The sequence below is a fragment of the Terrapene carolina genome, unplaced genomic scaffold, assembly GCF_002925995.2.
Source record: "Terrapene carolina triunguis isolate 2854851 unplaced genomic scaffold, T_m_triunguis-2.0 Scaffold227, whole genome shotgun sequence".
Classification (NCBI taxonomy): domain Eukaryota; kingdom Metazoa; phylum Chordata; order Testudines; family Emydidae; genus Terrapene; species Terrapene triunguis.
The window spans coordinates 1,097,083-1,167,171 of record NW_020664578.1 but is presented as its reverse complement, the minus strand read 5'-3'; the positions used below and the strand labels follow the sequence as shown (position 1 = coordinate 1,167,171).

Genomic DNA, 70,089 nt, shown 5'->3' with positions numbered 1-70,089 from the left:
GCCGGTCTCTGGCTATATGTATGTACAGCCCCTAGCAAACTGGGGGACCCTAGGCGCTACCGTAAGAGACACCATAGTCGTACCTACATCCTAAACCTCCTGCAGTCTTGTACTCCGTGCTACTGCCTCTCAGCTGCGAAGGCTTACACCCCGGGTAGTAAATCCATCCTGGCTGGTCTAATCACCCACAGCGAAGTGTCAAGGTGCAATGGATGAAGTGTCTGAAAGCCGGGGGGCGGGAGAGAAGGTTTAGTTAGTGTGCAAGAGAAGGCAAGGAAAGAGAAAATGACTTCATGCTATTAATTCTGGAGTGGATTAAGAGGAGTGTCATATGTAAGATCCGGGCGGTAATTGTCCGGCTCTGCTGGAAAACTCTGGCCAGTTCTGGGCACCAAGAAAGATGTGAGCAAACTGGAGAGTCCAGAGGAGAGCGACAACCACGAGTGGTTTAGAAAGCCTGACCTGGGAGGCTGGGTTGAAAGGTCTGGTCGTGTTTCTAGAGCAGGGAAGGCTGCGGCGAAGGACAGGAGAAGTCTTCACATGGGTGAAAGGTTGTTATGGAGGAGGGTGATCCATTGTTCTCCACCGAGCGTGGTACGGCCCTGCACCGGCCCTCAGGAGACCCGGGTTCTGTCACCCCTTCTGCCACTGCCGCGCTGTGTGATCTGGGGCTCTCCCCGGAAAAGCGTCACACCTTGGTCCAATTCCTGTCGCTGCTGGGGAAGCTTGGGCAAGTCATGTCCCAGCCCTGTGCCTCAGTTTCCCCATCTGTAAAACGGGGCTAAAGGAGCTAGGTAGGATTATTATTCAGTTTTTCCTAAAGGGAAGAACCCCACTGCTTGGGGTATTTAAAACCAGCTGGCAGAGAACAGTACAATCACAGGGCATAGCCCTGCCTGGGATGGGAGTTGGGGCCTCATTTCTAGTTCTGGGTCAGATGAGGCTCTGAAATTACATTCAGGTCCAGCAGGGAGCTAGTACATTGCACCATCTCCTCCATCTTTATCATGAGCGTGGCTGTAACCAGAGCTTCGATTCTCCTCTGTGATGGCCAGACCCAGCGGGCCGGGCGCATGGAGCCAAGGGATATGAAAACGTGGCAGGATTCCTTCCGCCCGGGTAGAATCCAGCTCCTCTCCCAGTTGTATTGACTCTTGCCTGGTCCAAAACTGTTGATAGAGGAGACACCATCACAGGACTGGCTGCGCCTCTGGTCTCTCTCAGGCATCAGCCGTGCTTACGGGGCAGGTCCCAGCGGGTTCTGCTCTCCGCAAGTCGGGGACAGCAGTGAATGGACTGAACAAACAGCCGGCTTGAACCAAAGTGTCGTTTCAGCTTCACCGGAGGAGCAAAGCCGCAGAGGGAAAGGATTTTAAAGCCACGAACAGTCCAGCTGACCTATAAGCTTCCCCGCCCCTCTGATGCTGACCCCGGTAAACTCACCTAACTCCTTCAGCCCCCTAACAACGGGGCATGGGTCAGTCACCGCTCCCCAGAAATGGCCGCCTACCTTAGAGAGGGCGTCCCACTTTTTACCCAGCCCCAGTTCTTTGTTCTCTCAGTTCGCAGACCAGGGCCCTGTGACTCAAAACCCCAGTTCAGGGAGCTCAACAGGTGGTCAAGCCGCTTCCCCCGACCCCTCCACAGTCGCCCATTGTCCTGTAGCAACCCTCCGGGGTTTGCTGTAGCGTGTCTTGTCTACAGCCCCTGTGTCCCCTTCCTCTTTGGTGCCCAACAGCCTTGTTGATTGAACCCCGTCGAGTCACCCAATTAAACTGTATGTCGAGCCATCACAGAGCAGCCCCACAGCTGTCACAATAGGGTTTTCTTCTTCATCGGCATCTTCATTAATTGCAGCTAATTAAATGATGCGGCACGCCCACCTCCCTGCTGGGGATGGCAGAGAGCTGGAGGAATATGAGTCAGTCATGTCTACACCCCCCTTGGAAATGAGTCAGCGGCATTTGCCTCGTTTCACAGATGGGGAAACTGAGGCACACCACTCGCCCTAAGGCCGCCCAGTAAATCAGTGGCAGAGGCAGGCATGGAACCCAGGAGTCCTGATTCCCAGGCCCCCGGTCTTACCATTAGTCACATTCCGTCCATACAGAAAAGCTGCAACAGCTACAGATCAATCAAAAGCCGCCTATGGGTGCATGGATTTCGCCACTGCTTGTTGGGTGCTGTACCTTGCAGCAGCCGTGCTTGCCAGCCACAGCCACCAGAGGGCAGCATTACCTCAGCAATGGGGGATTGAGGGGGTTTAGCAGGGAGCTGGGGTCACTGACTACCCTGGAGGCGGGGGGGAGGGGTATCCTGAAAGTCTTTCATGCAGCATCATGCTGCACCCACTCATTCTTTGGGGGGGGGGGGGGCATGGGCATGCATGCACCCCAAGAGTGGCCTCTGCAGGGTGGCGTTTTGCAGCCATGCACCCGCTAAGCCCCTGTGCGGAGAACAACGTGTGGCACGCCTGCATTGGGATTAAAAACAACGAGGCGCCCGGTGGCACCGTAACGCCGAACAGATTTATTTAGGGCGAAGCGTGCATGGGTAAAAAAAAAACCCCACTTCTTCAGAGGCCGGCGTTGGGATAATGCCCCCGTGTGGCGGGTGTTTTTGCCGGCTGATAGTCCCCGAGGCGGGGTGATGCTTGGTAAACCCAAACCAGCCCGGACCCTGGCAGGGGTTTGCCCAAACTGGTCTTTAAAAAAATAAATAAATAAACTCTCAGTGCCGGGCAGGCCATACCTGCGCTTGGCCGCCGAGTCCGGCGCATACTGACCCTTAGGGTGAGCGAGAGTTTCTTAACGCGCCTGTGCTGTGGCTTGCCCCCATTCCTCCCTGGCCCGTCCCCATTTTGCCCCTACATTCAGATCTGGCCTAGTCAACAAGGGGGGGGGGGGGGGGGGGCAGGAGGTTGCTGGCTGGCGTTGGCCAGAGGGCCAGCGCTCTCTAGTTAGCAACGCCCCGCATGCCCACTGACGGGCACACACGCCTGCCGGGCCTTTAGCTAGCGAGGTGAAGCGGAGATGCGAGCCGGGCCCACAAAGGGAACTGGACTCATTTGCCAGCCCGTTCCCTACCTGCAGAACCACTCAGCACCAGGAGTTCGTTCATTTGCCTCGCTACGCCCCCCCCCCCGGGGAATTCTGCTTGGCTTTCCATGCAGGCCGAGCACCCCTGGGGCATGTGTGTGTGAAGGGGGTTATAAATAACAGGGGCTGCCCCCCACGGCCGCATACCAGGCCTGGAATAGAAGGTCACACAGCAACTCGCCCGCCGACCCCGCCCAGCGGGTGCTGACAGCCCCGGCGCTGACTGATGGCCGGGCGCGCAGGGGCTGGCTGAGCGCCGTGCTATATATACTGCCCCGGGGCCTGCGGCTGCAGCGGCAGCTGGGGTGTGGGGCAGGGGCAGCGCTGTGGGGAGTGGGAGGCGAGGACTGGCGTAGCAGAGGAGGGGGCCGCAGGGTCAGGATTGAGGGGCAGCGGAAGAGACAGGCCAGGGCCGAGGGTGCTATGGGGTGAGGTTAAAGGGCATTGGGGGAGGCGACGCGGGTGCAGGGAGGCCAGGCCTGGAATAGCTGGGGGCTGAGGATCAGCATTGAGGGGCATTGGCAGAGCTGGGGGGGTGAGCCCAAGGCTGGAATAGCGGGGGGCAGCTGTAGATTGGGTTTAGGGGCAGTGGGGGGGGGCCGGGGGGGCCAGGCCTGGAATAGCAGGGCTGGAATTGAAGGGGGGGGGGGGGGGGGGGCGGGGGCGAGGGGAAGAAGACGGATGGAGGCCAAGTTGTGAGAGCTGGGCATGGAACCCGGGAGTCCTGACTCCCAGCCCCCTTCCCCCTCTAATCCATGAGACACCCCCCCGCGCCCCGCCCCGCCCCTCCCACGACCCGTCCAGAGTCAGGAATGGAACCCAGGAGTCCTGGCTCCCAGCCCACCCCCCATTCACGAGCCCCACCCAGAGCTGAGAATGGAACCCAGGAGTCCTGGCTCCCTGGCCACCTCTGCTCTAAGCACTGAACGGTGCTGTCCCGCTTTGGCCCAGCAGACGCTGCGAGCCCGGAGCTGGGGCCGGGCGCCCGCCCCTCCCGCTGCCGCTGCGCCCCGGGGACCCCGGTTCGCTTTCTCCCAGCAAGTGGGCTCAGACCCCGGGCGACCCCCAGGCGCACCCTTCCTCGCCGGCTCAGCCCCCTGCGCGCTGGGACTGATCAAGCCACTGGCCAAGCACCGCACAGCATAGGCGGGGGAGAAGGGGAGTCGCGGGTGGGGGGAGGCTACCTCTGCCCATCATGTCTCTTTGGGGGTGGGGGCAACTTCTCTTGCAAGACATAAGGGGTTATGAGCCAAGTGATCATGAGAAGAGGGGCTGGAGTCAGGGTGGCCTTTCCCCCCTTGGGGGCTGCTACAGCCGGGAATGGCACAGGTGTAGCAAATCTCGAATTCTCACCTAGGGTGGGGAAACCCAGCTGGCTCCAGCAGGCTGGGAAGGGGCGATGCAGGCGTGTAACGAGTCTGTCGTTCTCAGCTGGCGGGGCGGGGGGATTGGAGCTGGTCCCAGGATCAACGTTGTTCTCAGAGGTGGCTCTGAGATCAGAAACGAATGAGGGTTCAGAGCCTAAACCCCAATACGGGTCCCACCCCCCCGAGCTGGGCACTCCTGGGATTCGGCTGAGGTCACAATCTAGGAATTTGGGGAAGGGAAGGGAGACCAGGATCCGGGTTCTGTCCAGATCCTAGCAGACACCAGGCCAGAAACCAGTAGAGGTGTGGATACTTACTAAGCTCCATGGTGAGGGGGCAGCTTGCGTAGGACGTGGCTACACAGAGATGTCACCTGTCCTGTGCCTTCTTTTAATTCACCCCAGCCCCAGATGCTCAGAAACACCCCCCCGTCCCCCGTCCCGTAAAACACACATGACCAGCTCATTAAAAACTAAGCACACACACATACACACACACACACAGGCCCCAGACGTGTCAGGGGCGTGTCGACGCTGGATGTGATGGGGTCACTGGTCGCTGGCATGCTGCAAGAGGGGGGAGTTTGGATCTTGGCCAGCAGGAAGCAGGGGTGCAGCTGGCACTGGGGAAATTTGTGGTGGCGTGAGTGAAATTCTGGTGAGTGAATCGCCAGCGTGGATCAGACCGGCGGTCCATCTAATCCGGTATCCTGTCTCCAGGCGGCCAGCGCCCGTGGAAGGTGTGAGAACCCCACAGTTTCAATCTCCCCCCCACCCCCTCCCGTCTCATTCTGATCTCTAATAGAGCTCAGTTTAAGCCCTGACACAAGAAATTCCATATCCCTTCTACAACTGCGTCATCATGAATTATAAATCTGGCTAGCCTTGCTCGCCATGTAAATGCCCGGTTCCTTTTTAAAATCTGGTTACGTTCTTTGCCTCAACGCCATCCAGTGGCAGTGCGTTCCCCAGGCCCCACCGGGTGAAGAGGTCGTTCCTTTGCCACCTTTTCCTTCCAGGGATTGACACCAGTCATTTGGTTGATGGGTTTCCCTGGCCAGTCTCCGGGTTGCTTATTAGAGTGATTCTCTCTGCCTTTGATCCCGATCCAGGCTGCGGGGGGGAGCGGCTGCGTTTGGATTCTCCGGCTGCCTGGGAAAAAGAACCGTGGGCCTTTCGGCGGGGTCGTGAGCCGCTCGCAGCCCCTTCCAGGAATGCCGGCCCCATTCCTGGGCAGGCAGCGTGACTGGCAGGACAAAGGGAGAGGGGCCGAGAGAGGGAGACATCAGAGAGAGGCCCCCGCTAATGGGAACGCGGCCGCGCTGAACTCCTGGGTTCTGTTCACGCATTCTCCAGCTGAACTATTGACCTGCCTGGCCCATCCTCAGCCGTGCCAGGCTGCAGGCTCCTCAGGGCAGGGGCTTTGTCATCGGCAAGCTCTCTCCAGAACGCCCTTTGTCAGGGCGGCACCTTGAGTCACGCCGGCCCGGCCCGGCCCCGGGGCTGAGATTACGAGGTGTCACAACAGCGTGGCTTGGGACGCCGCCTGCACGCCTCCCCCGCCGCCACCCCGAGCCTCTCGCCACACCCGGCCCGGCTAAGCGGCGTGCAGGGAGGAGGTCCAGAATCCCCTTGGGGTAGCTGTGCCACCGCCTTGAGATCACGGGGAAGGGAGGAGCCGAAGGGGAGCCAGCAGGCTCCCCCACCGGAGCCAAGTGCAACCTGGCCGCCATAGGGCCAGCCCCAGATTTACAGGGCCGGCTAGCAGAAGGGCCTGCTGGGAAAGGCCTACCCAAGCTGCGTGTCTCAGGCGACAGCGACTCGGGGCGCAAAGGCCTGTGGTCTGTGCAGACGCCACCCTGCATTTGGAGCCTTCCCCTGGAGACCAAGGCTGGGCATTTTTGCCTAAGGGAGTGAGGCACCCAGTTCCCATTGACTTGGGCGCCCCACTCCCCTAGGCCCAGACCTAAGCCCTCCCCCCAGCTGACACAGCAGAGCCTTCAGGGGGGGTCAGCCTGGCAGCCATGGGGATGGGGGTGAGAGTCCCCCAAAGAAAGAAGCCCTCAGCCCAACCAGTGATCCCTCCCCAGTTGTCTGGTTCTGAGATGCCAGGGAACAAGCCCCCCCCCCACCATGCTGCGGACCCGCTGACACCTCCTACACCTCCTGTCGAGTCCCCCTCCAGGCTTGTCAGCCAACCCCTATAATTAGGCAGAGGGGAGGGACTGAAAGCTGACTGTGCAATTTGGCAGCTGTCCCGGCTCTCGGGGGCGCCATTCTCCTGGGGGCTTCCAAGGCCTCTCCCAAGAATCTTGGCCTGGAATCAGAGCCGCCCCAACGCTCGGCAGCGACAGGTCACCAAGGAGGCAGGGCTGGAGCTGGGGCAAGCTTTGGCAGAGCCAGCCTGGGGCTTGGAGCCCACAAGGGAGTGGCAAGGCTGGTCTTGGGGTCAAAGCCCTGAGCTGGGCAACAGGAGACCTGGGTGAATGTCCCAGCCCCGCTCCTGACTCCATTTGTGCCCTTGGGTGTGTGATTTCCCCTTTCCACAGCCCCAGCCGTGAAGCGGGGCTGATGATACTACCCCGACTTCTGGTTCAGATTCCAGTCTCTAGGGGCCCAGGTCCTAAACAATATTTAGGCACTTAACTCCCGTTGAAATCTATAGGAGTTATGCACCTAAATATCTTTGAGGACCTGAACCCATAACTCCGAAGCTAACCCGCCCCCAAACTCGGGGCAATTCAGACCGTAGACAGACAGACCCATTTCTACGGTTCACAGACGGGGAGCTAGATACCCACTGGTACAGTTGGCTGGAGTGGTAGCGTTTTGCAACCTGTGGGAAGCTCTAGCCAAATGCATCCAAAGTTTTGACCCCAAAAGGGAGAAAGGACAGAAGTCCACTAGGTTCAGGACTTCGCTATTGCCATTCATTTGACATGGAAGATGTTGAGATGCTACAGTAGTGGATGATTGTGTAAAACCATCCTAGCTAGACAGAGAGATGCCCCCACAGGCTGGGCGGCTGGCTAGATTACCATAGATTAAAGGGATGGGGAGCAGAGCAGAGCTTGGTAACGTTTTTTTGTTCCCACAGCAAAGATTTAATTTCCATCAAGTATCAGAGGGGTAGCCGTGTTAGTCTGGATCTGTAAAAAGCGACAAAGAGTCCTGTGGCACCTTAGAGACTAACAGACGTATTGGAGCATGAGCTTTTGTGGGTGAATACCCACTTCGTCAGACCCACGAAAGCTTATACTCCAATACATCTGTTAATTTCCATTAAAAACGTTCTTCCAACGTTTCCAGATTTCTGGTGCGAAACCAAAGCTCCAGACATTGTTGGGTTTCGGCGCATGGGAAATGAAAGGTGTCTTCCAAAACCAGAACATTTTCAGGTTGGGGCAGCAATTTGTCTGGTCTCGGTATTCTTGGCCGGAATCAAAACAAGACATTTTTCCGATCTCCCCAAAAACCCAAGAACTTTGGCCGAAAAGGAACATGTCCCCACAAATGTCCATGCTGATGAAAAACCATTTTTCATTGAAAAAGTGTTTTGAACGAAAAATTTCTCCGGAGGGGGAGAGAGATGAGACTGTGGGTGGATAGGAGAGAGAGAAAGACACAATTCACACCAACCTAGCCCTCCTACCACACTCCTAGGAAGCCTTGGCTAGAATTTTCGGTTTGCCATCTCTCTCTCTCTCGTGCCGTTTAGCAACACGGGCTGGTGTCTCTGGAAGGGGAAAGCTGGGTTGTGGGGAAATGTCTCCTTCTCTAAATGGAGCGAATGTCACAAATGCCTCTCTCCACAGCCTGTCAGGTCACAAGCCATGAGACACTTTCCCCATTTAACTGCCCAGCGAGCCGGCCCGAGCGGATGCTATCAGACAGGCAGCTCCCTGGGGCTGTGTGTGTGTGTGTGTGTGTGTGTGTGTGTGTGTGTGTGTGTGGGGAACAGCTGGCATGCAGAGGATGGGGACGAGGGCTCTCCACACAGAGAGGCAGCTCCCGGGTTCAGGGTGTGTGTGTGTGTGTGTACACACACAGGCTCTGCAGAGCAGCTGGCATGCAGAGGACGGGGTCGAGGGCTCTCCACACAGATAGGCCCTCTTTATCCCACAGAAGCAACGGGAACGTCCTGTACCAGCATGGCCCGGGCTTGACTTGACACCCTGATCTGCCGAGGGGCTGGGCTCCTTGCCGAGACCCTTGTCCTTGAAAGGCCGGGAGGAGGTGGGAGTGGGTGTCAGAGCCTTTCCCTGGGTTCAAATCCAGCTCAGCCCCTGTGTGACCAGAACACGGCATGGTCTTGGGTGACCGAAATGAAATGAGTGCAGCGGGTCTCAGCCCAGCTCCCACTGCAACAGGAGCCCCACAACAACCAGTGGGTGCCAACCAGCCGCCTCGCTGGCATTGCTAAAGGACTGGACTTGTTTTTTCACGATCCTGTTTCACAACACCAAGCCCGATGCTTCCTGGATCTAGCATTGCACCACACATTCCCGGCACCCCTTTCCCTGCCACTCCTAGCTGGCGTTACCTGCTCTTGGTTGCTCCACTCGAGGTCAAGGCACAAGTAGGCAAACGAGTCCAGCAGCAACCAGCTAATGAGTGAACGTGGGTAGAAGGCACGGTGGCATGAAGGTGCTAGGAACCCTGATCCCTTCTGTTCCTCGCGCCGGTCTGCCCAGCTACAGAACCTTGAGCCATTCGCCTTCCGTTGTGCCAGCTGGGGGGATGGCTAGAGACGGGCTAACAGCTCCTGGGGATAAAATACACATTCCCGTCTCGGCAGGGAAATCCCAGCCAGGCTCACACTACACGGGGGTAGAGGGGAATGGAACAGCCACCATGAGCCCAGCTAAAGCGGCGCGAAGGGCCATGCTCACATTTGACGGTGTCCTGAGCGTCGATCACAACGGCCCTTTGCAGAGCAAATCTGGGCAGAGCTGCTCGGAGGGAGAAACAAGCTAGTCTGGACCCAAGGAGAGAAGATCTCACACATACTGAGGGGAGAGCCTGGACCCACGTCGTGTCACCCTGCCCCTCATGCTGTCCCCTACCCCAGTGCAAAGGAACCCCAACCTGGTGGGGTTTTCCACGCGCCGTGCACCGGGACCAAGGACTGCACGAGAACCAGATCCAAACCTGAATTCTGGTCCTGAGGCGGGTGGGTTTGGGCTTCCCTGTCAAACAGATAGGGACATTGGGTCAGGTCCTTCGGGGGGTGTATATAGCGACAGGGCTCTACCAACTTCAGTGGAGCAACCCCTGCTGGGGATCGGGTCAATGGAGTGACATAGATTGACACCGGTTGCGGATCTGGCTCTGAGCTAGGTGGATTCACACCAGCTGGGAATCTGGCCCATGCCGTCTCCTCACAGATCTCCCACCCCCCACCTCACGTACTCTCACGACTGGCCGTGGGCGCTGGGAGCCGCCACAGACCCTTGGCTGACCTGACTGACTGCCAGTCTGTTTTTCCTGCAGCCAGCACCACCGCCCAGCAACGCACGGGAATGGGGCCTTGACTCTGATCTCAGTCACCCGGAGGTCAAGAGGGAACGGGTCCATTGGAGGCAATGGAGCCAGACCAGGGCAAAAGGCCGGGTGAGTGGGAGCAGAATCAGGCCCGGTGGCGTCTAGGATGGTGCCTGCGTGCGCATGTTTCCTTGTTATTTGCTGCGCGGGTGGGTGTCACAGCTGCAGGAGGGACGGATTGCCCACGTGGAGGGCTTGTGTCTGGTGCATAGTTATTTGGGTGGGTGTTTTGTACCCGGGTGTATGTTGGGATGTGTGTGGCTGCACGGTGTAACCCCCCTTGTGCATTCGACTGTGTGTGCGGCTTTCATCGGGGGAATGTTGGAAGGGGACGGGACAGCATGAATGTGTGTGTGAGACGTGCTGTGTATTTCGTTGCATGAGTCTGGGTGTGCATGTTGTGGCTGTGTATATATATATATATATATATATACACACACGTGTGTGTCTTTATTTTTGTGCGGTGGGTCTGTCCAGCCTTATTGTCTACATGTGTGATTGCGTCTCTCTCGCTGGGTGGTGTGTACGGTGCCTGGGTGCAGCGTGTGTGTTGCACACATTCTGTGTATTGTGCCCCGTGTCAGGCTGGGGACCGATGCATCCGCAGTTTTTTGCAACCCTGGGCTTGCTCTGGCTACAGCTCGCCCACCCCTGTCACCAGCCCGGCTCATCCCCCGCTCACAGGTTGGAAATTCCCCGGGTCCTGCCATGCGTGAACATTCCCAGAGCGAGCGCACGAGCCACAAGACCGGAGGGCCCTTTGCAGATCAAATTCCCCAGCAACCCTCTCGGAGGCTGCCTGACGAGGCCCCCTTCTTCCCTGTCCACCCACCACCCGGCTACGTTAGCCTGTCATTAACCCACCTCGGCGTGCCGACCTGAGGGCGTGAGTGACTTGCGCCCAAGTTCCGCGCCCAGGTGTTTTGCCACGTTGCCGAACTGGGGCAAAGCCCAGCTTCGCAATGGACACATACTGGGGGCATTAGTCTCCCCCTTTTCACAGGCCCAAAGACAGCAAGGGAGAGCACAGCCAGGGAAGGATTCCACAGCGAACCCAGGCATCCAGGTCACAGGTGCTAGCCCATAGCCCTGTGACCGTAGTGATCTGGTTCTTACAAAGGCAGGTTTGGGGGCATGTCGTTAACGTCGCAATGCAGAGTTGGAGAAGGGACCCAGGCGTCCTGCACCCTAAACACAGGCTCTCAGTGATTCGCCGGGGCTCCGTTCCAGCAAGCACCTCGACAGAGGCGTTCTCGGAGTGACATTTTCATCGTGACATGGCGCAGAGCTGGGAAGGGAACCCAGGAGTCCTGATTTCTAGCGCTGCGTCTGACTCACAAACCCTTCCTCAGCCTTCAAAGCATTTAGGTTCAGATCCAACAAACTCCGCACACGCTGGGTGCCCCCCGTAGCATCAAATCCCTCTAGCGATTGGCAGACTCGGGCCAGGCATCCACAACGCCAGGGCCTTCTCCTCTGAAAGCGAAGGGGAGACATTTCACGAGTTAACCATTCATGCTCCTGATAACTCAGAAATAGTTCGGGGTGAGTTTGATTGGAGGGTCCGGGGGAGGGAGGGTGGAATTCTTATTTCATCCCAACTGGTTTGCCCGGCCTTAACTTTGACCCCATCAGATAGCTGGGGCTAGTGGTTAGAACAGCGGTCAGCCAGTCAGGACACCTGGGTTCCAATCTCAAGTTCGGGAAGAAATGTTTAGAGCAAGGGGCTGGGAGTCAGGACTCCTGTGGTCTATTCCTGGCTCGGCCTTGCTGGGTGCCCATGGGCGCAAATTGTAGCGTCGCTCTGTGCCTCAGTTTCCCCCCCTCTGTAAAATTAGGATAGTCCCCAGCAATACCATGCGGGGAGGGGGGTGACTGCAGGGCTACATTAGTTAACTCCTTGCTAAGTGGTGCAGCTAGTTTGCTTTCCCGGGAGCAAACAGAGGTGTAAGCCATTTTTCCAGCCATTGCTCAGCTTAGATACCAAGGGTTTAGTTCTTAGGCCAACTTTACTGGCCAGACAGCACCCACCAGGGACTCCATCTCTTTAAGCCGGCCCTGCTAATAGGTGAACAGCTCACGAAGGAGGAGCGGGTTGCGATTTGGGGATGGATGTTTACAGGGCCATTCCCCCGGCCCTTGCAAGCGCCATTCCAGACGGGGCTTATTTAAAGCCGATTTGCGCTTCCGGCAGGAGGGCAGCGCTGTCCCCAGGTTAATGAGGAGAGAGGAGACAGGGGAGAGATTCACAGCCCTGGGATGTTAGCTAGTTCCTGAGCAGGCGAGGAGCTGGGCTGAGAGAGACGCTCTGGACTGGATCACTTCCAGCAGGGACTGGGACGGGGACCCACAGACTATGTGTGTTGAAAGCGGAGCCATGTGGGTCCAAAACGACTGGGCCCCCCTTTAAATGGTGTCCATCCCTCCCCATGCCTCAGGCGAGGGAGAGCCTACAGGAAGATGGGGAAGGCGCTAGGGGGTAAGAGAGAGAGGAGTTGCATCCAGCAACTTCCCGCAGAGAATATACAGGCGGGAGAACTGCCTGATGGTGGATCCACATTACAGCCTCCCTCCTGCCACATGGGACACAGCAATCAATCCATTTCAGAGCGAAAGTTAATTAAAACGGCGTCACACAAAGCCATGATGGACCAGGTCGGGGGCAAAAGGGGGCAGGTCCTCTGACACAGGCGCCTGGGAGAAAGGGGGCTGCTGAAAACCATTCCCATCAAGGCGGGAGAGAACGCGGCCCGGCTTTGTCTGGGAGGGATGCAAGGGGGCGTGGAGGGGCCCCGTTGCCCCTTTCTCCCTCCCTCTCTTAGGGCCGGGAGAGCAGGACTCTGTCTCCCCAGGCTGCTGCGGCTCTAAGGTCACCGGAGAGAGATTAGATTCAGATTCACCGAAAGGCCCAGTTCACCCCATGTGAAAAACCCTTTGTCGCCATAAAGGGAGGTGCTGCCCCACCCATAGGGACTAGAGGCCCGGGCCGGGAGGGGGCATGGGAAGCTGGAAGCTCCGTTACTCTTAGGAGGCAGCTCTGTTGCTTAGAATCACGGAAATGGAGGCAGGGCCAAGTAAACTGGGGGGAGGGATAGCTCAGTGGTTTGAGCATTGGCCTGCTAAACCCAGGGTTGTGAGTTCAATCCTTGAGGGGGCCACTTAGGGATCTGGGGCAAAAATCAGTACTTGGTCCTGCTAGTGAAGGCAGGGGGCTGGACTCGATGACCTTTCAAGGTCCCTTCCAGTTCTAGGAGATAGGATATCTCCATTAATTCTAATTCTAAACCGAGGGGCGTTTGTCCAACTCTGTTCTTAAAAACCTCCACTGAGTGGGATTCCACACACCTCCCTGGATGCCTCTTCCAGAGCTACAGTTAGAAAGTTTTTCCTATAACAACTAACTGAAATCGCCCCTGCTGCAGATGAAGACCATTGCTTCTTGTTCTACCTTTAGTGGGCATGGAGAACTGATCACGGTCTTCTTTATAACAGCCCCTTATTTGAAGGTAGATCTCCATGCCTTAACCACAACAAGACCATCTCTTCTATCTGCTTTCGATACCCTTTGTCTTGAGTCTATTCCCAACGGCCCCAACCGGCGCGACAAAGACAGACGGGCTTGCAAAAAGTTTCTGATCCGGGCAGGCGCGTGCGTCACAGGCTGTCCCCGCGCTGTGTGTTAGAGAAATGCATTCTGACAACCTTCCCTTCCCAAGGAGTCTTGCAAATGGTTCAACGCCCAGCCGGTATTTACACAATTAATGACCCAGGAGGAGGAATTCTCTTTTGTGTACCAGACTGCAGTGATCTCAGTGCCAAGGCTGACGGCAAAATTACAGCGCGCGGTGCAGCGACGCACCCGCGTTAGCAGAGAAACTCGACTTGGGCAGGGGTTGGCGGTGCTTTTCTGCATTGCATGGGCCCTGCAAACATATGCGTCAGAGGTCTGGCCATCCCTCAGAGATGCATATGGCCGCTAATTTACGCCCCGTGCACATGCACTGTGGGCCTGATTTTCCCCAGGCTGCAGGAGACACAACAGGAGTCGCTCCATCAGCTTCAGTGGGTTTTGGATCAGGCCCTGCGTCCCCAGAGTAAAATCCTTGAGCCACTGGAGTCACCGGTGAAGCACCTGATTAACACCCGTGTAAATCAGAGTCAAACCAGGCCCTGTGGTTTGGGATTAACTCTACCCCCAGAGAAGAAACAAAACATCCTCTCGGTCAGCTCCTCCCCGGGGCTCAGTGGCCCACGGCAGCACAGACACATTTTAAAGATGGTCCTTGCAACAGAAACCCACCTGCTCCTGCCCAGACCCAGTGCCACATTGTCTGTTACTCATAAGCCTTTGGGGCCCCTGCTCAGTGCATTCTCCGTTACCCAGAAGCACCAGCGCCGGAACCAGGGGGCGATGCCCCCCTCCCCTATTTAACAAAAGAAACATAAGCGCAGAATTCATGTCCCCAGAGATTTTTGTTCCCCCACAGAATAATAGATTCTGTCGGGGAGGCGTTGCAATTACACCTTCCGCCCGCCAGGGGCTGGTGTGGTGCCAGAAGAGAGGGCAGCTGTCTCATCGTCAGAGCAGCCAACTGAGGAGAGGGAGAAGATGCTTTGGCCTTGGCCCCCCCCCACTTCTACAAAGGTTCCAGCACCCTTGCCCAGAAGCCCCCAGAAGAAACAGGAGGGGAGTCTTGTTTGCTTCCAGCTGTCCAGCCTTCAAATGGAAATAGTACCTACTCGCCAACCAGTAGACCATACTCCCCTTCCAGACCTGGGAATAGACCACGTCCATCCTCCTGATTCCTCAACCTGCCCGGTCTAACAAATATTTAGATCATGCTCCTGACCCAGATCTGGTGGGGGGGGGGGGGCGGGAACAAAACAAAAACCAGATATCCTGACTCCCAGTCCCCACTGCTCTAACTACTAGACAACTCTACCCTCCCAGACCTGGGGAAAGAACCCAGGTGTTCTGGCTCACAGTCCTTGCACCTATTCCCTCGTCATGTCAGGACAATGGCAGTCAGGAAGTCATCTGTAGGCTTTATTTTCAGGGAAAGTGCATCTGGCACACACCCTGGGAGCCGGGAGAACCTCCCTGATGTAATCTTTAAAGGGCTGGTTCTTTGTTCTCATCCAGTTTCTCCGGCATAATCTGGCTTTGATCTAACTAAACATGCCTCTGTGCAAAGACAACATGAAGACTGATGCAATTATGCATGGCCATTCCCGCCCTGCTCTGAGCTAAGGACATTTTATTAAGGCAGAATCACCAAGCCACAGAACACACAGAGCCCTTGCCTTCCCATATCCCCCAACATACACCTACAAAGCCTTTACTTGAAATGGGCCTGAAATCGCAATATTTCTATCAAGAAAGCTTCCGCAGCATGTGGAGGAAGAGGGTGACTGGAGCCACCATTTTGGTTCTATTAGCCCTGGAGACAGAGAACCCCCAGGGCAGAGCTGTGATAAGTATTTGTTATGGGGGGGGTCACCAGATGGCGCTGTTTCACGTAGTCTTATAAGTTCATTTTCTTGGCAGGTGTGCGAGCAAGTTTTTAGTCTTGGAAGAAACGCTGCATTGGGGTGAATTCTGTGATGCTGTTTCTTCTAGGGGCAGTTCTTCCACGTAGCAAGGGAGTTTGCGCTCTGCCTTAATCGCTCTAATTAGAGTCAGTTTTGGGGTGCAGAGTTGCTCCCTGGGGTGAGGTTTCTCAAAGAAGGGATTGCCCGAGTGCCGTTTGCAACCACCTCTCTTCCAGGGCTAGGCTATAAAGTCTGAACAAGCAAGTTTCACTAAGCAGATCCCCAGATTCTGCCTCATTAACTTCTCCAACAAGAAACGAAGATGCAAGGCCGCCCGCCCCATAGACCGGCTGCTGCTTGGCAGAGGGGACGACAGTACAACAGGAATTCTTGAGCAGGCCGGCCGCTCATGCGGTTGCGAGCCTGTTTTTCTATGGTTCGGCCCGTGTCCAGCATCATGCCTGGAGGGTGCCATTTTGAAGAGCGTGCTGCTCCGTCCCCACCGGCAACACGACTTGGCCTCGCACGATGCGTGCCCGGTTGCTGGAGGGGGGTGAGGCGCTCTTCAAAATGGCGTCCTCCTTGCGGCATGACCTCGCACGCACCGGGCTTGATCTCCTGTGTCTGGCAGAGACCTCTGCTTCCCCGCTCGGCTCTGCAGATGTTATTCAGAGTCAGCCCTCCAGAGCTTGGACTCTGCAACCTTTCAGTGCCTCAGTGTGCCGGGAATTCAATCTCCTCCCCACCCCCCTCCCCCAGCAAGGAAAAGTGGAATGCAATCCCCTACGGCACTGGGGTAACGAAAGCCCACACCGGAGGTGCAGCGACCCTGGCAGGGTGGGTGGAGGTGGGGAGGAGGCACAGGCAGGCAACCGGCCTTTCAAAAAGGAAAGCGATTCCCACCGTGACAAATGGTTTAATTATTTCAGGGGCCGCTCCCGAATGGGAGAGCGTAAATGTGGAACAGGCCCCTGCGAGAGCAAAGGGCAACCCCCTGACAAAGCCGTCGCGGGAGAGAGACTGGAGGGTCAGGAAGATGATGCCTTGGGAGTTTTGAAGGGGGGGTACGCCCCCCCACACACACTCCCCACGCTGATCTGGAGAGAGGAGGTCGCGTTATTGTTTCATCTGATTGGGCCTGAAACCCATAAGCCTGAAGACCTGGAAGGCCTCGGGGAAGAAGGGAGGGAGGGAGTTGCCAAGTTTGGTTGGAGGTATTCCTGGAGGTTTCATCACATGACATCATCTTTCATTAAAGATTAATCTTTAATTCTTGGAGCCTCCTGGGCAATCCTGGAGGGTTGGCAACCGCAGCAGGGCATCGGCGCTTTGGAATCCAAACCCAGACCCAGCTGTGGCCGCTACAGCTGGCCTCTGAACAGGACAAAGCGAAAGCCCAGCGCTGAGCACCCCAGCAGCACTGGGGAGAGGACAGGAGAATCCTGCCCCAGTCCCTACGCTGATGGCCCCATTTGGAGGCGCTCAGGTTTCCAAGAAGTCTCAGCTCCTGTTTGACATGGGCTTGGAAAAATCCCCCTTAAACTCAAACCGCTGCTCAGGGCAGCTCTGGGGGCTGTCCCCAAATTCTCCGCACCCAGCTGATTCACTAAGATACGCCTGGCACTCTAGACACATGGCACAAACTTTACAGAATTCACAGCCAGACAGAGGATCTCTGTCCAAAAAGCAGAGAGTACCCCCAAATTTAGAATCCCCCTCCCCTCCCCAATCCATAGGATTTGCCATCACTTAGCTCTTTGGCTCAAGATACTGAGGCTTGTGGGGCAACTTTGAAGGACCTGGTTCAATATCCAAGATACGGGCGTTACATTCCCCTTCATCACAGGCACCACCAGAGTGAGCGCGAGGCCTCAGTGCTCTGTTTTATACCCCTGCAGGGGCTCCCATCATGCCCTGCTCTTAAAGGCGTACTCACACCTGCCAAATTCTGCCTTCAGAGTACACTGATCCAACATGCAGAAGGGCAGAAGAAAGGCCTGGATTCTCCCCGGGTGTAAATCGGCCTTGCTCCATCCATGTCAATACCGATTTACAGCAGCTGAGGATCTGGCCCACTGCCAGCGAATGGGGCAAAGAAAGACCGGCAGCATTCCAGGGAGCCCGATCTGCTTGGGGGTCAGGGCTGGCGCCGCAGCCTCCTTCGGACGCGGACCGTGGCGGGGTGAGGCGATTCTCCAGCCGGATGCCGTAGTCTGATTCGAGAGGCCAAGCTGAGTCCAGCAAGCTAATAAAAGAAGACGAACAACCAGGGAGGATCGAATCAGATCCTCCTCGGACGCGCAGCTTGGCTGGGAAGTGAGCAGGAATCTAGTTGGTCTCGGGCTAACAATGCAGCATTTGTGTCTTTTTCCTGGGGGGGGTTGGCAGGGCTGGTATTAGCTGGGGCTTTTTGGCACCCTCTGGGCCCCTGCGTGGTCTTTGATTGTTGTTACACTTTGCGCCGGCCGGGCTGGAAGAGCTCATGTTGTAATTAGAATCAAAGGAAGCGATTTTACAGCCAGGGGTCCTGGCCGTGCCCGTTCCAGGAATCGGGGAGTAAATGGGGCAGGGGGAAGGGGAAAGAAAGAGATTGAACGAGCCTCCTACCCCACCGCCCCCTCAGGACATTTCAAATCAGGCTGGGGAATGGCTCTAGAACAGGGCACTGGGCAAAGGGATTGTTATTACTGGGGTTCCACCAGTGCCCCTCCTGAGAGCAGGACCCCGGTGTGCTAGGGGCTGTACAAAGTCCAGTCCCCAAATAGCTCATAGGCTCCAGCAGGAAAACCACAAAGAAAGGATTATATTATCCCCATCTCTCAGATGCGGAACTGATTAAGTGACTCACATGGGCAGCGCGTAGCCCTGGGTCACAAGGCCCCCCTTCCTCTCAGAAGAGGATGGCAAATGGAGATGGGGGGGGGAAAAGAGGACCCTCCCCCCACATTGCTTGTCCCACACAACTGAGCACAGGACTGCCCGCTGCAACATGTTCGCAGGTGCATCGTCCCATCTAGATCTAAAGTGCCCAAGCTTTCGGTGCTGTCATTGCGTCTTGCTCTCCTCCGCCTCCTCCAGCCCACGCTTTCCCTTCCTTTAATGCCACCCCATTACTTCGAGCAGGAGCCGCTGCGCTGGGCCAAACTTCAATCTGGCCCTGCAGTAGCATTAAACTCTGCATCATCACAGGAGCAACCATTCCAGTTCACACCTGAGTTGGGCCTGAATCCGGAGCAGGGTGATCCAAACTCGCTCAGGCTTCAGAACCTCTGAGCCCTTGGGAGTAGCCAGCCCATCCTGACCTATCTACTTCCACAAGACTCCAGGCTTTGTTCAGCTTAATATATGGAGATATACCCATCTCAGAGAACTGGAAGGGACCCTGAAAGGTCATTGAGTCCAGCCCCCTGCCTTCACTAGCAGGACCAAGTACTGATTTTTGCCCCAGATCCCTAAATGACCCCCTCAAGGATTGAACTCACAACCTTAGGTTTAGCAGGCCAATGCTCAAACCACTGAGCTATTCCTCCCCCCCTTCGCACCTTTTACCCCACCCCACTAGCAGCAACTTATCCCCATACGTGATGCTGCCAGGACTGTGTAAAGAGGAATCAAGGCTCTCACGGAGCTGGTGATTTTCACCCCCGGCGATTTCCAGGAACGACCAGGACAAGGCATACGTTCATCAACCGTTTATTAGAGAGAGTTGGGTCGGAAGGACATTGTGTTCCAGGCAAGCTCCAATGCTGCGCAGACCCGCAGGAGACGGGCTTGTTCACGGTTTCCTTTTTAATAAAATATTAACAAATAAATACTCAGAAAAAGTTGCAACTACTGAGAGAGGAGAGAGAAAGCACAGGGCCCTACACGGGAAGAGGAATGCAGCTCAACTAGGTTACAGCTTCTTCCTACGGGAATATGAAAAAATATTCTGTATAAAATAAAAATGCCAGGTTGTTTGTTTTTTTTAAAAAGCACTTCCCACTTTTCACCTTGAAACTCTTGTTGTCCAGAGGGATGCGATGGGGGAGGGGGAAGGTGTCTAGGAGGGGGGGTGAATTACCCCTGTGCGCAAGCCTATGCAGTAAGTCACATGCAAGGTGGCATAATGTTGACTTTACGAAGCCCAGCCCTCCAAGGGACCAGTTATATGAACCAAGTCAATGAAGAACAAGTCCCTTCCCATTCCGATACCTTCAATGCACCGGGAATCACTTTGCAGTTGGTCTGCAGGACAAGAAGAAAGCAACGGCGGCGCTTGAAGCGGAGGGGGTCGCCAGGGGGCGTAAACCCGGCCCAAAATCTTTTTGTAATGGAGCTGGGTCACGGAAGGAGTGCACTTTAAGCACTGTCTTACCAAAGCTGCTGCTCTCAGGTTGTGATAGACCCCCCCCGGCCCACATACACTTTTTTCAGGCCTCCTTAAGCTCCTGGGGCATTGCACCATCCTGTAATTTACACGTTGTACATACAGTACTGTCATTTGGAGAGGCTCGATTTTATGAACTTTTCAATGTTATGGACTCCTCTGTCTCAAATTAGTTCATCAGTTAGGGATTCCACTGTAACACGGGGGGGGGGGAATTTAAATGAACGATTTTTCACTCAAATTGCCCATGAAAAAAGGCCATTTCTTGACCACAACCAAAAAAAAAAAAACCCAACCCTTCTTGTGCCCAAAGCAGAGGCCAAGCTAAAATCACTGCCCCCCGGTGTAATGTACCTCTGAAGACAAGGCCGGCTCAAAGGCAATGCACCAATTCACTCCCTGACGCTCCGTTTTGAATGGTGTTTTGGTGATGCATATAAACCACAAGAGATCCCTGAAATGTGCCCATCGGGCCATTCCCCATCCGCCGTGGGTAAGGGCTTTTCAACGCAATGGAAATGTTGGTGAAAAAAAATTGTTCAAACATTTGAGGTTTTATTGAAAAAATGATTATTTTTTTTAATGAAAACCTGAAATGTTGTGTTTGTTGATGTTTTTCACATGGAAAAAAAAAACCCCATCCCATGCAACTCCTGGTATTGATCACCCTAAATTGGTCACGTGTGGGAACTGAACCCAGGACTGGGATACCTGAGCCTTTGGGGTGGGCTTTTCCTATTACGGGAGGACAAAGCATTGTGCGGCATCAGGGTGGTTACACATAGGCTTTGCGCACAGGGGTAAATTCCATCCAGAGAGAGGGCAAATAAAGGGGTGGGGATGAGAATCAGTGCTCCATTTGCCCACAGTTCAAGAACAACCCAGGTGCCTTTGGGTTCTGCCTCATAAGTAGCTTCAGCCCCACTCTAGAAGGGAATCTGATCTCCTCAGTGCACTGCTGCTAAGCTGTTTGTCCCACGGGAACGAAGATCTTGTCTACGCGGGAAAGTTGCACCAGTTGAACTGAAATCGGTTTTAAAACCAGTTCACTTTAACCAGGGCACTTTAATCCCTGCGTGTGGATGCTCTTATTCCGGTTTAAAAGCATGCACTAATGGGTTTAAATTCACGCCTCTAGTTAAACCAGTACAACTGTCAGTGGGCCTCCCTAGCCGGTGTGGAGCTGGGGTAAGGGCTCTCCACCAGCCCTGCTCCCAGAAAAGAGGAAATTGGGGGCGTTGCCAGCGTGCAGTGCACTACAGGTACTCCCTACATTCGGGAGGCCATGGGGGCAGAGGACAATGAAGAGCAGCCCTGAGGCTGCTCTAACTTACACTGTGGGCTGGGTACAGCACCAGAATACGCGGAGGGCAAAGCCACCTTAACCCATTCCCCCACATCCTGGCTCCACGTGCAGGAATGGAATAACCCAGAATCAGGCCTTGGGGATACAGCACCTGGAAATGCAGATGTGTCTCAGAACTGCCAAGCATTTCGGCAGCTGGTGGCTAAATCAGTGCGGAGTGGCCCTCATTGTCTTAACCCGGCTCATACTCCAGGGGCACAAAAATCGGCCGGAAGTGGCCAAGCAGAACCCTCAGCCCATTAAGTCCTGGGCTGCTAATTCACATCCCGATTCCCGCGACTTCAAGGCACAGCCAGGTTTGCTCAGGACATGGGCCTGATCCAAAGCCCACCGAAGCTGATGGAAAGCGGGCTTTGGCTCAGGGTCATCTCCAAGGTGAGCATTCTCCAGGGCCCACCGTGAACTGGCTGAGAAAAGGCCCCTTCCCCATCCTGGCGCAAATCAGGCAACCCCCCTGTGGCTGGGAGTGACAGCTTCGTTAGCGTCACCTCTAGCCGAGGTGTGGGTGGATACATGGTGACCCTCTGTGTCACCCACTTGGACGAGGGGCTGGGAGGAGTTCACATTGCTCTGTGGGCTGCATGGGCAAAGAGAGGCTGTGGGAGGAGCGGGCGGAGAGGGGAGGAGACCGGCTGATAGTGGAATATGAAGTGGAGCGGTGCCGCTGGCCTGCATCATGTAAACGGGATACTCTGGAGTCCGGCGGAGTGGTTACTGAAGGTCGGCGGAGAGGCTGCAATTGGCAAGCGGGAAGGGGGCGGTGCCAGGAGTGCCCTCCGCTGCCCAGCGGGGCGTATCACTCCCTGACGTAGATCCGCGTGCAGACCACGTCGTCGGCTGTCATGGTCTGGAACAGCAAGAGGGGAAATGAACAAAGGGAGCAGACCCCAGAGACGACTGCTCAGGGCTCGGTCACTGAGGGTACGTCTACACTGCAACGTAAGCCCCCTTCCCCCAGCACACACACCCTGCACCCCAGTGCCGGCTGGGGGCTGCGGGTGTAAACCACTGCACAAGGAGTCAGGCCCTGCCCCTCTTCCAAAGTCCTGTCCCAGCATGCACTGGGCTCAACGTGACCCCCTGGGATGGAATCTCTGGGCAGGGAGTTGTTGGAAAGCCCAGGCCAGTTCAACACACTGGTTGTTTGCAGTGTAGGCATGATCCTCTCCCAGTACAATGGGCCTCCTTCTTCCCAGAATGCATTGCTTCAGGCCATGCAGGTGCCCCGGGCACGCTCTCCTGAGGCACTATGGGAGCGCTGCCCAGGCTGTCCCAGAATGCACCAGTCAGGCCGCCGACCCACAAACACAGGTGACCCAGATGGCCACCGCTCAGAGGAGAGCGTCACAAGCTGCATTCGCAGCCGGCGCTTAACCACCCTGTGCCAGAAAGCAAAGGGGGTTCACAGCAACGGGTGGGGGGCGCGTTTAACCCTTTGCGTGCAGAGGCCAGCCTACCAGAATGAGTTCTCCATCGTTGGTCATTTCCCGGGACCAGCCGGTCTTGGGCCCTTCCCCCTTCAGCAACCTTTGTTCGCAGACCATTTTGTTCTCACTTTCCCATTTGGCCAGGCTCTGGAAGGAAGAAAGAAAGGAGAAGATCAATGCAACCGCATTTTAAATCACAAAGCCCCCGCCATGCCCCTACTAGCCCAGCGGCAGACCAGGCTCATCCATCATGCACTAGGCAGGCCCAGCCCTCGACAAGAGAGGAGCTGGCAATTTGTTCCACACTCTAGTGCAGCCTGACAGTTGCGTGGGCTCATCCGTCACCCAGAGGGGCGCTGGGGGGCGGGATGGGATGGCGAGGAAGAAAGGAGCCCTCACCCCTTCAGGGGGAGGGAACGGGCTGCTAGCTGCAGAGGCAGGAGTGCGTGTGTGTGTCACAGCGAGCGACTGCAATCCAGTGTGTGTGTGTCACACCTAGTGAGTCGGAGTCCAGATGTGTGTGTCTGTCTGTCTGTGTGATGCTTAGTCCGTGTGTGTGTGGGGGGGGGGGTCACACCAAGTGACTGCAATCCAGACTGTGTCTATGTGTGTGTGTCACATATTGTGAGTCAGAGTCCAGATATGGGTGTATGTGTCGGACCCTTGTTGTGTTTGTGTGTGTGTGTCGCACCGAGTTGGAGACCGGGACCCGAGGGGTGTCACACAGCATGAGTTGGAGTTCAGGGTTGTGTATGTGTCACACTGAGTAAGCTGCCCCTTTAAGACACTTTGATCAGGGGCATACACCAAGAGCAGGTAGAGCTCCCCCACGACTGCGTGGGGGGTTATCTGACGAAAACCTGCCTGGACCGCCCAGCCAGAGACGGGGCAGCCACCCGGCAAGGCTCAGACTCCCCGAGAAAGAAGCCAAGCTGGGACACAATGGGGAAACCCCTGTCGTATTTGTCCTGGCAGGGAGCGCACCGAAGGATCTTTGCGTACGACAAGCGGGAGGAGGTGAATATCAACAGGAATCGGCCAGGCTCAGAAGGGTCTCCCCCATATTGATTAAGGAGGGAAGTTTGCTCAGATATTTCTCAGCGGCTCCGCCGCCTGGAGACAGAAGCCAGGAGGATCACGGGACGTGGCACGAGGAGGCCTCTGCCATCCTTACGCTGGGGCTTCTACAGCGCCAGCTCGTGACCCATCACGCTCCCGGGCGGCGCTTTTATCCTCCGCCGGGACACCATCTTGTGACGTGTCACTCCTAACCCTACGCCACGGCTCTCCGAGGGACTATTTTACCCCTCCTCGTTAGCAGAGGCGAAGGCTGAGCGGTTGTAGAGGACATGGCCCTTATGGGTTGTAGAGGACATGGCCCTTATCCCCTCCCCATTAGCAGGAGCAAAGCAGTGGCCAGTTGGGCGCCCTCCTGCCACCACTGGACTCATGGGGGTCTTGCCAGGGACTTCCATGGGGGTAGGATCAGCCCCTCAGCCAAGGCCTGAGCTGTCCAGGGGTCTCTCTGCTTTCTCCCACCCACCCACCCCCAGATAAAATAAAGGGGACCTAGCTCCAAAAAGCAGGGGCCATGCAGCCCCTGCTGCCCGGAGCAGCTCCCCCTACCTTGCAGGGGCGCCCGTCCACGGTCTGCTCCTCGAACTCTTCCCCGATCTTGAAGTTGATCTCGGTGGTGCGCACCGTGGTGGAGGTCTTGATATAGAAGGTCTCGCCATCTTGCTTGATCTCCACGGCCGGCTTGGAAGCCGCGGCCACCGCGATCTTCCTCAGCATCACGTTGACGCCTGCAAACAAGACGGCGTGAGGCCACCTAGTGCAGGGCCTCAGCAGGAGAGGGACAGGCCCGCCCACCAAAGGGGGGCTCCCAGCTTCACATCTTTCAGGCTGCCAGGCATAGCAGAGATAAGTTGGGCTAGGGGGGTCAAAGCACTGGACTGGGACTCAGGACATGAGTGTTCAGTTCCCACTGCTGCCACCAACTAACGCTGAGCAACTTGCTCCCTGCCTCAGTTTCCCCCATCTGTAAAAATAAGGCTCATAATTCTTCCTTGTCTGTTAAGACTGAACTCCTTGGGGCAGGAGCCGTCTTTGTCTGTGCAGCCCCTGGCATGATGGTCTCACTTGGGGCTTCTAGGAGCAACTGTAATACAAAGAGCAAGTGGGGACAGAACTCAAATGCTCCTGAGCCACCTGCACTCAAGGAGAATCCCCAGTAGCAGTAGAGGGTTTATGAGACAATGTTGATCAGTCCCAGTTCTCTCCAATAGGGGGCAATGGCAACATACACAACAGCAGTTGTGTGACAGTAGAAATCTGAGGAAAGGTGGCATGGGGGGAATGTGGTGGGAGACAGAATTCTTGCCGCTACGTTACTTAATCTGCACAAGAGCCGGAGAGGGGGAAACGTGAGAAGACTCCCGGTCTGACAAAGACAACAAGGGGGATCTAGTCCTAGACAGAGAGATGTCACCTTCCTCTGGGGACACCCTGCACCGTGGGAGAATGAGGGCTTTGTTAGCCCGTCGGGCAGAGCTGGCGGTGGGAACCCAGGCAGCTCCTCCCTGCAGCTTGCAGGACGCCGGGGAACGTGTGCGGTAGCCCGGGACTGTGCTGCAGATCGAGGGGTTAGTAACAGATCGGCGCTGGGGTTCTCTTTATTTGCCTAACAATCCACTAGCCCGTGATTCAAACTTCTATTAGCCATTCCTAAAACAGAAGCTAAGGCAGAGGTGGGCCACATCTGGCCCGCGGGACCGTCCTGCCCGGCCCTTGAGCTCCTGGCCGGGGAGACTAGCCCCCGGCCCCTCCCCTGCTGTCCCCGCTCCCCTGCAGCCACACACCGTGCGGGCAGCGCGGCTGGCTCCGGCCGGGCGGTGGGGCTGTGAGCTCCTGCTGCTCTGAGCTGCATGGTAAGGGGGCGGGGGGTGGGGAGCAGGGGGGTTGGATAAGGGACAGGGGATCCCGGGGAGGCAGTCAAGGGACAGGGAGCAGGGGGCGGTTGGATAGATGTGGGAGTCCCGGGTGGCCTGTCAGGGGGCAGGGGTGTGGATAGGGGTTGGGGCAGTCAGGGGATGGGGAACAGGGGGAGTTGGATAGGTGTGGGGTCCCGGGGGGCCTGTCAGGGGGTGGGGGTGTGGATAGAGGTCAGGGCAGTCGGGACAGGGAGCAGGAGGGTTGGATAGGGGGTGGGGTCCTGGGGGGGCCGGTTTAGGGATGGGGTCCCAGGAGGGGGCAGTAAGGGGACAAGGATCGGGGGGGTTGGATGGGTCGGTGGTTCTGAGGGGGGCAGTCAGGGGTTGGGGGCCAGGCTGTTTGGGGAGGCACAGCCTTCCCTACCCGGCCCTCCATACAGTTTCGCACCCCGATGTGGCCCTCGGGCCAAAAAGTTTGCCCACCCCTGACCTAAGGCCATGCCTACACTTCATCCATGTAAACACCATCCACGTCAATGGAGTCACTGCTAATTCACACAGGCGATGCAGCATGGCCTAGTGGGTAGCGCACTGCCCTGAGAAACAGCAGACCTGGGCTCTGTTCCTGGCTCCGTCACTGAGTGCGTCCCTGCTCCGCTCCATGCCTCAGTTTCCCCAGGTATAAAAGGGGGATAATGAAACTGACCTCCTTTGTGAAATGCTTTGAATCTACTGGATGATAAGAGCTAGGGCGTGTGGCTGTTACATGTGGGTCAAGCCAAGCCATCTGACCCTAAAACCTCCCAACCCTTCTAACAGCTGGGATTCTACATCGGCGTGAACCCAGCCCAGAGAGGTTAAGTGACTCTCAGAAGGGAAGTAATGATCTCTCCCTCTGGGAATGTTTTATTGTTTCTGAAAAGGCTCTTTTGAAACCTGAAGTTGTTCCAAGTTCTAGAGGCTGCCAATTTTTACTTTATTTTATTTTGGGGCTCATTGATTACTTGATGCAAACAGAGATTGCTGTGATTTCATTAAGGGCGTGGTAAGGTTACGCTTCTTGTAAAAATTGCTTCATGATGTTAGGTCATAAAAATAACAATTCTGGCATGTAACAGTTCATCTTTTATCCTGCATGATCTCAGGGTAATGGATATACTTGGATTGCTTCACTCGCCAGTGCGCTGGGGCCATGTCTGGGGTGGAACAGGGCAGCTATTTAACAGCATGCAGCAATGCTGCAAAGGGCTCACTCAACCCGCACGGAAATGCAGCCACTTCTGGGGTGGGCCATGTCAACACTTTGGCAGCTCACAGCAACGCTATGCTTCACAGCAATTCAGTGGAAGTGAAGGAAAATATTCCACCTCAACAAAACTCCAGGGGGAATTTTAGGGAAGCCGGTACAGCCACCATGACTGGAATTTGACAACAGGGCTTGTGAAAAGGGCTATTGGATACTGAGTAGCCAGAAGCAGTAAGGGTCTTGTTTTACATCTCATCTGCACCATAGAACCTGTAGTAGCACAGCGCCCCCTAGCATCAATCGGGGAGTTGGGGTCAGCACTGAGACATAGGGAAGAGTGCCCCCTATTGAGTCACCCACCCGCTCCCTGCTGCACAGCGCCCCCTAGCGCCTCTGTGCTCATGTACAATGAAGCCACGCCCAAGAACTAAGACTAACGTCCAGGACAAAAACCCGAGCACTTTTCCATCTTCAAAGCACTTTCCAGACATGATTACATTCACCCTTTAAGCCCTGCGAGGTAGGGAAATAGCACCATCCCCATTTTACAGATGGGGAAAACTGAGGCAGAGAGCGGTTAAGGCCCAGCTTTTCAGAAACATCCTCTTACATTGAGTGCTGAGCCCGAGACACCCAGGGCCTGATTTTGTGATGTACATCGAGCTGCGGGTGCTCAGCACCTTGGATAAAACAGGTCTCTAACCCTGGGCACCCTACAAAAATAAGGGCCTGATTCTTGGTTACACCAAGGCCTCTTAAACCAGCTAAATGGGCCTTAAAATGGGTATGAGTGAAGTCGACAGAGTACAGCAAAGGGGCCTCTAGTGCCTCCTCGTTCCCAGTCAGAATAATCCCCCCCCAACCAACATCCATCATGAGACCCCCCCCCTCCCCCCCCCGGCAAGCAGGGAGTGAGGCGGAAGCTTTGATGTCCCAGGAACCAAAGGGCCAGTTTGTCTTCTCGGAAAGCTCTGTGACATCCCTGCTCCATGCACTCCCCTCCTTTGTCCTCTGCTCCAGTCCCAGGGGCCCCTCTGTCCTCCACACCACATTGCTGTGCCATTCCCCTGGGCTCCTTCCCCAACGTAACAGCCTCTTTGCATGTCCAGGACTTGTCTGCACAGGGAAATGGACCGGAATAGACCTCCTAGTCCAGAATAAATGTGATTTTAGTCCAGGATAATTCTGCGCTTTGGAAGTGAATTAAACTAACCCAAATTAAGGCTGCTTTTATTCTGAATGAGAGTGTCTACAGCGGGGCTTAATCTGGTTTAAATGTACACCGTTGGTTAATCCACTTGAATTCCCCCCAGCAGACAGGGCTCTGGGGCAGGCACTGGCTGAGATTCTGTGACCTGTGTTATGGCATTGCCAAGTCTCCGGATAGTTGTAGCTCTTCTTAAATCCCCAGCCCCTGGAGTCCTGTGATAACATGAGACTCAGGCCTGATCTACACTCAAAACTTAGGTCGACCTACGTAACCCCTAGTGTAGACACAGCAAGGTCAATAGAAGAATGCTTCTGTCAACCTAGCTACCATCGCTCGGGGAGGCAGGAAAACCCCTTCCATCACCGTAGTCTGCATCTACGTGTCCCTCCATTGTGACTCTCAACCCTCACCCTGCTCTTCCAGTCTTGGGCTCCCCCCCTACAACTCTGCCGATGCCCCTCAATTCTGGCCCGCATCCCTCCCTGCTCTTCCAGCCCTGGGGCCTCTCCTGAGCATAGAAACCATGCCAAAGGCTGAGAACTAGCCCCTGAACCAACGGGGCTGCAAAGATACCGCCCCCCAGCTCCGGATGTGACTCAAAACAGCCTCAGACCGTCTGACGTCGAGACGCTGAGCAGAGCCACGCGCGGACTCTGAGACACCCTCCAGAGCAGACTGCCCGCGCCAGCTCTGAATAGTTCCCATACGCGCCCCGGCGTTCTGCTTAGCAGTGCTATTCTGCGCTCAGCGACCCCGGTGCCGGGCCGAGCGCTCTGGGAGCAGTGGTTGCAGAGGTTGGTTTAGCCTCAGTTGGTGCAAAGCGTGAGCTGGCGGGGGGGAGGGGGAGAGCTGGATGGCTCAGGGGACGTTGGGCTCCCGGTTCCTAGCTACGCCGTCCCTGCACTTGGGGCAAGCTCTGCCTCAGAGCTGCTCCAACGCCAGGGAGCGAAGCAGAGCCACAGTGCCGCAGCGCTGATCTGCCTCCTGTGCCAGGCGCTGGGTGCAGGGCCTTTGCACAAGCGCCACACAAGCGGGGCAGACCCCCAGTGCAGAGGGGAGTCTCAAGGCGTCACCTGCTTTGCAGCCCCCGTACGCCGCCAGAGGGGTGTGATTCTGATTGAGAACCAGGCTCGCTGCGTCTGGAGATCTAGGAGACAGACACTGTTGTAATCTCTGGGGAACAGCCCCCTCTAGCCTGACCAGGACTTCGGATCACCAGGACAGAGGCTGTCCCCTGGAGAATCGGTCCCGGATCTTGCCCTGAGCCCAGTGCATGCTGGGGCAGGGCATTGGGCCGCACCGTGGGGATGCCCATGCAGCGCAGACGGGATCAGAGACGCTCAGGTTCGCGTCTCGGTGCTAGGAGTTAAGGCGCTCCCTAGAACATCACGGGCGTCCTCTCACCTCCTGCCTCCGGGGGCTGCATGAAGCAAGTTCGCTGGGTCTCAGCCCTGTGGGCCATGTGACATGAATGTGTGGGATTGCAGCCTGGGTCAGGGGATCTCAGCCCCTGGGGGGCAGAACACATGGTGTCAGGGGGTCACAACCCGCCTGCTCTTCCCCCATGGCTAAGGAGAAGGGGGATGCCAGCTAGATGGGGCGGGGGGGTAGGTACAGAAGAGATGGAGAACTAGTGACCTACATGAAGCAAGTTTGCTGGGTCTCAGCTCAGTTCCTCAAGTGTCCCTGGGCCTGCTAAGAATGGAACCAGCCCCTTGTTAGCTGCCTCGGCAGATGGATGGGGGCTTCGCAGAGCTGGGACCCAAGAGCTGGGGAAAAGCCATGCAGTTTCTGCCTTTGCCCCCCTTATTACAGTGAGTAACCGAGGACTCCAGAGCTGCCAACATGGGGGCTCCCACCAGCACAAAACCCACTTAACAGATGCACCAAAGAGGACCTCAGCTAGGTCCCTAGACTTCCCCCCGGTCCCCTGGACTCCTGACCCCAGATGGAGAATGGGATGGGGGCGGACGGGCTTTAGAATGTAGAATCTCCCCCTGTACACACACAGCCTGCAGCCGATGACAGGACTAGATCCAGCTTCTCCGAGCGCAAAATGCGCACCGCCCACACCAGCGCCCCTGCTCCGGGAGCTGGCCCCACTCCAGACGCCTCCGAGAGGCTGCGTTTCTCTTCGGGCTGGGGCAACCCGCTGGAGAATGCAGCACCAGCCTCGGGATACATTGCCCCTTGCCCCTGGCTGGCTGGCAGCTGGTCCTTTGTCACCAGGCGTGGGGGGAGAGAGAGTCTGATCCGACAGTCTGCTCCGGATGCTGAGTCACGAATAGTTTGGGGGAGGGAGGGGGGAGCATGAGACACAGGAACCATGTGACACTGCTGGAGAAGACAGATGATGCTGATGCTTGAGGGATTAAAGAGGGCGATTGTCCCTCCCCCTGCTTCTTGGGCCAGGGGTGAGCGCGGGCAAGATAGAGCCAGATCCCCAGCCGGTGTAAATCAGAACAGCGCCACCGACCTCCGGGCTGCGGTAGACGGAAGGTCTTGTGAGCAGCCTAGAATATCCTCTGTGTTACTTTGACCCCTGCATTGCTAGCTGTGGCTAAGGGGGTGTGGGGAGCAGGGAACAGTTGGCGTCAAATGAGGAGCGAAACCATCAGCTGGGGCCAGAGTTCTGCGTGCTAATCCCATCTCTGTCGCTGACTCATTGCATGGCCTTGGGCCAGTCACTTTTCCCTCTCCGTGCCTCGATTTCCCCTCTGCCAGCTGTATAGCAGCAGTAACGATGCTAGGACACCTAGCCAGGCAGCTGGGAAGTTTAATGCTAGGAAAACGCTGCGAGATCCATGGATAAAAGCTTGCTATGGATGGAAAGAGAATTTCTCTTGGGTGACGAAGACATTAGACAGGCAAAGGAGGGTGTTGGATCATCTCCAGAACAGTCAGATCCACAGGAAAATTGGTAGGTCGGAACAGAACCCACTCTCCACCCTGCCTCTCAGAAAGGTTACGCTAAATCTATGTACTTAGTTCCCCTCTCTGCACAATGAGGCTACTCCCGTACACCCATCGCTGCAATGCCCAAGTCGGGGGTAGACACGCCCCGGGAAGGAAGGAATGAGCATTAGCGGATGCCGTGTGCCGTATAAGACCGCTGGGCACACACGGCAGCGACAGGCTGCTGCCAATCTGCTCATTATTCCTCGGTTGTGAGGCGTCTTAGGGCAGGATCGGAGCCCTGACTTTCCATGACGGAGCCTCGTGCTGCGGAGACAGAATAACCCCAGCTGCAAAGCAGCACCGGCGGTTTAAATTCCTCCCCATTATTTGCTCTCAGGGCTTGGCTGTTCAAGGGATACATTTGCTGAATAAGGGAAAATAAGGGAGGGTGCGTCCCGGAGACACGGATCCCAGCAATCCAGCCAGCAAGATGCTCCATGCTAGGGATGGGTAAACTCTTTATTACTGCTAGTACAGTCGTGCCTAAGAGGCCTCGGTCAAGTCCGAGCCCCGTGGTGCCAGGCGCTGCACAGACACACTGCAAGAGACAGCCCCTGCACCAAAGACAAAATAACAACACGCACAACTCCCCCTAGCTCGTCGATAAAGCTTTCCATCCATAGATCTCAAAGCGCTTGACAAGGGAAGTCAGTGTCATTAGCTCCATTTTACAGCTGGGGAAACTGAGGCCCACAGGGCCAAAGTGGCCCGCCCAGTGTCATCCAGCAGGCCGGTCACAGAGAAGGGAACAGAATCCCACTCTCCTGAGCCCCAGCCCTCTCCACTACACCACGCCGCTCTGAAGAGAAACCAGAGTAAGAGAAGGCTTATTCTCATTTTACAGATGAGGGAAACTGAGGCACATCAGAATACAGTGACTTGATGAGCATTGCACAGGGAATCTACGGCAGAGCTGAGAACAGAACCCAGGTCTCCTGAGCCCCAGGCCAGGGCCTTCCACCACAAGACCAGCCTTTATCAGTGCAAAGACGTGAGCTGCTATATATTGACCGGTTAGCCTGAGCTGCCTCCTGACCATCCCCGAGAGATGGACCTAATGTCCCTCTAATCTTGCAGGGGAAGAGCCAGTCAGTGATACGGGAAGCAGAGGGGGAGAATCATAGAATATCAGGGTTGGAAGAGACCTCAGGAGGTCATCTAGTCGCACCCCTGCTCAAAGCAGGACCAAAGCAGGGAGGTGATGGGTTTATCGTGGTGACATATCTGCCTGTAACCAGGGCTCCATTATGCCCTGGTTATGCACCATTATGCACTTCCTTCTTTCCATTATGCACCAACAGAGCAAGAGCCGATCCCTGCCCCAGAGAGCTCATCCGCTGACAAGACAGCCCCGGGCGGGGGGGAGGTTGATTAGCTGCATGTTACAGCTGGGGGGAAGTGAGGAATTCAGTGGCTTTCCCCCAGGCACCCAGCTGGTCAGCTCCAGCCTGCGTGAGATTCTGTGGCCCAGAGACATCGGGGGACTCCCCATGTAAAATCTTGCCCGTGGAGCGTGGGTCATTCTTGCAAACGGAGGCTGCTGGAGGGTGGAGTGGGCAGCTTTGCCCCCAGCTGACCGATGCGCCGCCTGCTTGAGTCACGACGCAGAGGCAACAGCGCAGCTCCTAAAAATCTGCCCCCCGCCATTTTCTCGTTGGCGCTCACTTGCCGCGGGACGTCATTCTCCCTGCTGCTGCCGGACTCCATCCACCCCGAGTGGTTTTTGCTCCGTCTGCACTCAGCTACAGACCGAGCCAACGGCTTCGCAGCGCCTCGCTGAGCCGCCCGGGACGCAACGGAGCTGCAAATCCCAGCCCCGCTGCTGGCCCCGTTATTGTCTGGTTTACTCCAACCGGCAACAACACGGTCACGCTACCGCTGCCCGGAATCCCGCTCGGGGGCCTGCAAAGATCCGGGTTGCACGGAACAGGAGGCCTGGCTCACGGGAACAGCTGCATTGTTCCCCGGCTAGTCAGAGAGCGCTCGGCGCAGAAGCAGGGCTGACCTTTGGGTGCACAAGGCCACAGTTCAAATTCTTGGATGTTTCTTCTCCTAGTCTGACGCCCCAGGAGTCAAGGCGTGAGCGCTGCCGGCAGAATAGACCCCCCCCATTTTTCGGCATTCCCATCGCCTCACAATACGGGCCTGTCTCTGAGCAATGCAATGCCCTGGAAGCTGCCCAAACCTCGTGCATAGGTCATTGTTCCCATTGCATTCCACTATTGTGCTGGGGCACCGGGTTAGGGGCTCGGGTTAAGGGTGCCAGCCTCTCTCCCTGGAGCAAGGAAATTCAGGGCTGGCTTCTGAGCTGAAGCTCCCGAGATGTTTGGTTTGTGTCCGCGCCCCCACCATTTCCAGGGGGCAGAAACCAGACAATTCTTGTGCATCTCGGCAATGCCACATGACCCACGCTCGTGCCTGTGGAACTCATTGCCACAACGTACTGCCGAGGCCAATGGCTGAGCAGTATTCAGAAGAGGACTGGGCGCGTATATGGATAATGACAACATCCAGCGTTATAATGGGAAGGATTTAAAAGAGGAAGCTTTGGATATACATCCTCCGGCATCAGGGAGGGAAGTTTCTCTGTGGGTAGGTTATCCCAAGAATGTCCAGCAGAGTTTTCTTTGCAGCTGCCGGTGCTGGCCACTGTAGGCAGGATACTGGGCTAGATGGATGCACTGGTTTGGCCCAATCTGGTCATTCCTATGTGCCTCTCTGAGACCGTTCAGCTCAGCCAGAGACTGGTCTCACTCAATAATTAGAGGTTTTCTATTCTGCTCTGCAGCTGGATGGAACAAGTTACAAGTTGGTGGGGGTGAGCTGCCTACACTTCTGGGTGAATTCAAACCCAGATGTGAGATCCCAGTGAAATGATTTGCGGAAAGAACTGCTCACGCTGCATGGGTGGGGGTGGGGGAGGGAGATCAGGTCTCTTCAGCAGCGTGACCAACCCTTGTGGTTTTTATCATGAGCAGCACAACCATAGGTGTTCTGCTTAAATCCTCAGCTCCTGGAGTCATGGGAAGACCTCAGCTTTCATTTTTTAAAAAGGTTCTCGCCCTCATGCATGCAGAAAGAAGCTTGAAAAAGGAAAGTGAACATTACCCTAAAAGCTCAGACACCAGAAAGCAAAGAGTATGGGTTTTAAAAATCTCATGAATGTTTCTGGCAATCTCACTAGTTTTGGAGTCCTGATTTTCAAACTCTCGGGGTTGGCCCGGGTGCTTTAGCGCCCCTCTTCCCCCCCAACTGGGCACCGAGATCGAACAAACAAACAAACGAGCAATTGTGACTTTTCAAAATCTTGACCTCCTGTATTACAAGTAATGATCCTAATAAATCCCAGAGTTAGCTACATTTACACATTCCCCCCGGCTGCCTCAGAGACCCTCACACAACAGTGTTTTACTACTTTAGGAAGCGAAAGCGACTAGAAACAAAGGAAAGAGGAAACCAACTAACCAAGTTCAACTACCTAAACTTAGCCAAATGCAAAAGGTAAAACAGCATGAGCCTGGGGAAGCAAGTCCGATCTTTAAATTTCATGGCTCATTATCTTGAGTGTCCCTTCCCCTTTATAGCCGGCCAGTCCCCCCCACAAAACAGTAGGGGCCAGGAGAGATCAACTTCGCTTTATGCTGCTAAGATGCCAGTGAAATCCCATGCCTGATAAAAGTCGGGACCCCTGTTGCTTTTGTGGGAAAGCCCAAGATTTACTCCATCAGCTGGCAGATTTATATTTCTGCTAAGGTTTCTCCAGCGCCTGTGAGTTCCAGCGTCGCTGATTCGGAGACAGGGAAGGGGGGTTGGGGGGGGGAGAAAACCAAGTGAAACATAAGTAAGTGATAATTATACTGAAGTATTTGTTACATATCCTCTAACCTGGAAAATATTCTGCTCCACTCGCTTCTCGTTTCACTCAGAAAGGGTCAAGCGGAGGGGAGAGCAAGCGAGCGCTGGCAAATGGGGGGTGTTTCGCCCCACTGCCTGGTGAGGGTTTGGGAGGAATCTAGCCGGGCTGGTCACTGACTTCCCAGAACCCAGCAGCTCCCATTGTTCTCAATAGTGAGGGGGGAGGGCATTTTCCTTTGTCCTCGGTGTGGGGAGGGGGTCTCTCCATTGTTCTCCAGTAGTGGAGGGAGAGAGGAGGAGGGGATTTTTTCCTTGTTCTCCAATGCGGGAAGGGGAGTATTCTCCATTGTTCCCCAGTAGAAGCTCCTGAACGCTTAGCGCTGGGAAATCTGACCCAAAGGCATTTTCTTACACCCCGGGGCCATTTCACCTTCGAGGGGCCTGATCCCGGTGGAAGGCGCTTGAGACCTCACTGGCCCTGGAGCAAGGGGTTTCCCCAACTTTAAATTCCCAGGTGACACCAGGAGCCCAGATGCCCCTGCCCTACAACATCCCCCCCACATCCCAGGCTTTCCTCACTAATTGTTTCCTTCTGGAAGGACCCCCAAGCTGGGCTGGCTTCACGCACAGCTTGGCATCTCCTGCCCGATTGCAGCAGCCTGGATCACAGCCACTCCCAGCACAGATTTTTTTGGAGGGAGGGGGGCCTGTCTCTTTAAGAATCCTCTTCCTGCCCCCCACCTACTCCCACCCCATACACACACTCCTTGCACAAGCCACAAGCTTGCACGTGCCCCCCACAGGGTTCTGAGCCAGCTGCCCCTCCTTCAGTGCAGCTCTTGAGGAGGGGACCGAGTCAGCTGACTCCGAGCTCACGGGGCTCGGGCTGTGGGGCTCAAAACTGCAGTGTAGACGCTCGGTTTCCCCTCCCAGGGTTTCAGAGCCCAGGCTCCTGCCAGACCCCGAATGTCTACGCTGCGGTATTATAGCCCTCAGCCCAAGCGCCATGAGCCCACATCAGCTGACCCAGGTGAGCCACAGCCTTTGAGTGCAGTGGAGACAGACGTACCCGTCAGTACCCGGGGTGGGATGCGTTGTATCACCCATGCTAACGTGCCGTGCTCCTCGGTCACCAGTGGCTGGATCACCTGGACAGGTTTATTCCTCGCGCGCTGATGCAGGCTTTCAGCTAACAGACGTGTAGTGCCACCAGTAGAATCTTACACCTTTTAGTTCCAGAACTCCTGGGTCCAACAACCACAGCCGACCCCACCAGCAGCAGCAGCACCTTTAGCGTGGCCGACAAAGCGAAGACACCAGGGCCCCCTCTCACGTGACCAGCAGTTGCCTCGTAGAAGGGGCTTTTCAAAGAGCAAAGATATACTGGGAACCTGTTAGCACAGCCACTTAAGAACGCCTCACCACCCACTCGCACATTTCAGCCACAGCTCACCAACCACTTTGCAAAGGAGATAAGCATCATTAGCCCCATTTTATAGAGGGGGAAACTGAGGCACGGAGAGGAGACATGATTTGCCCGAGGTCACCCACCAGGCCACTTACGGAGGCATGACTAGAAATCAGGTCTCCTAAACACCAGCCTAGTGCGCTATCCTCTAGGCCAATCGGCTTAGACCAGGGGTGGGCAAACTACGGCCCGGGGGCCACATCCGGCCCTTCAGACATTTTAATCCGGCCCTCGAGCATCTGCCGGGGAGCGGGGTCCAGGGCTTGCCCCGCTCCGGCACTCCAGTCGGGGAGCAGGGTCCGGGGCTTGCCCAGCTCCATGCGTACCGTGACTCCGCGCAGCTCCTGGAAGCAGTGGCATGTCCCCCCTCTGGCTCCTACACGTAGGGGCAGCCAAGGGGCTCTGCACGCTGCCCCCCCCGAGTGCCGTGCCCAGAGCTCCCATTGGCCGAGAACCACAGCCAATGAGATCTGCAGGGGCGGTGCCTGCGGACAGGGCAGCATGCAGAGTTGCCTGGCCATGCCTCCGTGTAGGAGCTGGAAAGGGAACATGCCGCTGCTTCTGCACCACCCGGAGCCTGCACCCCAACCCCCTGCCCCAGCCCTGATCCCCCTCCTGCCCTCCGAACCCCTTGGTCCCAGCCCAGAGCACCCTCCTGCAGCCCAACCCCTCATCCCCAGAGCCCGCCCCCCCAGCCGGAGCCCTCACCGTTCCCCCGCAACCCAACCCCCAATTTTGTGAGCATTCATGGCCCGCCATACAATTTCCATACCCAGATGTGGCCCTCGGCCCAAAACGTTTGCCCACCCCTGGCCTAGACCCTTCACTGCCAAGCAAACAGAGGGTCTGTCTACACAGCAACGAGACACCCGCGGCTGGCCCGTGCCAGCTGACTCGGGCTGTGGGGCTGTTTCACATCTGGGCTGGGGTTGGTGCGCGGGGCCCAAGACCCTGCGAGCTGGGAGGGTCCAAGAACTCAAGCTCCAGCGTGAGCCCTGCAAAGCGGAGTCGGTTTGCTCGGGCCAGCCACAGGTTGTTCTTCTCTGTGTAGACGTACCCAAAGGGACCGCCCCCAGCAGCCACCCCGGAGCTCTCCGCACAGCTCATGGGGAGCTAACAAGGCGTCCCCACCGGGGCCCTTCCACGAAGACCCGGCCAGCCCTGTTGTGGTTTCCATGTCATTTGCAAGAAAAAGCCGGGAAGGAGGAGGACGAGCCCAAAGCCCTCTCTGTGCAGCGCCAGCGCCTCGGCCGGGGCAGGCGAGATCGCCACGGGGGAGGCTCGTGCTGGTTGTGAAAGGTTAGTCATAACACAATCCACAGCAACTCTGCTGGGACACATGCGGGTTCCCAAACTGCATCCAACAACGAAGGCCCGAGCCGGTGCCAAGAGCTACAGCCCGTATCTCAACACACCCCAGCGAGCAGCCTGGGCCGCCCGAACATTGCACAGGTTTGGTGGTCAGAGAAAGACCAGAGCTTTCTGCAATCGACAGGGGGTGACCGTCACCAGCCGCCCCAGAGCTAAAGAGCACACAGGGGCTTTGGGGAAAGGTCAGAGGTGCAGGGCAGGGCTTAATTTGTAATAGAAGGGGGGCCGGGGTGCAAGGAATTTTTTTACATTCATAACTGATGCAACAAGCCCAGAGGTGCCGGGCTCTGAACTGCCAGGGCTGTGAACTGCCAGGCCCAGTGGTGCCGGGGCTCTGAACGGCCAGGCCCAGAGGTGCCAGGGCTCAGCCCTGGCACAAATTAAGCATGGATGGAGGGATAATAGCATGGAGCAGCAGTTCAAACAAGGGTCTGGGTGTCAGGCCTCCTAGGTTCTGCTCCTGGCTCTGTGAGGAAAGCATGGTGCAGTGAGCGGACGGCAGGAGGGCTGTGTTTTCTTCCCAACTTGGCTGCTGATGAGCTGTGTGACTCTTAGGCAAGCCCCCCATCCGTGCCTCAGTTTCCCCCATCTGTAAAATGGGGATGGCCATACTAAGGTGCCTTTGTAAAGCCCGGGGAGATCTGTGATTAGAAGGGCTGAGCCTTGTTAGCAATTTAGCCTGGTCTGACCACGTCTCTAATTTATCAGGAACCCTTTTTCAGCATGGGGGGCGGATTATAGATTATCGTTATCTAAAGGGGTTTTCACATTGGCTCTTGCTTGTTTGTTACAGGTGCTCTCCCTACCTGTCTCCCACGGCAGGGGGTCCCCGATCACACACACAGTCCCTACAATCCCCCTGTTACAGGAGAGGATGGGCGAGGGTCTGTGGCCTGTGATGGGCAGGAGGTCAGACTAGATGATCATGATGGTCCCTTCTGACCTTAAAGTCTCTGAGTCTATAACAACCAACAAGCAGGCAGGGTATTGTCTATGGTGGCAGGGGGCATGCGATGGGAGCAGCCCCCTCCCCCCCCGCCATCCCCTTGGAGCCCCTAAACTTTAGAGGGGAGGAGCAGTTGCGACCCCAGCTGAAACTTCACAGATATAACAAGGGGGCTAATGAGCCGTGCCAGGACCCCAGATCCCAGCACCCCCCTGAACGCTGGATCCAGACCAGGCCACCCAGTCACCCCCTCCCTGCAGCATCCCAAGTTTTTTTTTTTTACCACACCCCTTTCTGCAGAATTGAAGCACCAATTCGTTTTGCCTCACAACCCCCTCTAGGGAGCAGTGTCGTTAGATGGGGAAACTGAGGCACAGAGCCAAACGCTCCCGAAGTCACAGGCTGAGTCTGTCACGAGCCCATCCGAGAGTACGTCACTCCCTCGCAGGCTCAGCGTTTACTCACTTCCTCTGCAGATATGTGGGGCTGGCTGGAAAGTCCCATCTTCCTCCCCCCCCCCACCCCAGCGCTGGCGGGGTGCACAGGGGAGGGGGAGCCGGCTGGGGATCAGAGCTGAGGCTGGACAGACCCTCCCCGGGCGCTGGGCAGAGCACCCTGCACCCATGCGTGGCAGCAAACGGCCAGAAGGTATCACTGGGCTCTACCTCCCATGGGGGAGAATTGCGGTTTGAGTCCCAGCTGCTTCAGCTGGCATCCCAACGGGATGATCTGCAACAGGGCCAGTCCTAACCTGACTGTCTCCTGCTGCTCCCTAGTAGATCAGACAGGAGAGGGGGCTTGGTGTGAGAAGGGCACTGGCAAGGGAGGCTAAAGAACAGAACCAGGAAAAAGGAGGGGAAGAGAAGGAAAAAAACTCCCTGCCCCCATCAGACAGTTTAGTCCCCGCTACATTAGCCACCGGGGCCAATTCTCCACTCACTCCCCAGTGGTTTTTCAAGGGCTACTCCTGACTTACACCAGTTTGCCAGGAGAATCAGGCCCATTGCAGCTCCCAGTCACCCCTGAGGTTCGGTCTAATCCAGCGCCAGGCTCCCTTCGCTTCCACCGTGATCCTGATCTCCGTTTCGCCCGTGTAAATCCAGAGCCGATGTACTCAGCGGAGTTACTCCGCTATCTCTGGTGTAACTCCAGAGCAACACCGTGACTCCTGGTGTCAACCCAGAGCAATTCCGTCCAGGAGATTTACCCCCGGTCTCGGGTACACCCAGAGCAGCTCCACTGAGGCCAACCGAAGCAGCCGGGAGCGGAGTGACTCCGGATTTAGGCACGCGCGAGTGAGATCAGAAGGCGGCCCCGGAGGGTCACTTTCCTGCACCCCTCCGAGAGCCCGGGGATGGATGCTCTCCAAGGAGCCAGCGCTCCCTGCCCCACGGGGTGATGCCGGGTTCATGTCGAGCAGCTGCCTCGTCTCACCCTGAGTCATCTGCTATTCCTCCCCCCCCGGCCCGGGCTGGCCTCAGTGCTCAGGGATCCCGGGGGGAGAGGGGGGGGGCAGAGCTCCCACGGACTCACCCAAAGCTTTCAGCAGCTCCTCGAAGTTCTCCGAGTGCTTCATCTTCCAGTTCCCGGAGAAATTGGGCATCTCGAAGCGGGAGGGGGCAAAGCCGCCGGGTGGGGAAGAGAGAAATGCACCGAGCAACTCCTCGCTGGAGGTGGGGGGGGGATGATGGGAGGGGGCTGGTCACCTACTAACCTACTGGCCCCCCTGGTCTCCCCTAGCCTTAGAAAGGAGCTCGCGCCCCTTCCCCCCACCCCTGGCTGATTGATCCCCCCCCCTTCTTTCTCTGTCTCCTAATGAGGCTTCCCACACGCCTGGGCTCCGCTGCCTGCTCCCCTGCCCCACACAGGAGTCTCCTTTCTCCCTCTGCTCTCCAGCGCTTTCTCCCCCATCCCTTTATGTGTCATGTTACTGCTCAGCCTCCCTGTCTAGTCCCTCCCCCCCCGGCCTCTGGGAGGAGAGAAACATGTCTCCAGGCTCACCTGTCTGGGGGGGAGCTACTGATCCCCCCCCACACACACACACACACACCCCTTGCAAAAGGAAAATCAGGGTGGGTGTCGCTTTAAACCTTATTGGCAGAGCTCCCTGCCTGCCCAGTTAGGAAGCAATCCAGACTCACTCTGTCTACTCCATTTTCACAGCCCCACACTAATAATAAAGCCTGACTCTGGCCTGGGCCATGCGCCCCGTCCCACCCAGCCTGGGTCATCTCATCTCCTCTGGGCCCGCCGCTCCTTTCAGTAGTACGAGGCCATTTCCACCTAGATTCGGATCGTCTCCGCGGCACACGCCGCTGAGGGGGAAAGTCTGGATTGAAATCCGTGGAAAGATGGGGGCGACGCCGGCCCGGTGACTGGGCGCTCCTCTGGCAACGGTGGGATGGGAATGCATTTGCGTTCTCGCTGGTGTAAATCCGCAGTAACTCCACTGTCGTCGAGAGCTAGTCCAGATTTACACCGCTCTAATTGACAGCAGAATCTGGCCCTTAGGGAGCATACCGATTAGGACAGACCAGGGGGGCAGGATTAGATGCGTTAATGCCAATACCTAGCTCTTATCTAGCACTTCTCATCCATAGAGCTCAAAAGAATCATTTTATCAATAAGGAAACTGAGGCACAGGGAGGGGACTGGGAAGTGACATGCCCAAGGTCACCCAGCAGATCAGTGGCAGAGCTGGGACTAGACCGCAGGGGTCGTGACTCCCAGCAACACACGTTTCCTTCTTAACTCTCTGACTGCTCAGCTATTGAATTGGATCAAATCCTCGCCTGATCTTAGCGAGGATCTGAACCCAGAGAGGTTGTGACCAAGCCACATCGCAGCCCCCCCTCCCGAAGAACTGGGGGAGTGTTTGGACCCAAACCAAATCTCCTCCCCACCCACGCAAAAATCAGTATGGAAGCTGGACTCCAGTCGCAACGTCCAGCTCCAGGTTCCAAAACTCCCCAGCATCCCAGGGGGGTTGTGTCCCAGGAGTTTGGGCTCTGACAATTACAAAGATACAGGCTTGGATTCCAAATGCCATGACATGAGGATCTGGGGTTTGGTTCAGGCCCGTCACAACCAATACCCGAGTTCTAGCCCGGTCTAGCTGATACATACTGGCAGCTCTGGGGCAAAGCCATCTCTCCCCAGTGAAACCACTGGATGGCTTTAATGAAACCAGCATTCAGCTTCCTCTGGCAGAGGGGGAGGGCGGCTTTGTGGGCAGGCCCTTACCTGGCACTCAGCAGACTAGGGGTTCAATTCTCTGCTACTTGGGTGACCTTGGAGAAGTCACTTAAACTCTCTCTCTGTTCCCCAGCTGTAAATGGGACAATAATCTTCTGCCTCTAGAGACTTTAGACTCTCCGGGGCAGGCACTGATCTCTGCTGTAGGTACGTACAGCGCCTTGCACTGTGGGGGTCAGCTGGGGCCTGTAGGCACTACCTTCAAATATAAAGCAACGCCCTCCCCGGTAAAGGGACAGGCTACAATGGAATAAGCCCTTCCCAGCTCCAGTTACCGTGTTTCCAAGCCCGTGCTTGAGCGTCCACACCGCCTCGTAAACCCGGGCTTGCAATTGCTGGAGCCAGGTCTCATGGCAGTGCTAAGGCGTCCAGACTGCCCTGCGCACACCTGCGTCTGACTCGGGGCCGTGGCTTGAGCTGCGTCCACTCTGCACAATGACCGGGTTTAGACCAGACAGAAGCGGGGCTTCGGGGTCAGAGCCCTGGGCTGTGTAGACAGACCCTGAGAGGGGAGATGAGTTTTTCTTTAAGACCAGACTTGGGGTGGGAAAGGGGGGATGTTAGGACCTCTAGTGAAGCAATAGCTCCGCCTGGTGGCGGTGAACAGAATAGTCCTAGGGCAGAAGCATGTTGAGCAGGGCGGGGTGGAAACGGAGGAGCAAGGAGTGATGACTGGGGATGGCGGATTCTTAAAGGGACAGTGTCGAGATTACAGGGTCAGGGGGCTGCATATCTTGAAATAAACAAAAGATCCCTCTGCTGGATTGAGAGCAAGGCAGGTGGTGATGACATCCCCCAGAACAGATTCACGCACTCCACCTCTGAAGGAAACGTCTCTCTCGGCCTCAGTATTCCCATCTGGAAAAGGGGACCGAGAGGCTGCGAACTCTATGTGTCCGTGCCATGCCCGGCACAATGGGGCCCTGAGCTTAGCTGGCCGCCACTGCAAGATGAAATACGGCTTCCTCGCCTACCCCCAGCTGTATCTCATTAGTGGAGCATCTTTGAAACAGCAGGGCTTCTGAATCGAAACCAGCGTTTCTCAAATGCGGCCACTGTGGCCGCATGCGGCCACCCGGGGCTTTTCTTGCGGCCACAGCCTCCTGGGTGGTGATGGGGGGGGGAAGCAGCTGCCCCTCCCCCTGGGCCACCAGCAGTGGCAAGTCCCTGCCCCCTTCTGGAGCCACAAACACCACAGAAGCAAGGAACCTGTGTAGGTTCCCCACTTTCCCGGGGGCGGTGGGGCTTGGGCTTCGGGCTTCAGCCATGGGTGGTGGGCGGCAGGCTCTGGCCAAGTGGCAGCGGGCTCCATCCACAGGGCTTCAGGCTCCAGCCCCGGGCTCACCCCCCATTACCGCTGGCCCTCTCCGCCTCCCTACCCACCTCCCCCTCTAGGGCTTAATTTGTCCCCTAGCTTGCTGGGGCTGAGTAAATCTGCTGTGAAAAGTGATAATTAACAAATATACAAAGATCACTTTTCGCAGTAGCAGATTTACTAGCTAGCAAGGCTTAAAAAAAAATCAACCAAAAAAAAGAGCAAAACCTGTAAAACACCTTATTTGTGTTTCTGTTTAAATCCAGTACAGAATAGAGCCAACTGTACATTCTTCTTATTGTTGAGTCTGCAAAAAAAAAAATCTACTTAAATAAATCAGAATGATTTGGACATGTATATGCGCATATTTATTTGTTTTTCCTAAAGTTGATTAAGTATTTTAGGAAAAATTGTCAGAGGCTACCCAAAAATGTGTTGTGAGAACCCCTGCTCTAAACTAGGGCAGAGCTGACATGCCCGCCATTGGCTTTTTGTATGGCCCACGACCCCATGGCGCTAGGAGCTGTACAGACAGAACAAAAGACAGACTTTATACGTCCATCTTATACTCAGATTGGAAGCGCTCCGGGGCAGGGATCATTGTTTTGTTCCGTGTTTGTACAGCGCCTAGTGCCCTGGAGTCCAGGCCTGTGACTGGGGCTCATCGGTGCTATAAATAATAAGAAAGCAGTGACAGTAGGAGCAGGGAATCCACACAGTTAAGTTGATCAGAGGCTGATTTCCGAGCAGTCTCATTTGGCACAAAGGAAAACCCACCCACGAGCGGCGTGAAGGGCCCGTGGTGTGTAAATGGGAATCAGGTCCCAAGAATTCAGATTGTTTCTGAAATACAATGGAAGTAAGCAAAGGCAATTTCCTCCCTCTGGCGAGAGTATCCAATGTCTCTCAGGTGGTGAGATCATCCCCTCGGGTTATTCTCGCTTTTTCTCCAGTTCTTGTTCTCTCAGCAACAGCTTAATCTCCTGCCCCAGCCCCAGGCCACGGTTTAGGGGAAGCAGAGGGCATTTGCCGCCGGCTGGATCTCAGGTGTGTGAGGGGGATTCCGCATGTCAGCCTCCTTCTAAGCCGGCAGGGGTCTGGGGTTTTGGGCCATCTGCTTTTGGGGCAGCGCTTTGATGGGCTCTCGCGCCTCTGGCTGGAGCAGCTCAAAGGGGAAAATAGCACCGCTTTCAACATATTCCACCGCCCTTCCGCCACCCATGACAGCCAGGAGCAGTGGGGCCCAGTGGCTCACGCACGGGGCTGGGCATCAGCAGAGGTGAGACCTAATCCCACCGCTGCCCCTGCACTGCTGTGACCTTAGTTAGGTGCTGTCCCCTCCTACTCTTCTTAGGCAGGTCTCTTTGGGGAGCATCATCTATCGTCTCTGGCTTGTCGCTTTAGATTGTAAGCTCCTCCTGGCAGCGCCTGGCTCTGGTCCCAGCACAATGGGGCCCTGATCTCCGTGGGAACCACGAGGCGCTATGACATGCCAACTACAGGGGAAGTCATGGCCCCCGTGCCTCAGTTTCCCCCATCCACCCCCATACTCTGGGGCTAAAGATACTACTGCACAGACACATAAGGGGACAGTCCCTGCTCCAAGGAGTTTATAATGTAAGTAGACAAGACAAAGAGTAGGAGAAAGGAAGAAGTGTTCTCACTTTCCAGGGAGAAGTGAGGTACAGGAAGAGTAAGTGAGATGCCCAAGGCCACAGAAGGAGTCAGTGGCAGAGGACTTCACAGTTGTTGCCAGGCCACTCAGAACATCACGGCAGCAATGGGAAACAGAACTCAGATCCTTCCCCTACCCGCCCAGCCTCCTGCCACCTGAACAAGGGAGAATCCCCCTCAACCATTAGCAGTACTGGGCCCAGGACACACAGTTAGCCTGGTCTGGTTCCATCTAATAGGGGGCAGCAGCGATACACACCAGCTAACAGGTGACATTTTTGGAAGTAACCCCGATTGATTGTTCCAGGGTCAGAAGGTCAGCTTTTTTTTTTTGGTGAAAGGCATGGCATTCTCATTAAAGAATTTCTGGAGCCTGTCAGCTCTGCCATTGTCCCTTTAAAAAACGAGACTTTACTGTGCTGTGTAAAGTTTGCTTTGGCTCCGGGCCTGGGGTAAAGAACGAAGATTAACTGCTAATGCTGGATTAGAAACATGGAGAAATTAGGCCCCGCTCTAGTGATTAATTATTTGCTGGGGTTTCTCCGTATTTATTTAAACACCGAAGGTCTCTGCCGCCTTGGGGGGCCCTTCTGCTGCAGGATGTGGAGTCAAAGGCTAAAAGCAAAACCCTGTCCTAGGTATTACTCATCTTCAGGCCCAAAGCCTCTGGCGCCAGGGCAAGCCTAGAACAGCGGCAATGGGAATATTTCAAGAGGAGAGATGCTTTTCTAAATACTTCTATCGTCCTCCTTGGCCTGGCCTCTGAGCGCCTCACCATCACAGCCTCACAACCCAGGTGAGGGGAAGGTTTCATCTCCCCCATGTGTCAGATGGGGAAACTGAGGCACAGAGGAACGAAAGCCCAAGATCACCGAAGGGAGACTGGAGCAGAGCAAGGTATTTAACCCAGGTCTTTTGAGTCTTTAACACCGAGCGCCTCAAAGGTATTTAGGCACTAACTTCCCAGGTGAGTTAGGCTCCTAAATAATTTTGAGGATCTGGGCCTAACAGCCTTAACCGCAAGTCGGTGGAGCCAACCTGCGGCGGGAATGCCATTGGCTTTGATTTGTATCACAGTATTGCTTCGTTGTGCCAGGCACAGCTCAGAGCATAGGAAACCGTCCCTACCCCGGAGAGTTTCCCGTCTACAGAGACAAGGCAGACAAGGGGGGGCTTGCGAGCCAAGGAAGCCCAGAGCCATGAAGAAACGCGTCCCCAAAGTGTCCATGACAGAGCCAAAAGCTCATTCCAGGGCCCCCCAAATCCCAGCCCCGAGCCCGTCCTTGCCCTGTGTAAACGCGACTGCTCTCCCTTTAACAAACCAGCCCACCCGCTACTGCCCCAACTTGTTTGCTGACCAGCTGCCGCAGGCAGGCCGACCACAACAGCTAGCGTGTTCCCAGGAGATCCCCTCGTGAAACGGGAGCCATGTCCCGACCGGAGCACGGAGCCCAATGTCCTTGCAGAATTTGGAACACGATGTCGTCAACGCAGTGTGGGATGTTTATAGATTTTGTTGCTGGTTTTACATCTCGTTACACATCTTGAGGCCAGGGTAGAAGGTGCATTCACAATGGATAGGGTGACCAGACAGCAAGTGTGAAAAATCGGGATGGGGGTGGGGGGTAATAGGAGCCTATACAAGAAAAAGGCCCAAATATTGGGACTATCCCTATAAAATCGGGACATCTGGTCACCCTAACAATGGATGACTGGATTAAAAGGCCGAGAGCTAGATAATCTATGCAATTGTATCAGATTATCTAGTGAGATTAGCTGCACTAATTAAAATTAATGAGATCACTGTTTGTCTATCAATGAGATTACCATCTATCAAATCAGATTAGCTAATCACCATAGGTTATCTAGCGATCTATCTAATCAGATTCTCGCTCTGCTCAGAGTACACCCATCTAGCTGATCTTCATTGTGCAATGCACCTTTCCTTTACAGGAGTTTACTGGCTGCAACGTCGGCCATTTTGTGTAGCAGAGCCAACGCAGCACGTTAGAGGAGACACACACACACTATGTTCTCTCCCCCGTAGAGAAGTTTCTTTGATTTATTCGTGGGTTGGCTGGCTGGCTCTGCACTGGCTAAAACTAAAATAATTTAGTCTGTGGCTACACTATGGGCCCGTCCAGAGGCCTTGAAGCCAATGAGAAAAGGCTTTGTATCAGGTCCCACTATAAAACTTCAGATTTTGCAAAACTCATGGTTCAGGGTTTGGGCCTTTTCCACACTAGGGGGCCGATTCTCCATTGCTCTGCATGGCGTGCAGCCATTTCTGCCAGTGCAAAGGGAGGGTGAAACGCTCAGCTCACGACAGCTGCTTTTACACCCCTGCTGCTCTGGGGTAAGTGACTGCACCGGGTGCCGAAGCCGTGGTCTTTGGAAAACCATTGGGAGCGCAGAGCTGCTATAAATCGGGCCCGGAGGTCATCTGAGAAGTGCTCTCTGGGCCTCAGTTTCCCCCAGCTGCAAAATGGGGATAAGGATCCATCCTTTCGCCCTCCCTCTGTCGGCCTTGTCTGTTTAGGTTGTAAACTCTTCGGAGCAGGGACTGGCTTTCACGGTGGGGCTTCATTAGCATTAACCTGGATGACTCACACCTGTGTCTGAGCACCTGAATTAGCCAGGCCTTCAATCATCCGCACTGCAAAGCCCTGCCCGTCCCACTGTGTCCTCCTTGTTTCTGGACCCGTCCGTGTGCGTCTGGGAGCAGACCCCATGGGTCTTTAGGCTGAGATGCTCTGGGATCCTTTCCCAGTCAATCATGGGGGAACTTGTCCATCCTTTGTGGGAATGGGGGGAAGGCACCAGAGGTCTAGATGCACTCAAGCGATTTAGCCGGCATCCTCACTGCGAACCTGCCTGGTCAGCTCAGCAGGGCTTAAAGCACCTCCAAACCTGAGTTAGGGTTTGTGTTTGTGGACAGCATGGGAGGTTGGGGTTAAACTCCAAGTTAACTGTGCATTTAAGACAGACCCTGTGTGTTTACACGACGGGACCCCAATCCCAATCCAAATCTGGGCACACAGGTGGGCACAGGCTGCATGGTCCAAAACCAAGGGGAGATCTTTTTTGTTGTTGTTTCCCTCCTCTTCCACGAGTGATCACAGACCTCTTGCCATGCAACTTTTGTAGCTTATTAATTATTAGAATTGTTTTAAAATTTAAAAAATATTAACTAAGCCGAGCCAGACGACGTCTCAGCCCTGGAGACCTAGCGGCTGCACAACTGGGTTTAAAAAGTAATAAAATAGCAAAGTATTTGCTGCTTTCAAGGCAGCTTAGATATTCCAAATTCTCCTCCTCCTCTTTGAAAGCTCTTTGTACAGTTTCTGTCTCAGCGAAACAGCTGGATTGATTGTTCCCCCTCCCCCTCCCCACATCCCCCCACCCCAAGTTCCTAGGCTGGGAATTTTGGCCAGCAATGCATTTTTTTTTTCTTTTTACTGTCAAGCTCTAATCCCCCAAAGAAAGGGATTTATAACAGAATGGGCTGACATTACCTTACCTACAGCATCGCAAACGCAAAACCATAATAAATGAATGGAAGGAAAGGATGATGTTACCAGCAAGCTATGGTGTGAAGAGGACATTGAGGTTACAGGAGGAGCTGGTGCAAGCGGCGTTTGGGTGGGTGGTCAGATATATGCTCCTAGCTCGCAGCAAAATACATGAAACCGAACCGACAAATACACAGATCCTCTAACAATACCATATGTCTATATAGTGCCTCTCATCCCGCAAACCGTTATATGCGGCTGCCTCTGGGGTGGAATGTGGTCGCTGTTAAACAGCACACAGAAACGCTGCGGGGGGGGATCGCTCCCCTAGCACTGAAATGCAGCCACCTCTGGGGTGGGGCACGGCAGCTGTTTAAAAGCTTCCCAGCAACGCTACAGATTCAGGCAGGGAGCAAACAAAGATGCATTCAGTTTAGGCCCGGAAGTGAAGAATACTGTCACCAGCTGAAAAAGACGTTTAGGACAGGAAGTGAAGCAGAATCCTAGCTCCAGTGGAAATACAGGTTTGAACAAGAAGTGAAGGACTCTCTAGCCCAATGTTTCCCAGATTTTTGAAAGCCGAGCCCCTCTTTAGAAAAACTAAGGCCATCACACCCTGCCCCCACCCCTTTCACCCCACCCTACATTTTTCTGAGTGCTCGCTCCGTGTAGACAGGTTGTGAGCCCCATACTCAGATCCTCCGTCCCATTTCATGCACACTTTACCATGTCAAGTATCATTCCTGAGTCAGCCCCTGGCGAAGTGAATGGGGCAGCTCACCCCTTGGAGTTATCGTCCCAGGCTCCCTGCAGACTCAGGCAGAGGTTCACAGAGGAGTGGGGGGGCGAGGTTCTGTGGCCTGGGATGTGCAGGAGGTCAGACTAGATGATCACCACGGTCCCTTCTGACCTTAAAGTTTATGAGCGTCTCACATTTGGGGAAAGGCTCCTGCAGGTTAGGGAACGAAGAGAAAAGGATCCTGCGTGCGGCTGAAACTCCAGGGGGAAGTGTAGGGCGCCCGAATCTAGTGAACCTAGTCGGAATTTGCCCAGGACCCTGCTGTTATGAACAATGCCGTGACATCTGGGGCTGCCCGCCCCTGAGTCATATGCTGAAATGCTAACCCTAGTGTTTCTGGAGAATGGAAAAAATCTCTCTATCGTTCGCAAGCAACTCTGCACCCCTCCCTCCAGCCACAGGATAAATAGAAAGCAGGTGGACCCGGTGCAGGCTCCAAAGAGGATGCAAACGGAAAGGCCGTTTTCCCACACAGTAACACCACCAGTCCTTTGCACCCGCTCAGAGAGCTCAGCAACGGGGGGATAAAACCTCGCAGCACACCCGTGAGGAGGCTCCTTGTCCTCACTCCCATTAGACAAGTAGGGAAGCGACTTGTCTAGAGTCAGAAACCGAACCCAGGAGTCCTGACCCCCAGCCCGCCCCGCTCTAAGCACTGGGCAGCCCTCCCCTCCCAGAGCTCGGAACGGAACGCGGAGCCCTGACCCCCAGCCTCCCCTGCTCTAACCACTAGATCTCCCAACTCCCTGCCAGAACTGGTACCCCGAGTGCCAAGCCCCTGGCTCTAGCCGGCAGTCTGCGTCCTGCCCTTTTTCCTGTTACAAGCGACTCGCTGATTAGATCCACGGCCCGTTCCCGTCTGAGCCAACTTTCACCTCTGCTCAGCAAATGGGACAGGGAAAGGAAAGCCACCTGGCACTGGAGCTGGTTATTCAACAAGGCCAGAACAAAGAGAGCGAGCGCGAGCTGGCAGACTCGCGCATCTGGAAAGAATTCTGCTTTTAAGGTCAGATCAACCCCTTTTCCTATTCTTTCCCCCACCTCCCTTCTCTTCCTTTCCCTCTCCCCCTGGGAGCCCCGAGGGCAGGCGGGATTTTCAGAGACCAACATTCCACACTCGGATCCTCGCATAAAACAAAATCGCGCCGTAAATGGATGGGAAGGCCGGGCGCTGGGAGCAGTCAGGAGACACTCGACGCGCTACAGGCAAGGAGCATTGGCTTCTCCCACGCAGCACTGCTCCCTCCCACCGCCTGGCGCGAGTTGGCGGGTGGCAGAGGCCAACAACTGGATCTGCCCTGGAGGGCGCGGTCTCATCTCCTGGCCCCTGGCCTTTGGAGGGCTCTGTCCTTCCCCCCCCCCCCCCCCCCCCGCAGGCAGGCACAGCTCTGGCAGGTGCTAGGGACCCTAATGTGTTACCCCCTGTATGCCTCCACCACCCTGTTCCAGGTCCGTAATTTGGGGCCCTCTGAGCCAACCCCAGGGACCCAACCCCACTACCAGCTGCTAAGACTCTGCAACCCATCCTGAACAGAGAGACTCAGTCTAGCGCCCCCTACCAGTGCCATGAGATACAGCACCCTGATCCAAACCTCTACCCGGTGCCTAGACCTTCCTCATCCTCCCCACCCTCTGCCCCTCCCCCGGCTCTTCCCAGCACCACAGCCGCTTAAACCCTCCCCCAATCCAACTCTTCTCCCAGCCCCAGCCCCACCGTCCATCGCCAACCCTCAGCCCCATTCCTTCTCCCAGCTTTTCCGATCCTCTGCCACAAATAGATCACAGAATCATAGACCGTCAGGGTTGGAAGGGACCTCAGGAGGTCATCTAGTCCAACCCCCTGCTCAAAGCAGGTCCGGTCCAACCCCAACTACATCATCCCAGCCAGGGCTTTGTCAAGCCGGGCCTTAAAAACCTCTAAGGATGGAGATTCCACCACCTCCCTAGGGAACCCATTCCAGTGCTTCACCACCCTCCTAGTGAAATAGTGTTTCCTGATATCCAACCTAAACCTCCCCCATTGCAACTTGAGACCGTTACTCCTTGTTCTGTCATATGGTACCACTGAGAACAGTCTAGATCCATCCTCTTTGGAACCCCCCTTTCAGGTAGTTGAAAGCAGCTATGAAATCCCCCCTCACTCTTCTCTTCTGCAGACTAAATAATCCCAGTTCCCTCAGCCTCTCCTCATAAGTCATGTGCTCCAGCCCCCTAATCATTTTTGTTGTCCTCCGCTGGACTCTTTCCAATTTTTCCACATCCTTCTTGTAGTGTGGGGCCCAAAACTGGACACAGTACTCCAGATGAGGCCTCAAAAATGTCGAATAGAGGGGAATGATCACTTCCCTCGATCTGCTGGCAATGCCCCTACTTATCCAGCCCAAAATGCCGTTAGCCTTCTTGCACATCCTAAGAATGACCCAGGCCTTCGGAGCCTGCAGCAGCGATGCTTTCAAAATGCACCACTGGAATCTGGAAATAAGCAACCGATTTCAATGTAAAAATAAGGAGCAAGTGACTCCAGCCTCTGGCCTTAATCTGAGCTGGAAGTTTAGACCCACATTGCTTTGTATTAGGACATAAAGTAGCAGAGAAGCTGGAAAAATTCAGATTGGGAACAAAGAAGAAAAAAAAAGGCCCATCTCTTTCACAAGGAGGATAACCAGTGTTTTCAGCTCTTGCAATTTTATCATATATCTCACAATAAATTGGTGTGTTTCTTGAAGCCCCAGGTCCTGGAGTCATGGGAGAATCTCAGCTTGCATTAAATAAATCTTACATCTACATAGGAAGTTTCTAGCCCGTGTGGCTGCAGACAAGACCGAAAATGTGACCTGAGTGTGATCCAGCAGGCAAAGAAGAAGAACCCCATCGTTATAATTATTTTTTTTAAATGTCATGATTTTAGGGGCCAGATCTGACTCATGATTTTTGAGCACGGGAGGTTAGCCATACTGGGTAATCAACCATTGGAAGAGATTCCTTCCATGACTCAGAATCTGTTCATCAAACACTAGGCTGGTCTTTCTAACGTAGACACAGCTGATACTGCTTAAGTGCTTTTACCAGCATAATTTATACTCGTTCCCTGAGTAAAATAAACACCGATGGGCAGGAAATGGGTTTCCCGTCCCAGGAAAATGTTCAAGATTTCAAAAAGTCCGACGCTGAATTGGGACAAAAAATTCAAAATCTTGAAAATTTTCACACCCAAAAAATCAAAAGGAAAAAAAATCAGTTTGGGTCCGTGTTTCATTTTGATCATTTCAAGACATTGCTTTTCAGCGTCAACCGTCTTTATTTTTTAAATAAGGGTTTAACTAGAAATTAACAAACATTTCTATACAAAAAGTCATTTCGAGTGGAAAAGAAAAGATTGGCTGTTTAGACAATAATAAATTAGTTATCAAATATACAGATATTCGTATAAAATATGAATAAAATAACATTGAATGCTTATTAAATATTAATACCACTTCTTCCGTAGAGCTTTGCAGCAGTCGATCTCCAAGCACTGTCCAAAGGAGGTCAGTATCCTTAGCTCCATTTTACAGGTGGGGAAACTGAGGCACAGAGCAGGAACGTGACTTGCCCCAGGTCACCCAGCAAGCCAGTGAGAGAACTGGGAACAGAGGCCACTCTTGTGACTTCTATTTCAGTGTTCTATCCACTAGACTGCACAGAACTTTGTTGAACCCCATAACAAGACTATCCAGAGGTACCATCATTAATGATAATTATGGGAGGGGACTATTAAGCCTCATGCTTCAGGGTATAAACACAGCTCTAGTTTTTAGAGGTCGGAATAAGCCCTAATGTTCCAGGTGCAGATTATCTCACATCTGCTACCACAAAGTTCTTACGCCTTCCCCTGAAGCAGCTTCTTTGCTGGCCACCATCAGAGACAGGATGAGACAGACCTGAGGTCTCACGCAGCCTGGCAGTGCCTATGGGCCAGGATACACCAAGCCCTTGGATCCCAGCTCTGCAAAAAGCCCTGGATAGGCAGAGCCCTGCTGACTTCAGGGGGGCTCGGGGATCGACACCATAGCAGGACGGCCCCCTGAGATATTATACAATTCACTTTGGCCTGGGGGATGGACATTAATGTATAAGGAAGTAGTGTTGTTCAGGGATAAGGCACCAAAATGGGAGACCTTGGTTCTATTCCCAGCCCTGCCACTGACCTGCTGTGTGACCTTGGGCAAGTTACTCCCCCTCCCTGTGCCTCAGTTTCCCCTCCCCTCCTTTGTTTGCCTTGTCTATTTAGGTAATAAACTCTTTGGGGCAGGGACTGTCTCTCACTATGAGCAAAGGGGCCCAGATCCTGGCTGGACCCCTCTAGGTGGAATGTAATAAGTCAGTGAAGTTGTGGATTTACAGTGGCAGAGAGTCTGACCCCCGAACTCTATAACAGGCTGGATCTGACACCCACCCAACCTGGAGACAAACACCCCAGTTCTGGCTTCCCGCTAATCTCCCCTTCATCACATCGGAGGTCTGGCGAGAGACGGGAGGAGTGTATTTTTGTAATGACTGACCCGGGGAGGGACCTTCAGCCCTTCACATCTTAATGGGATTATTGGCCTTAAATTCTTCTTTGGGGGAGGCAACGTGAGGATTCAGAGCATGGTAAATCACAAAAGCCAAGGAAGCTGCATCAGATTATTTCAATTAGCGCCACTCAACTTTGCAAAAGAGGTGGTATTCAGGGGGAAGCAAAAAAATATCTTGACCTGATTCTCCACTGCACTGCGCTTCAGGCATGTTTCACATTTACCTGGCAGTCCCTTACTCACGGCTGGGGGCTGGGGTTTTGTTCCGTCTGTACAGTCCCTGGCACGAAGGGGTTTATGGCACTACAGTAATGCAACTAATCATCGTAAAAGCTTGAAAACCTGACCCCTAAAAGCTAAAAAAAAGTGGAAGGCAAAGAAGAAGAACCCAACAGTGATTTATTCATATCTAAGGGTGGGCTTTTTTAAGAAAAGCTCATGATATTTGGAGGTTTGGGGCCAGCGATCCTGAAATCCTCTATAAGCCACCTGGAGGTTCGTGAAAACCTGATCCAGCCAGTATTTTCCACTGGGATTTGGGTGGAGCTGGTTAATTTCTCTTTCCCAGGTTCCACATCCTTCCTATGCCATCCCTTGTGGTCACACCTGGAGGTTTGTGAAAACCTGCATCCAGCCAGTATTTTCCACTGGAATTTGGGTGGAGCTGGTTAATTTCTCTTTCCCAGGTTCCACACCCTTCCCATGCCATCCCCTGTGGTCACCACGACTGGCCACACCTGAGAGATTGATTCCCTTGCTAGAGATGGAAAGTTATCCCCTCTCCCTGTATCCCAACGCAAACTCATCCCAGCTCGACTCAATGCCCTGGCCCAGCCAGCGGCTTCCCAGTCCCAGCCTCTCGTCCCTTCCTACTGGCCCCAAGCCGAGTCCCGTGTGCCATAGAAGGACCCAGCTGGCTCCTGGGTTTGGACAAGCAGGACTGACTCCGCTCCACGCTCCCTGATCTGCAGGGGGAAGTGAAATGCAGCTGGACACGCTTGCTGTGACGCATCCCGCAAAGACGGGAAGGAGGGTGGAATTGGGACCCTGCCAGCCTGGGCTGGTGGTAGAGCCCCGGGTGCCACGTAGCTGCGTGAAAAGCGAGCACATCTCACCACCTTTCAAGGCCTGACCCAGCTCCCATTAGAGTCAGTGGAGAAATTTCCCTCTTAACTAACACAGAGAACCTGATTCTCAGTTACAGTCAGGCCCCTGCGTGCAGCTCTGGCAGCCTAAAGGAGCCTTAAAAGGGATGGAAATGACCCCCCAAGTCCCCACTCTATGCAGGGGGCTTACCCAGCCAGCGTGGACCTGATGTAAGTGACCTGCCCCAGCCCTGCTTCCAGACTTCAGCATGGGGGCATGGCCAGAGCACAGTGCATTATGGGTATTCTGTGGCTTCCCAGGGGCCATGAAAGGCAGAGTAAATTAGAGCAGCCCTGAGGCTGCTCTAAGTGACACTGGATGCTGAGCAGGGTCCTGCGCGCTCCCAGAATTTGGGACGCACACTAGTAGCTTAAAGCCACTTTAACTCCCCATTCCCTGCCCAAGCACTGGAACGGAATAACTGAGAATCAGGCCTGCTGTGGCTAGACAAAGGATTCAGTGGGTTGTTTCATACCCCAACTCCTCCACTAGCAACCAGCCCTTCCCCGCAAATCCCTTGCCCCCCGGGAATCAGTGTAACGGTTCAGAGCATCCAGAGAGCGGCGGAACCGGCCTGTTCCGGCACAAGCGTAGGGACAGGGTTCGTGACACTTGCTCACGTCCCCTTTGGGAAGGGCAGGGAGAAAGCAGAGCTTCCATGCCAGGCCAAAGGCTGTCAGAGTTGATCGGCAGGATGCCAGGAAAGGTTGTGAGCTCCAAAGTCCCCAAGTTCAGGGGCGGTTTGATACGGGCGTCTGGGCCCAGCCCAGCTGTGCTTAGCTGGTGGTTGCCGTAATTGCTCTCCTGCAAGAAGGCACCTTTCACAGTCAGGATAAAGGGCCCGACTCCTCATTGCCCAGCGCCTGACACTATCGTGAGTGCGAACCGCTCCCATTCTGACACACCAGCATTGCACGCCCGCTTTGCCCTGGTGTACACGACAACCCAACACACAGGGCAGTAAAAATGCCAAGGCCTCGGTCCTTTACGTCAAGGCGCTCCGTGGTCTGGGCCCTGCAAATCTAAAAGACCTCGATCCACAAGGCCGCTCCTCTGGCCACATGGAACCTGTCCCCTCAGGGCAGGAGAGAGGCGTGTCTCTGGGGCCAGTCCACGCCAGGGGAATGAATTCCAGGAACTCGGGCCCCATCACAAACTTACCCCCCGCTTCCGATCCATTTCTTTGGCCTGGCCTCTCTGCCATAAACACACAGCAACATGCGTATTAAACACAAACACACACAAAAAACCCCTCACCCCCACCACAAAGACCCTACCAAAACAAGACACTCCGCTGCACATGCGGAAGAAGAACTCGCATAGAACAGAGATCAAGGCCCTTTAAAGTGCGCGATCTCACAGGTCCCAGGGGGTTCCTTTTTGCAAGGGCTCTGTCTCCAACGGAGAGCCATAAAACCTCCCAGATTCAGAGCCACATTAGCTCAGGTTCCCCTCCCTGACCTGTCACGGGCTGCCAGTCTCCCGATCCCAACTTGGTCCACACGCTGCTTAGTTTCCATGCCAGCAAGATCTCTCGGGGCTGAACCTCGCCCAGCTGCGACCCCTCCCACGTGACAGCCGCTCTCTGACCCCACTGTCTACGTTTCGTGCCAACAGCCCAACCAAGGGAGCCTTCCCCTCGTTCGAAGGGGCTCGTCCAACATCTGCCGACAAGATGGGGCCGGGCCCGCCTGGTTCTAATTTCTAAAAGACGTAAAAAATTTTAACGACCGGCCATTTATAACCAGGATCGTAAACCTTCTGCTTCAATTGCCTCCCAATCTAGCCCAGACACAAAGGCTCCCGAGCGCTCTCCTCTCCTGATTCTCACCTTCCTTTGTGCCTTCAACTTTAACGGCTTTTCTTTTCCTCTCCTCCTTGGCAAATAAATAACCGGTTCGCTCCCCCGGGGCTTCCACTGCACACCCCGCTCTCCCCTGGGGTGAGCTCTGTCAGGACATGCTTCCTTTGTACTTTAATGAAGGTATATTTGTAAAGGGGGGAGAAGTTCGTTTCATAAAGGGCCCCCCCACAAAAAAACGCAGCTAACGGGGGATGGATTCTGGCCTCAGCAGCCTTTTCCATTTAACTCTGGCCGAGGTAGCGCTGGGGGAGCGACGAGGGAAGGGGGCGAGGGATCTGGGAATCAGAGGATGAACGAGAGCAATGGATGGAGGCTGCCCCAGCCAGGGGAGAACTGAAGACCCTCCCCACACACACATCCCACCGTTTGGCTGAGCTAAGCGGCACAATCTCGGCTTCCATGCTGGGCGGGGGCGGACGGCGGGGCTAGATGCAGGTGCTATCCAGGGCAAACGTGGCTTCCCCCGATTTCCCAGGGAGTGTGTGTGTGTAGGGGGGGAATAAAGTCCTATGGGATCTAGGCTGCCGTAGCAGCAGGTGACCCCAGTACAGCAGCTAGTTGGGGAATAAACAGCCAGTAGAGCAGGGCCTGCACAGGGGATGGTGAACCTGCCGTGGGGTGGTGGTGGGGGGGCAATTTGGTGGCTCCAAGCCCACCACTCTGCCCCCTTTCTCAACATTTGCTTAGGCCTGGAAAAATCAGATCTCCCCTGCCCACCCCCCCACCCCCCCACACACACCTCTGGCCTCCTACTCCCCTGGCTGGCTAGCCCTCTGCAGCGGCCGTGGTCTTTTGCCCCAGGGGGGCGTTAATTGATGGGAAGGAATGAAGAAAGCCAGCCGGCCTGACAGGCACTTCCTTCTCCCCCCCAGCCCGGATTAGCAGCCGGGCCTTTCATCTCTCGCGGGCTCAGGGAGAGCGGTGGGCTGTGCCCGGTGGTGGGGTTACCGCCCGCCGCCAGCTGCGGGGGTGATGAGATGGCGCAGCTGGACGAGAGGAAGGGTGGCCACGGGGCACCAGAGATCTGGGTTCCATCCCTGCCTCCGCCACAAACAGCAGGGTCCTTCCTTGGTCTATTCAACCCGCGAGAGCTTTGGGGTGGGCCCTGGTCTCTCTGTGGTGGGCGGCACCAGCTTTGTCTCTCTTTGTGGCCCATCAGCTGGCAGGGGGGGAGACCAGGCTATGGAGCTGGGGGGCCAGTTTCAAGAGCTTTCCGAGAGGCTGGAATTCATCCAACCATGGGGCAGAGCTCCCGAGGCCAGCACCAGCGGGGGACGGGGTGAACCCCCCGGCTGCGTGTCCGTTCAGGAGCGTTTAACACCGTGAACTTCAGACACACACACACACTGTCCTTCACATGGGTGCACGCAAAGCCCCAACCCTTCCGCTCAGATCTGCGCCCCAGGCTTCGGGCCTGTTCGTCTGGAGGCGCCGACTCCACGTACTAGAGGCTGCGGCTCTGCCCGACACTTTTACAGACTCAACTGGGGACAAGTTGGCAACCCCGTTTTACACACGGGGAAACTGAGGCGCAGGGACAAAGCGATCCGCCCAAGGGCACACAGGGAGACTGCGGCAGAGCTGGGAGTTGATCTCTGGAAGCCTAGCTTTGGGCCTTAATCACCAGGCCAGCCCTCCTCCTTTCTGCTCTCTTAACCCGTCCAGGCCTCCTTCAGGCCAAGAGTGAAGCATGGGATGGGGGGATAAGAGGTGCTTTGCTGGCCACTGCCAGTCCGCTGGCCGTACCCACGGTTCTTGGGCTGCCACAATGAGCGTTTGTCACTATATTCCCTTGAGGAAATAAAGACCCGGCTGCTACCTAGTACTTGTCAGAGGTGGGTCTTAAAGCACATTAACAAAGGAGGTCAGTATCACTTTCTGTACAGGTGGGGAAACTGAGGCACGGGGCAGCACAGTGACTTGGTCAAGGGCAGCCAGCAAAGCTAGGAACAGAAGCCAGGCCTCAGGTGTCCCAGTGGAAACGCAGTTGGACCCCACCCTCCAGAGCTCCCCGCTCCCCACCAACCCACAGGGCGAGGCAGGAAGGTGGATAAAGTGACCCCCGATTCTGCGTGATTCAGGGACAGGCTGGGGGGGTTGGCGTAACTCACACCTAACCCACCGACAGGCACCTGCCTCGGCGTTAACAGGCCTGGTCCTTTAGCTCCCAAGGGTCTAGGTTGGAGGCCCAGCTCCCGTGAGCCCCTCTGCAGGCCCGTACCTTGCCCGGGGGGCTAGGTTTCTCATGCATCGCTACCCTGAGGGGCAGGGGGTGAGCATGCCTGGGGAGGCAGGGGCCAGGTGGCCGGGCATGGAAGGCCCCTTCCTCTCCGGTTGAACGAAAGCAGAGCAGGTCCCCAGCCCCACGGCCACGGGCGGAGAAGGGAAGACGGTTGTTCCTCCAAAGGGGGTGGTCCGGTCTCTCTCCTTCCCCCAGGAGGCGAATGGGTTCCAGCACATAACCGCGGCTCAGAGGGCGAGATTCGGAACCCACCGCCCCCGGCTGCGCCCCGCTGGCCTCGCTCCACGCTTCCTGCCCGGCGGTGCCACCGGCGGCCAGGAGTCTGAGTGCTAGCGAGGCGCAAGGGGGGAACCCGCAGTGACCGGCTCCCCAGGGACGCCCGTCTGGGTGATAAGCAGCCGGCTCTGAACCCTGGCTGACCTCGGCTGGGAAAGCAACACAGGCCCGAACAAAAGCTCCCTGCTTCCCTCTCCTGCTTTCCCCCTCCCACGTTCACCCCGTCTGATCACCCCGTCTTTCTTTAATAACTGTCAGCACCTCAGGCCGGCTCTGCTGGGGGTGGGCTGGGGGCAGAATGAGCTCATCCCAGCCAACAGAGACCCAGGGCTGCTGGAACCATTTTTATAGTGGGGGTGTGGTGAGCCATTGAACCAAATTGTAAATCCTGTAGATAATGGAAACCACTTCAAGTTAGGGGGTGCTGCAGCACCCCCTGTACCCCTAGCTCCAGCACCTATGCAGAGACCCCACTTTGGGTCCCGGGCAGCCTGGGAGATGCCACCAGCCCTAGCCGTGAGCATCGGCCGTTAGGGGACGATCTCGTCTCCCGGCCTTTGCGAGCCGGAGAGCCAGGCCTCTGAGTCAGCACTACTCAAAGCAATTTTGCCTTGGACAGTGTCCAGCTACCACCCCCGGACCTCCCTTGGTGTGCAAAGGGCCACCCCAAGGAGCAGCGGTGCCCTCCACTGGCCAGAAAGGAGCCTCCGTGTGAACGGGACACGTGGCCCTGCTGTCTGAAAGCCGGGGCTAGCAACGCCACTGACGTCTCACCCCTAGGCAGACTGACTCCCCACGGCCCCACGCCTCCACCGGTACCAAGTGGGGGTAAAATCGAGCATTGTGCTGCAACGTAGAGGAAAGCGCCAGGGGAAATGCCATGGCAGGTGCCTGCGTGCTGGGTAAACTCACTGCGTCCTCTTGAGTTCTGCGACTTGGGAAAGAGCACGTCACCGGCTTATTTACGGAGCCCTCCACCCCCAGGACAAGGACAGGCCCACCCCTGGAGCGGTCTAACATAACCGGAGGCGGATGGCCTCTGTTGAGCATCAGGTCGCAGATGCAGTGCTGGGAAAAGCCACGCCAGCGCCATCCTGGGCAGCGTGTCCAACACGGCGTCTCTGCCCCCGACCTGGAGGCGTCACTCTCCAGGACTCATTCCACACTTGGCTACTGTGCCCAGACGGCCAACCATGTGGCTGGCTAGTGCCAGTGGCTTTAGTAAGTAAAAATAATACCTAGCACTTTCCATCCACAGACCGCAAAGCGCTTTGCCGAGGAGGTCAGATTATTACCCCCATTTTACGGATGGGGAAACTGAGGCACAAAGCGAGGCCGCGACAGTCAGCAGGCCAGGAACTGCACCGAACAGACCCTTTTGTTTTGCCTTGAGGAGGTTTACCCCTTAGAAACCCCCGCTTTCCTTTCACACACAGCCACCGAACGTCCGCCAGCTGACAACAGTTTTGCCAACTTGGCTTGGGCTGATCCTGGTGCGCCATCTTCAATCCCTTGAGCCAGGGGTTCTCAAGCCAGGGTCCGGGGGAAATCAAGGGCCCCATGAAGAACCAGCCTTGGTGGTTTTTAAAAAAAAAAATAGAAGGGCCAGACTGGTTTCAGTAAACCTAGACCCTGCAGCCCCGGTTGCTATGATGAGTGTTACTCCAGGTGGAACTGGGAACAGAATCCGACCCTGACAACACGCCGCGGGGGAGCTGTCCTCAGCACAGGGCGATCCCCAGAATTACTCGGAGCCATCCAGCCCCCTGAGTGTGTTTGCAGACGCTCGGGGACGGCAAGACGGGGTTGCTTTTGGAGCATGTAGATGACCTTCCTGCCATTCTGTGGCCATCTATCATTTTTATGCCCTGGAGCTCTCAGACGTTTCTATGACTTCCCGTTTCAGTGAGAAGGAAGGAAGTCGTTGCCCCTGTTCTAACGAAAGTTCCTCTGAAAGCTTCCTTGCGCTGTTCATCTGCCTGAGCCTTGGGGCTCCTGGGAATGACCTCGGGGAAACGGGGGCCAGGCCTCGAGGATCAGGTACCTGCAAAGTGACCCGGGAACATCTCGGCATGAGAGTAGCAGACAGAACCTCGTAGGGAAAGACAAGGAAGGAACCTGATTCTGGGTTGTTTTAAGTGGGACCCTCACAAACAGAAAGGCCAGATTGGGTAACCTGCCTGGAGCAACCACGGGGGTGGAGTGGGGTGGGGAGAAGGCGCTGTAAAGGGGACGGAGAACTGTCTTCAGGGGATACTCTGAGCGGGTCCCTCCAGAGGAGAGGCTGGGCTTCTGTGCAGTGAACTAGGACACTTTGTCCCATTCCTGGTTCTGCCACAGTCTGCTGGGTGACCTTGGGCAAGTTCCCCGCTCTATGACTCAGTTTCCCTACCCACTCTTCCTCTATTTAGATAAGCTCTTGGGGGCAGGGACTATTTCTCACTAGGTATATGTACAGCCCCTAGCACAATCGGGCCCTAATCTGGGTAGGAGTTTCTAAGCACTGCTACAATACAATCCACCAGGATGGCTTATTCCACCCAAACCCCTTTGTCCATCCCTGGCGTCAGGGTCAGCTGTTCCAGGCTACTCCCCTGCCACCCTCCAGTCCTTCCCTCCATCTAGCCTAAGGAAATAAAAACCCAGCCCCCTAGCACAGGGTGACAGCTGACCCAGCCGAGCACAGCCCTGCGAGCAAACAGCCTGGTGATCATATTAAGTCATTCGTGACCATGGAGTTTAGGAGCTTGGCTTTCCCAAAAACAGCTTTTGGAAGGGATATCAAGTCCAACCTTCATGCTTCAGGGCATGAGCCAACAACTAATTACTGGGGGTCAGGAAGGAACATTTCTTGGGGAAAAATTTCATCTCTGCTGTTTGCTGGGTTCTCTAAAGCTGCTGGTACTGGTGAGTATCGGAATAAAGACAGCAGAACAGATGGACTCTGTGGTCTGATCCAGGCGGGTGATCCCTATGTTCCATATTCCTTTTCTTCTGTCTGGATTCAGATGTTCCTCTTATGAGGGACTTTGAGTCAACAGCTGGTCCCTGGGCCACATCCATTTCACCACAGGCTGGCGATGGGTGCAGGGGAGGAGCTGGATGAAGCTTTTCTAGGAATCAGGCAGACGGACAGAGAAGAGGCCAGAAGAGGGTTGGACTCCAGAAGCACATGGACATTGTGCAGGCAGCGACAGGAGTTTTCCCCTTCACCTTGCCAGGGTCATAAAAAACCAAGTGATTTAACTTACTTATGAGGCAGAGACACCGGGTGATGTCAGGCTTTGTTCCTTTAGCCTGAATGAGCCGAGCTCCATCATCCCAGACACACACAGGGCCAGACTGGCCCCTGCACCAGACCGTAGTAGATGTATCAGGGATTGAACCAGGGATCTCCAGAACCAGCCGGCTAGTTGGGGCAGTAACAGATTCATCTCCTCTGTGGATCAGCACCGAGGGGGGCCTGTTACACACTCACCAGCAGGCTATGTTTGCACGTCCCCTAGATTGCTGCTGGGAAGGCCATGTTATAAGCTTGGGCAGCCCGAGGTTAGGAATAGGCGTGTGGCCTATCGTGCACCCTCCCCCAACTTGTAGCAACAGAGAATGGCTAAGGCAGAGGCCACACCTCCTCCAGACCCCTGCCCCAAAGAGCTTACAAACAAAAGGAGGAGAGGGGAAACTGAGGCACAGAGGGTAAGTGACTTGACCTAGCAGAGCCAGGAAAGAACCCAGGAGTCAGTCCCTGAGTCTCAGGCTGGTGCAGATAGCTACAGAACGAATCCCCAAGTTGCTACATTTCTGGAGCCACTAAGACGGAGTGGTGTCTAAGATCTCTGTTACAGGCGGCCATAAATCCTTCCAGATGAGACCGTAACCCTTGATCCATCCCGTGTGTAACTTTATCAAATGGCTTTCAGCAGCTTGTATAACAAAAATAAAGTTTACGCTCAAAGGCTGCGAGAACGAATGTGGTTTTAACAGTTGAATTAATATGTTTGGTTAGTTCGTGTTCGAGGAACATTTGATTGTAAAGTTGTAACCCAGGAGATTAGGGTCTGGTGTCCTCTATGGGCACGCAGCTGCCTTTGGGGCCGGATCCTCAGCCAGCGTGGATTTATCCCAGGGGAGAATCCAGCCCTAGATGTCTGTGAAAGCACCTGTCACCCTCGATTCTTTGGGTCGGAGCTCCAACCACTTCAGAAGAAATTTCTTCCATGGGCAAGATTATTCTGTAGTTGCTTGCTAAGGAGTTGCTTGCGCCTCCCTCTGAATTTTTGAATTTGATCCTCCTAAGTCCCAGAATTCCAGTTGCTTCCACTATGTACCCCACAGCGAGAAACATCCCAGAATGCATAGAGCTCAGCAGCAAGGCAAAGCACCCTCCAGAACGCTTTACTCCAGACTAAGTCCCCACTGTGTAGACACAACGAAGTAGGAAACAGCTGGCCATGCGGACCCAACAGTTAGTGTGCAAAAAACTCAGTGCGAGATACCTTCGCCCTGCCCTTCCCCCGCCATTTAGACAAGGCCTTAGAGACCAGATACTGGGTTGAATGGAGATGGGTCTGTTAATTCCTACATTCCACTCCAGGGCGTGGCTACTAAACCTTCCATTAGAGGTTGTCAGCTCCAGCCAATTCCTGGCAGGGCCTCTGGGAAAACCAGCCCCACCCATCCTTTTGGAAAGCCCAGAGAGATCTAGGGTTGCCAGTTTTGGCTGGATGTATTCCTGGAGGTTTCATCACATGACATAATCTTCAATTAAAGCTGTCTCTTTAATTCCTGGAGACTCCAGGACAATCCTGGAGGGCTGGCATCCCTACGGCTCCTCAGACAGGCGGTGCTGTAGCAGGACCAGTAGTGATCGCTAGGGAACAAGACATGTGTGGCCAGATATTCTAGACCTCAGGACCCACCATGTGGGTCAGATTGCGAAAGAGGCTCAGCGCCCGAGGCCTTGAGCTCTTTGAAAAATCGGACCACTTATTTCTGTGGCTAAACAGGAGCTGAGTTCTGGATTAAGACCATCCCAGCTCAGCTTCTTAAAGCTATACTTAAAACACCACAGGGGTGTGGCTTGCACCTCCCCAGGAGGCAGCGCTAGGTCAACTGGAGAATTCTCCCGTCAACCTAGTACTGTCTACACTGCTGGTTAGGTTGGGGTGAGTTACCGGCGTCTTTCAGGGGTGTGGATTTTTTTCACCCCATAGCGATGTAGTTATACTGACCTAATTTCCTAGCATAGACGAGGCCTTAGAGAGACGATGGGCATGTCCGAGGAACTGGCAAGGCCTTGGAGACAGCGTAAAGAGGAACCATGGAATACAGTTCATCTTTGAGAGCGGGTATTATGCAAAACAGCTCCTGGTGCTAGTCAGTTTCACTTCTGGGTCGCTCTGGTGCGAGGGCTGCTCAGCCTGCTTCCTTGCACGACGACAGGCCGCTGTGCGGGGATCCAGCCGAGATCTGATCACGTGAGCGCAACCAGAGAAAGGGGAAGGACAGCCCCGCGGTTAAGTCTCTGGACTGGGGTTTGGGAGACGTGGGATCTGTTCCTGGCTCCGCCCCAACTTTCTGCGCACAGTCACCTCACTCAGGAAGTGGCAGAAGGTCCTGCTCCCTGCTGCTTACCCAGGGAGGGGTTGTTACCTAGACATAACACCCCCCCAAGTTACACATTTCCTGGAGCAGCCGGGCAAGTAACCACCTCTGCTACCACCTTCTCACCACCCCTCCTGAGCTAGACTGGCTCAGAGACTCGTTGGGAGGTAACTAACGCAGCCAACCCATGCCCTGACAGGGAGGGGAAGAGCAATGTCTCATACCCCTTCAGGGAAGAGGTGGGAAGGGAAATCTAAGGGATGAGGCTGGGATTCAGGAGAACTGGGTTGAATTCTCAGCTTAGCCGGAGTCCCTAGGAAAGTCACCTAATCTCTTTGGTCCTCAGTCCCCCATCTGTAAAATGGGGATAAGAGCATACCCTGCCCTCCAGGGGTGCTGGGAGGGTCAAATCCATTAGTGGTTGTGAGGCTCTCAGCGACGCTGGAGCTACAACTAGAGCCAGTGGTACTTTCTCTGCAAGATTTAAAGCCACAACCTGAGCCAAGCCTACCCCAGGCTCCTCCTACCTTCATGGGCTTCCTCGCTTTTTCTCTCCTGCGCTGCGTGTTCCAAAGCACATAGTAACGCCAACGCAAGCCAGCGTGCTCCACCCCAGAGACAGCTGCACTGCTGGGGCGGCAATAGCTTGTAACGAAGGCATAACACACCGGAGGGTTAGTAAGAGAATAAACTTTATTTCCTGGCCCTGGTGGTGATTTCTACATACAATCTCGCAGCGTGCTGTGGGAACCTTTGGCTGCTAATTAGGGCAGTCGTTCTCTTTCTAGGTGACAGCACGATAGAAGACCCCTGGGTCTGCTTTCTCAGGGTATATGCTAGGCTTCTAGCACGGATCCGTGACAGGGCCCCAGGTTTGGAACAGTCTCTGGGAGGAGCCCCTGAGTGCCAGATCCCCGAAGAGTCTCCCACTCCCTCCAGGGTAGGGCAGGTGGCTTCACCGCCTCCTTAGAACTGGCCCTCCGGGCCAGCAGCACCCCTGCTTCACGCCGCGAACTCCAGTCAGCGAGGGCCACTGAGACAGATGCCGACGGAGACGCGTACGCTCTTCGAGGATTCAAGCCCCTTGTTCGGCATCTGCGGCGACGCTCGCACAGCTGCTGTCAGAACTTTAGGGTTGATTAGTCCTCTGGAACGCAGCCTGGGAAGTCCTGAGAGTACCACAGAGGAGAGAAGGTTAAAGCGTGATCCACTGTGGTTAGCCCTTGGTTCAAGCTCTGTCTGACCGTCCGCTTGAGAGTCCTGACTCCTTCCAGCAGTCAGCTCGGATCCCCCACCTCACCTCCCAGTCCTTTGCCCTCCAGCTGGGGAAATGCTGCTCGGCCTCCCTGAGGAGAGGAAAAGTCCATATTCCCCTGGGTTGTGGCTTGCTAGTCGTCCGGGCGATTGGATTTGCCACGGTCTTCTCAGCTGCTCCACTGATGTGGGGCATCAGCGCCAGACAGCTAAGCGCCATTCTCACCAGTGTCCTAGCCTGCCGCGAGAGCAGACAGCCCTTGTCCACCCACTCGGTAACCATGCACATATAGGGGAAACTGAGGCACACACAGGCGCTGTAAATATATTACAAATGATCCCCACTTCGTCACACCTAAGAAACTCCCTGCAGTTCTAGCTCAGCTGCCCAATTGGATGCTGTCAAGAGGGGCTATTTGTCATGTCTCCAGCAGCACCCCAAGCTCAGAGGGTCAAAGGGGACACACCAGACCCCATGGCTTTAGAGGAGAAGGTGTCCCGTGCAGCTGTAACCCACTGGTGAGCGGGTGCCTCATGGGTCCCCATCTGTTTCGGGGCAGAGATGCTGTGTTGGTCACGCTGCACAAGTCGGCAGCCCTGGCTCTTTAGATCAGCTCAGGTCCCGGGCGTCCTGGCCCACCCAGCACCTGGGGAATGGTCATCTGGTAACGGTGGCAGCCGGCCATGGGTCACCTCTGCCAGTGGCCAAGTTTGCCACCTTGTCCGGGACAGCATTGGGGGAGGTCTCTGCAGCGTTGAGAGGGTTCCCCCACTCACAGCACCTTTCTCTGTCAGGCTGCCATTTCTCTCACTGGGAAGTCAGGAAGTTTCATGATTGGGATGGGAAACTGAGGCACAGGGAGAGATGAAGTAATTTACCCAGGCAGGGAGCCTGAGGCAGAGCCAGGAACCAAGCCCAGGTTGAGTCTAACACCGCCCTTCCTCCCTGTGCTTAAGCAACTGCCACGGCTTTCCCCCAGAGGGATAGCCCTTCCATCAGTGCAATGCATCCACCTCTGAGATGGAACCTGGCAGCTGAACAGTTGTTCTGAAACAACTTTCAATCACCACTGCCCTGGGGCTAGCTTTGAACCCCTGAACAGGCTGGGAAAGACTCTGGAACACCTGAGCTAGCTAGCCCATTCCTCTGATACATGCCCCCACATGAAGCACCTCCATCCATCACCAGAACATTTCCTTCTCCACATCTGGTCTCCCATACACTCCCCCTGACCCCTGGATATATGCACTAACTATTCCAACTATGTTGTGGCTAGTGGGTCCTTTCCAACGGCTGAAATATTTCTGGGGATCAATTGTTTTAATGTCTATTTCACGTCTCCATTATTCCTCTAATAAGGTCGAACATCTGGAAGGTTGGATGCTTTAAGCGCCACTGCTTAGTTCAGTTTAACTATCACACCATGGTAACAGGAAAAAAATCTATGCTACAAACATCCCAGATCATAAAATGCCACAGAAATTAAATATAAATGCAAAGGCCATGTTTCCTTTGTGGGTGTGATATGTTTGCAGCAGCTAACAATCAAAGTAAAAATCTCCCAGGACCTGTTATGCAGGAGTATGACTCTGAAGGGGAATGTTTTAAATTCCTCTTGGGTTGTACAGCTAATGGGCCCCGAATTTATCTAGAGGCAAAGATTTTACAAACCTGTCCCTGGAATGCAGCCACCTCTGGGGTGGGGCGGGCATGGTAACCATACAACAGCCACACAGAACATGGCACAGGGATCATTCACTCATCACTGAAACGTAGCAATCTCTGGGGTGGGGGACAACAGCTGTTTAACAGTGCCCAGCAACAGCTCAGGACAGGAAGTTGGGCATTTGGATACAACTGAAAGCAGAGAGGAGTTATGGAGGTGAAACGTAATGACACCTTTCAGAATTAGGCCAGCTCTCTGGCGTGAAAGCCCCCAACTCTTGCACACACCAGAAGGCACCAAGGATCTTCAATGGCCAGGAGAACCATTTTGCGCGTTTTACCAGCATGGAGGGTACTTCTAGCATTACAGCACTTTCTACAGCTCACATCCGCTGCTGCTCCACCACAGCCAACACCTGTGAACCTTCAGGTCCCACTGCAAAGCCCATCTGTTCGCCCCGGAAGGAGGGGTGAGCGGACAGAGGAGAAGCATGTTTTGCTTTGGACAGCGGCTCCTGTTGGTTTGCATTTTTTTCCTCCACCCATCGCTTGCCAGCTTCCACCATATTTGGCGATGCCCTTTAATCCCCAGCTCCTGGAGTCACGTGGTTAGGGCAGAGTCTCAGCTTCCATTTAAAGAAAAGAAGAGCCAAGCTGGAAAGCGTGCCCCCCCCTACCCCCCTCAAGGCTCGGACACCGGACGGCAAATAAAAAGAACCCAACGTTTGTTAATCTCAACTTTAGGGGCCCAACTCATGAATCCGAAACACTTGGGGCTGCCGATACTGAGCAAGCTCTCTGTGCTGGCAGGGAGGAAAGGAGACTCCCAGATACCCTTGCTGGCCAGAGAATACAGTAAACCGTACAAGAACATCCCATGGCAGGCTGCCTGCTTTTCCAGGGCTAGAAAACCCGCTGAGCTAAATGCAGCCAACACATCAAACGTTACCAAAGCCTACAGCTGCCTGTAGCAGCCCTGGTGATAGGAGAGAGGCAGGGCTGGGCTGTGATGAATATGAAGAAGGCTGCTAGGGACAGACAGACCTTGCCATTCTCTCTGGCTTCAAGGCTGGGCTATATAGGTCACCGGACAGGGTTTCCCCAAAGACTCGCTGACAGAAGGATCACATGCAGGCTCTGGAGTTCTGCTCCCATCACCAGGGCCTCTGGCCAACACCCTCCATTAAGTTGGACGTGTTTGCTGGCTAAGCGATGATAACCCCATGCTATAACGCATCCCACCAGCCCCTCCACACCCCTTACCTTTGCATTGTCACCATGAGTCTAGGCAGGGCATGTTGTTCTTGGCACCCGGGCGGAGTGCAATTGCTGACAGATTTCCCCCTCTCTAGCTTCACTGCTCGGGCTGTAAGGAAAAAACTTGGCCAGAGGGAAGGGGAAAGAACTGTGTTTGTAAAGGCCCCTGGGCCGCACCTGATTGATTGATTGTTTGGAAGCACACAATGCAGACACGCCTAAAGGCAGCAGGAGCATGCAGCCTGATGGTGATTTGGGATTCCATGCCTAGCCGGTAAGCCAGGGGTGACGCTTGCTCAGAGTCAGCGGTTTATCCTGATGCTCAACATCTGAGACCATGTTAGCAGAGACCCTGGATAAAGGACAGCATCTCCTTCCTTTGAAACATGGAGCAGGGACTGCCCCATAGGAGCAAGGCCCACCCAGTCAGCACCCTGCAATTGCCAGAGGCTCTGGGTCAATGAGTGTGTTATTGGTTGTGGTACAGTCTTGTCCAGAGAAGCCACACCTGTGATCAGAGCCCCTTTGCGCCAGGCTCTGCACAGACATGTAGCGAGACAGTTCCTGCCCCAGTGAGCTCACCATCTGCACAGACCAAAGAGGGAGAAGGGAAACTGAGGCACAGAGCAGGGCCGTGACAAAGGTCATATGGCAGGGGAGGGGTGGAGCTGGGACTGGAATTCAGGACTCCTCACTCGCAGGCTAGACTTACCCATTGGGCCATGCTGCCGTTCGCTCGCCACAGCTGAAGAACAGCCTGGAAAAGGGACCCTGAAAAAGATCTGGGGGTCATGGTGGATAATCAGGAGCTCCCAGCATGCCCCTGGGCCAAGAGCGCTAATGTGAGCCTGGGATGCAGAAACCGGGAAATCTCGAGTAGGAGCAGAGAGGTTATTTTGCCTCTGTATTCGGCACTGGTGTGACCGCTGCTAGGAGCCCGTGTCCAGGCCTGGTGCCCACAATTCAAGAGGGGTAAATCG

The 70,089-nt window shown here is 55.2% G+C and overlaps 1 protein-coding gene across 1 annotated transcript; it reads right to left on the bottom strand.

Moving 5' to 3' along the window:
• Positions 1-19,217: 19,217 nt before the first annotated feature.
• On the bottom strand, positions 19,218-40,492 carry CRABP2 (cellular retinoic acid binding protein 2). The gene is made up of 4 exons (XM_024217378.3): positions 40,223-40,492; positions 24,329-24,507; positions 22,733-22,849; positions 19,218-22,122 (listed from the first exon to the last, which is right to left on the bottom strand). Exons 1-4 carry the CDS (start codon positions 40,290-40,292, stop codon positions 22,072-22,074), a joined length of 417 nt encoding a protein of 138 aa, XP_024073146.1. The 5' UTR covers positions 40,293-40,492; the 3' UTR covers positions 19,218-22,071.
• Positions 40,493-70,089: the final 29,597 nt, after the last annotated feature.

Bases quoted from the DNA above. Each gene is read 5' to 3' on its own strand.
- CRABP2 (XM_024217378.3), bottom strand. From the start codon at position 40,292: ATGCCCAATTTCTCCGGGAACTGGAAGATGAAGCACTCGGAGAACTTC. The intron at 24,508-40,222 runs GTGAGTCCGTGG...TCTTGTTTGCAG, and splicing joins GGAGCTGCTGAAAGCTTTGG to GCGTCAACGTGATGCTGAGG. The intron at 22,850-24,328 runs GTAGGGGGAGCT...TCTTCCTTCCAG, and splicing joins TGGACGGGCGCCCCTGCAAG to AGCCTGGCCAAATGGGAAAG.